General features: G+C 43.4%; 1 protein-coding gene across 1 annotated transcript; it reads left to right on the top strand.

Annotated features, from left to right (window-relative positions):
* The first annotated feature begins 5,553 nt into the window (after positions 1-5,553).
* On the top strand, positions 5,554-39,374 carry LOC119432435 (protein O-mannosyl-transferase TMTC1-like). Its single transcript, XM_037699602.2, has 10 exons — positions 5,554-5,698; positions 8,081-8,194; positions 8,749-8,892; positions 14,315-14,526; positions 16,247-16,382; positions 18,836-18,980; positions 31,597-31,734; positions 36,803-36,925; positions 37,642-37,719; positions 38,812-39,374. Exons 1-10 carry the CDS (start codon positions 5,592-5,594, stop codon positions 38,944-38,946), a joined length of 1,332 nt encoding a protein of 443 aa, XP_037555530.2. The 5' UTR covers positions 5,554-5,591; the 3' UTR covers positions 38,947-39,374.
* Positions 39,375-50,780: the final 11,406 nt, after the last annotated feature.

Genomic DNA, 50,780 nt, shown 5'->3' with positions numbered 1-50,780 from the left:
ACTGAGCAAGGTGGCGGAATCCGGGAGAATGCAGGTCGTTGCGAAATCGAAGTTGGCCAAATCTTGCCGCACGACTGCCTGAATGAGGGATATCGCTGGTGCTGATTGGTCAGTGTTGTGTTCAAGCGGGCGTGGTTGGAACGGGGCCAACTTGTAGCCTGAAGCTCGCGGCAAACGGTGCACGTCACGTTCTCATTGAAGGGTGATGCGGTGGTAAGGTCGGCGCAGAATGACGTCGCAGCGGCTTATGGCCTGCTAGAAGTGGTGGTATTCTTTCACAATGACGTCGATAGTGGAAACAATTGCTGTAGACCAAGCTGATCGCGTCGTCCAAGCCTATATACTGTGTCAGCCTCGACCATTTTCCTGTCAACTTTCCGGCAAAGAGCAAGCACGTCTTGTATGTACAAGACATGCGATTCAGTGGATGAGGGCACTCGGGTAGCAAGCAGCCAGTCGGCGACCGGACGGGTTTCTAAATAAGTCGTGGAGCTTCTGCTTGAAGGTATCCCGGATGAAGGTATCCCTCATCTCATGTGTCCAGAACCAGACTCGCGGTGTTCCGCCCAAGTAGGGCATTGCAATTGCTGGCCCTGCGGTTGAGTCCCAGTGTGTATTCTGGACAACACGCCAATACGTGCTGAGTCCAGTCCTCGACATCTACGTTGTCTTGTCCGGAGAATATGCCATTGAAAAGCGTAACGCACGATGTTGTTGTACTGTATGTGTAGACGTGGATAAGGTGTTGTGACCGGGTGCGATGGCTGAATGTTGGATGGTGAAGCCGCTGCGGAGCTTACGTGAATAATTACTATGCAGACCAACAAAACGTGGCAATACGAAGAAAATAAGCATTTTTGTGGTTGGCATTCGCTCCAAATACTGCAAACATGAAGACAATTGCGCAGACCGGAAGTATACGTATAGTATGTTTATTCAACCTATCGAGCACGTACAATCAAATCATATCCGCAACACTCAATTTGTTAATCATTTGCGCCCCGTTTTGTTAGCGATGTATAGCCTTAAACATATATATATATATATATATATATATATATATATATATATATATATATATATGTATGCGCGTGTGTGTGTGTGTGTGTGTGTGTGTGTGTGTGTGTGTGTGTGTGTGTGTGTGTGTGTGTGTGTGTGTGCGTGTGCGTGTGCGTGTGCGTGTGTGTGTGTGTGTGTGTGCGTGTGCGTGTGCGTGTGCGTGTGTGTGTGTGTGTGTGTGTGTGTGTGTGTGTGTGTGTGTGTGTGTGTGTGTGTGTGTGTGTGTGTGCAGACGACCAAGATAATGTTCAATAGCCTGGCAAGGGAACAAGAATTCAGGATCGCCAGGCCTCTAGAGTCTGTAAAGCAGTGCGTTTATCTCGGTCAATTACTCACAGGGGACCCTGATCACGAGAAAGAAATTTACAGAAGAATAAAATGGGATTGGAGTGCATACGGCAGGCATTGCCAAATCCTCACTGGGAGCTTACCACTGTCGCTGAAAAGAAAAGTGCACAATCATTGCATTTTACTGGTGCTAACATATGGGGCAGAAACCTGGAGGTTAACAAAGAAGCTCGAGAACAAGTTAAGGACCGCACAAAGAGCGATGGAAAGAAATATCTTAGGACTAACGTTAAGAGACAGGAAGAGAGCGGTGTGGATCAGAGAACAAACGGGCACAGCCGATATTCTAGTTGACATTAAGCTGAAGAAATAGAGCTGGGCAGGCCATGTAATACGTCGGATGGATAACCGGTTGACCATTAGGGTTACAGAATGGATACCAAGAGAAGGGAAGTGCAGTCGAGGTCGGCGAAAAACCAGATGGGATGATGAAGTTAGGAAATTTGCAGGCGCAAGTTGGAATACGCTAACGCAAGACAGGGGTAATTGGAGATCGATTGGAGAGGCCTTCGTCCTGCAGTGGACATAAAGTATAGGCTGATGATGATGATGATATTTTCAGTACAGCGTGGTATTATCACCATGATTTGGTCGCTTGGTGTCACTGCCCCAGCAGTGAGTCTTGTTTTGTGAAATCGGAGTGCCAGAGCTTTAATCAAATTTTTTACTAGAAAATAATAAAATACTTCTTTTACATGCAATGAAGGAACGTTGTTACATGCCTATCTTTGATGATACTTTTAAAACCACATACTGCAGATGAGAGTTCTAATGCTCTAGCGAAACCATCATGAATATTTCAGGAATATTAGACATTGGTTTCATGGATGAAGACCCAGACGAGGTCAGCTCGGTTGTAGGTTGCCAGGATATTTTATTTGCTATAGAAAAAAAAAACACCGCATATCCACGGGGTGAATGATGATGAGTGGGCGAAGCTCCGGAGGGAACCATCGGTAAACCGTGAATCTTCCGTGTAATTCGCCCAGTCTCGCCGCACTAAATCGAACTATTGACTTCCACCAATGACACGCGCCATATGTGACGTCATTCCTATTTTATAACAGCGCCCTTCATTATAATTGCACCATCTCCCGCTTAAGGGGACGCTAGCACAAACGCGTTAGAAACGTGCAGTACTCTCTAGTAAGGGGGAGAGGCCACAGCGTCTTACGCAGCCGTTTACACATGCCGGAACGTGCACCGCGTTTGCCGACGCCATCAGCGTTTATGAATACGGGGGTAAGGCGGAGAGGCCACAGCGTCTTACACCAGCTTCTTACACGGGCCGTAACGCGCTAGCACAAACGCGTTAGAAACGCGCAGTCTTTCGTTAATTTTGGGTATTTATTGCCATCGTGGTGCGTGTGTCCATGTGCGCTTCGTGGCGTAGTGGTTAGCGCCGCGCGTTCGGAAGCGAGGGGTCCCTGGTTCGATTCCGCTACGCACACAACTTTCGGAATTTTTTTTCTCATAAAAGTAGACGTGGCTACCTACTACGACGACGACTACTACGACGACGACGACTACTACTACTACATACTACAGAGGAGGGACAGACCCACACCCTAAGGAGCTTCGCCCCTAAAAAACACGCAGAGCTTTAGCAGAAGTTTGGCGCGTAATATCCCAGAATTTCATGATGTAAATAAATTACCACAAATGTTAACAAATTTGTCACTTAGTCACCTTCAACGAAACTCACGCGCTATAGATGAAGAAGCAAAATAACCCAAAGCAGACAATGTTCTCCAAAAGTAGGGTGTAGCAATAAGTAAGCGTCCGGTCATGTGACAGAATGGATAGAGCAGAACTAAAGAATATAATGATGTGCAGCCACCCATTTTCCCAAAATACAGCCGTTTGCATTCCAGCACTTAAAGGTTCTGAATATCCTTCCGCATAATTTATTTTTGTGGTAGGAACATGGAAACATAGCGACACAAGTATCTAATATAGCCGTCGGTGCCTCAAGCTGAACTCATCGCGTTCACAGGCGTACGCGGGTTCAATTGCTTTTTCTCTTTTTTTTCCCTTCCTTTTTTTATTACGTTCTTCTCACTAGAACGTTTTCAGACTTCCCGGGTGAAATGTAAAGCGTGTACCGGCGGTGGTGCAGACAGTGTTTGAAGGACGCCATTTGTAAACGCGGTAAAAGAAAAGCAATCGCTCAATTCAATCATCTTTGCGACTGCTATATTTTGCTTACCTGAGAATGTTGTACCACAGACGGCGAGTTTTCACGAAATTGCGGCGCCGCCTCTCTAAATTGCCGGAACGTTCGCTCGATGGCATCACCCCACCTTTTCCTTTTTCTTCTTCTTTTTTTTATTGCCTGTCGCAGACGGTGAAATTTTCTGGAAGCGCAGTGTGTATATATAATCGGCGTGTGCTTGGGTCTCAAGTTTTTTTTGTTTTTCGCTTTCTGCCCTCTTGTAATCTTCCTTTTTTTTATAACTGAGACCGTCTGCAATTTACTGTGTTTTCTCAAGGCGTCGTCAGTAGCGGGAATATTTCTTTCAGGCGTTTTTGTCTCCTTGCAGGACAGATGGCGTCGTCACCAACCTTTTATTCCAGCCGTACTCATTCTCTGCTCTGTTGTCTCTTACACGCTGCTTCCATCGTAAAGTGTAAAAACGATTACTAGTCTGCCAACTCACTCAGCGGCCAGTCGCGATTTCTTTAAATGTTGTGGTCACGTTGTTGTTTCGCGAATGCGTAGTCGCGAGTTTTTGCCGATGTCAACCTGTAACTGTAGCCGCACTTCCAATAGATGGTTGCACTGACGTCATTGTAGCTGCCATGTTGGTTCACCGACACACTGATAAGCTGGGTCCGTAACGTCACGTGAAAGCTTTCAATAAGATGGATTGGACTGAAGTGCTCATAGTGGCCATGCTGGTGCCCCGACACAGTAGTAAGGTGGGCGCGTGACGTCGCGTCAAAGCTATCAATTGCATACATACCCGCTATGGTAGCCCAGTGGCTGTCGCGGTCCGCTGCTGAGCTTGAGGTCACGTGTTCGACCCGGGCCGCGGTGGCCGGGATTTCGATGGTGGCAAAAATGCAAGAACACCCGTGTGCTTAGATTTAGGTGCACGTTAAATATTCAAAGGTGTCCCTAATTGTTCTGTAGTCCCCATGTACGTGTGCCTCACAATCATATCGTCGTTTTATCACATAGAATTTGATAACTTATTTACTTTTAATTGCATGTGCATGTATTCTTGAGTATCGTGTGCTCGACGTCGCGTCGCTGTGCACCCGCGCCTTATAAACTGCAGCTTTCGCGAAAAAAGTGCCAAGTTCAAGCGTGCCTGGAAACATTGGAGCTATAGAAATTGAAGTTGGAGTGCATTGTCTCTAAAATACAAACTTCATGTCTCCGTTGGCAAACAATGCGTATGATAACGCAAGAAAGTAGTCCAGATAAGATAAGTAAGAAAGTAAGACTGTAGCCCTACCTACCTTAAATTCAAGAAAAACAGGACGACGCGCTACGGCCAAGGACAAATGCGAAATACATGCAGTTCAAAAAAAAAGGAAAGAAAAAACGTGTTACCGGTGGACAAGTGGTTTTTCGTTCACCTTCGTTTCCGTCTTTTTTATCATTTCTACTCTTGATTTAAAAAAAGAAACTACAAATACATTCTCTTATACATTCCTTATTGGCTTGATTATCTATGCGCTCCATATAACGAAACTCGGCCATTCGGTTTCCGCGCTTCTCGTTCATTACAAGGGATATCGGAAAGCGTGCAAATGGTACAATGAGTTGATGTGCATTGGAAATGCATTGTGCACATATGTACATGTGCAAATGAGAATAAATGTGACAAGGCAACTCAGCATTACGAATGACTGATACTGCCTGCATTTCGGTACGAGCAATAAATAAATAAATAAATAAATAAATAAATAAATAAATAAATAAATAAATAAATAAATAAATAAATACCCGAGTGTCTGTTTTTTTTTTTTTTTTTTGTGCACTGCTTGAAACCGGAACGTACGGCACATTTAGGAACTATGTGCATCATTATTGCAGTGTCCTTTTCCGGCTCTTATAAACATTCTTCCGTATCATTTCGGATTTCCTGTGTACAACTGCTCGTGTTTGCAGCATCGGTGTGTGCCTGCTCGTTGGGGAAGGCCTGTGCCGACTGCAGACTCTGGGATTCCGAATGCTGAGGTGGCTCAGCGTGGTCTCCTGTTTCGTCGTGGTCGTCCTGTTCGCACTTCGCACGTGGGACCGCAACAACGTGTGGGCCTCACGCGAGGCACTTTTCGAGTGAGTGCCGTCTCTATGTACACACGCTATATTCCAGTGGAAATTAAGCTACCCTAACTAGCTACATACCTTGACTTCTCTATTCGAACACTTGCGCGATGCGGAAGTGTCTGATGTAAGAGATGTGTCTGATGTGTAAGATGTGTGATGTGATGTGTGTGTGATGTAAGAGATGTGTCTGATGTAAGAGATGTAAGAGATGTGTCTGATGTAAGTGTCTGATGTAAGTGTCTGAGTAAGAGACTGATGAACCGGTGTGATTAAAATTGGATGTCTTTGAAACAGAATGAGCTACTCTACCGTCTGTTCTAATAAAAATTCTGATTTAGGGTGTAACATTTTACAGAGGTGCTGACGAAATTTCTTAAATTAGAAAGGATTCGCACGTAAATTGGACCTATTTTTTCCCCAGCTTACGGGAAATTATTAGATTGTTAAACGCAACATTGCAAAAGTCTCATTCTTGCGAGGCCAATTACTTCAATATTTTTCATTTGACATGTGTAAAAATATGCAGTTTATAAAAGTCTGATGCCGTGTTTCATTACTAGAAATCTAGCCCCGAAATTCAATCGATCCTTGCTTTCTTTAGAAACGCAACAAACGTCGTCGTAAATTGTGTCATGAATGCCAAGTAAAACTGGCTTTTTTTTCATCTGCTTTGATGGTCGAGCTCTCTAGGTAAGGGTTCGTCTAACGAACAAGCTTCAGCACGTGGCTAGCTGCGATTTCCCTATTCAGATACATGTAACAGGCAGAAGTGCTTTTAAGAAACCACCTCTAGAACCATCTATAATAAACTTGTTGCATTTGAGAGGGAAAGCTACATTCTAGCTATTTGGAAGCAGAATTTTGATTTGGGACATCTTTCTTTTGCAAAAATTGCTGAAAATTGCCGAGTTCCAAAGAAATTGTGGCACGAAGCTTACAAATTCGTAACTGTTCATCCAAAACGGATATCTGAGTTCTGTAAACTTTATCTGTTAAAGCATGTCTAGCGCACAAATGTATATTATTTATAGCTTACGCGATATCGCTACAATGTTTACGACGGTTTGGAAAAGTCCGATTGACACATTACAAGTACTTTACTGAGCGATGTATAGTGCACCAGTGTTTCTCCGCTTTATATGTGTTATTATGTTTTTATTACGGAATTTGATACCATTTTTTCTTGCTGGGGTACAGAGTCGTAAACTTCATTCATGAGCTCTTTCAAGTTTCGAAGAGTTTTGTTAAAACGTTGATGGCTTCAAATAAAAGTTCGCTTACTACAGTTACTACAATTTGCAACCTTCTTTTCAAAGCAATAAATCTAATCCTAATTGGTGCTACGGATTCTGAGTACTACGGTTTGCCCTGTTCCCACGTATTTAGATAGGAGCTCTCGAGCTATGGATGTTAGTTAACTTGCACTGGTAAACAACTGTTGTGGCAGCCTGAAAAACATATAGTGTCAAAGCCAAACAATATCATTTGGCTAATGGCCGTGCTATCGTAAGCCAAGAAAGATATGGGCGCTCTTGTTTTCCCCAGAATTAACGAATTTCATAAGATGCTTATGCGCACCATGTGTCTAGAACTATGCACATGAACTCTCTCTCTCTCTCTCTCTCTTTGGCTTAGTATAATGCTCGTTTCGCTCAGCCCCTCTCACTCGCACAGGGTATTCAACCGCATGCCTGCAAGGTTATCCATCTTGCATTCGTTCTTTTCCCTTGCTGTATCTATGACGGCTGCAAAATATGGCTTTGGTGTAAAGCTAGGAGATTGGCGGTTATAATAACCATTGATTGTTTTGTCGTTCTCACTGCTGAAGATCCATTGTCAACCACACTGCAAAGTATTCGCAGAGTTTGAATATCGATGTCACAGAGCTTATTATGTGAAACTATTTACAGTCGTTCAAGCCAAGAAAAGCTATGCAAGTTGCTAATTTGCACATCAGGTTGAGCGATTCCAGCGTGCTCTTAACCTGCACTGGTGTCTAGTGTACGCAAACGGTGAAAACTCACAAACGTTACACTTTCCAGCGCATCATTAAGGAGAGCAAAATTGCTCACACATCTTGCTCCTAGTACGTGAAAAAAAAGAGATACGCCACTCTTGCGGTGTGAACAAAAGTTGATAAAAAATTCATGCTTACTGATAGAAGTAAACAGTACAAATGACAGCCGTAAATCAAACGCTAAAGAAACAAACAAAGAAAACACGCCCGCAGGCAGGGGTTAAGTTGGATAAGGCTAAGTAATAGGTTAAGAGCCCGCATAGTTTCAGCTACTTCAATATCGACATTTTTTGAAGGATTAAAAACAACAAAGACGGCAGAGTAATGTGCGCTTCTGTTTGCTAGAAATACCCGCTTGATCAACTATCTTTCAGATCTGGCATCAGAGATCTCCCTAGGAACGCCAAGGTGCACTACAACTACGCAAATCTTCAGAAGGATCTCGGAAACTCGGAACTGGCCATCAAGCACTACAGGATAGCGATCAAGTGAGTCCCAAAGAAAAGCGCTGTTTCACTACGTACATATCTGCGGATTCGAATGTGTACATTTGCTCAATAAAATTGCAATAAAGTTTAACACAGCAAGCTGGGCGAGTTGGTAACTGAACATGTTTCTTAGGGGTGAGCAGCGCTACCCGGACGAAGGACAGAGGAAGAGACGATACGAGCGCTGACTGACATCTCTTTGCATGATAAAGAAGCAAAATTTTTGTATGGTAAGATAGGCTGAGAACCTGTCACCACTTGTACGCGTCACATGTTCATATTTTATGTATATATATTCACTTGTTCGAAAATAATAAATCAGTTGTCAGTCAGCGCTCGTATCGTCTCTTCCTCTGTCCTTCGTCCGGGTACCGCTGCCCACCCCTAAGAAAGATGTAATAAAGTTTAGTTGAACTGAAATTCAAATACTGCATGGGCTGTTCATATTTTGCTATGAGTGATTTCTAGTTCTGTGTTTTTTCGCAACTTCTTCGGGCAAGGTGAATTTCTTTTTAATTGTTGCACTGTGCCTTCTGTTTTTCTTTTTTTTTCAGACTCTGGCCAGAGCATGCCAGCGCGCATAATAACCTGGGCACGTTGCTCGCTTCGACGGATGAATCAGAACATCACTTCCAGCATGCCTTGCGTATCAACCCAAACCATCCAGGAGCTCACTTTAACCTCGCCAACATCTACAGGTTAGCGACATATACGAAGTGCCGTTCACTTTGCCAAGTATATTACCAGGTGCAATCTACTCTCCCCACTCCGCGCTTTACGAGGTGCCAGTTGTCTGGTATGCACCCTGTTTACACCCGCTTGTTGCAGTAGTAGTAGAAAACTTCTTTCTCTCACGGCACATTTTACCGTATGTTTCAGTGAAGAAATTGATGAGCAACAAGAGAACAAGCTGAGAGCAGAAGCCGACGTTTCGACAAGCGGACTTGTCTTTTTCAGGGCGGCTTGAAAAAGTCGCCTTGAAAAAGGCAAGTCCACTTGTCGAAACGTCGGCTTCTGCTCTCCCCTTGTTCTCGTGTTGCTCATCGTCTTGAATTTCTATCTCCCGCATTCCCCGTGTTTTCCCAGTGAAGAAATTGAGAAATTACTAAACACAGTTTAGCAAAGATTATTGGAGATTCTTAATGAGAAAAAATTATTCTCCGCTGTGGACTTTAGCATACACGTGGCTTTCACTACAGGGACAACTACGTCGTGAGCATTCGGAATATGACGATCGAGAAGTGAATTTGTGTGAGCAAACCTACGTGTACTTAGATCGCATTTGAGAACCACTGTTGGTGAAAAAGTGTTCGCTGCTCTCTGTTACGCAACCGTTCATCCACCAGGTCTTGCTTTGGGGCTTTGAACACTATACACCAAATGCGATACTCGTTACGGAGACAGTTGGCGAAGATCCAACCATATACAGATCCCAAGAGCACAAGTCTCGATTCCTAGCATTGCGCCATATTTTTGAGTGTAGCCATTTCAACATGAACGCATCGGTGAAACCTATGTGTATCTTTCATGCTAGTAAACAAATTTAACTATTACCGCAATAGCAGCGGTCGCGGGAATAATGCGTTAAAGGCTGGTTTATTCTTGGTCTAGTGGCGTAAAGATCTCATAAACAGGCCACACAGTGCAGCCACAATACAGTGTAATGTAAAATGTGCTGTAATTACCGTAATACAGCAATTGTTTGCATGTTAATTGGTGTGGACGATATAGAAATAGTCATCTCCAGGAAAAGCTCAGAGGGGAGGTGTAATGAACATCTCTTATGCAAAAATTATTTCGCTTTTTCGTTTAGAAGACAGATCAGTTGAGAACACCTTATTAGTAACCATCACGATAAAGTACCTCAACATTATACATTTGAGACCTAAGAACTCATTCATTCATTCATTTTATTTGTTCTTCACAACATGACGTACACATTGTGAAAGGGGCGAAGAATAAAAACCGTTTCATTACGGCTTCAAAAAAATATTGGTCCCCTTGGCATTGGCGGCAACGAAGCAACACAGGCAAAGACGGTAAAAAGAAAACAATAATAGCATGAGATTTTTGCGAATGACACGGTGTGAAGTTAACAATAGAGCTGAAATGCCATATTTAATACAGATACTTTTCTGATGAAACAGTGTATATATTGCTGTGTGTTGCTCGAACACACATGAACTCAAAATGACTTGTGGAAGCGTTTTCCGGTATCACGCAATATTGTGCACAATAATCCATGAAGCAAATTTTCATACGATGAACATATGTAAATTGCGAGTATTAAGCATTGATACTCATAAAGTTATCGAGTATACGCAAGCAATTGAAAAACTGCAGCATAAATATGTTCTATGCAGAAATAATTTTACATTACGCTGCCTTCTGTCACGGCAAACCGTAAAAGAATATGCAGGCCACCTCTAGTTTATTTGAAGGACAGTATAAACGGTATTTACGTTTGTTTTATTACGTTAGAATTAGGAATGTCAAAGTGTAAAAAGGTGCATGTGCGTATATTGAGGTATGTATACATAATGGAACTTACGGTGCCCTTCTCCGGATCACCGTCAATCGCTCTTCAAAGAGGCAGGACGTGTGTCATGGGCACTCCTAAACACCACTTCGCAATGAGGTGAAAGGGGTCTAAATTATAGATCTGGGACCTCTGAGAGGTGCCACGCCATGCTCTCACGTTTCTCTCGCATTTACCGCCTAATCGCCAATGATTTTCCCCCCTTTTTGCGTTAGGATTTAGCAAATCTTAGAAACACAGGCGTGAACTGTTAGAAACATTACCAACATGCCCGTTCATCCACAGTTGCGTTTTAGAAAAATTAGGTAAAGATGATAGCGAGTATATTTACCAAGAAGACTGTTCCAAAGATTATCTGCAGTGTTGGCAATTGAGAACGCTCTGCAATTACTACGTTCTGGATGAAACTCCGAACAACTAAAATAACGCAGGTCTTATTGGATAGTGTCACACGTGCAGACGTAACGAGAGGAGATATAGGGGCTATCTTTAGCGTTTTAGTTAAATTAAAAGGCATAATTGCGATCGTAGCTATGCAGTGGTAAGATGGTTCTTGGACCTTAGGCAAATATCACAGATTGAACTGCTTCGGAAAAAGTAATTACCGGTAACGCAGCCTTCTCAGCAATTCGAATTGACTATAAAGTTACAATACTAAAATGCAATGTACAGTATAAGATTTCATAAAATTCGATAAAAAATAAGCATTCGTAGTGGGAAGAGGTGCAGCAGAAAGATAACATAGATAAAATACCTACGGTTTTTGCAAATCTTCTTTGCTACTTCATGCACATGTGATGTTCATAGATGACTAAAGCCTAGGAATTCATTGTGACTAATTTCCTGCAGAAGTGCAATGTCAAACATGAATTATCCATACTCAGTGATTGGCCAGATATTTCAAAGAAAAAAAAACAAATCTAATTGTTATGTATGTCTGGAATTAGGTTTTTCTTAAGCAAAGAACCAGAGGGGGACCGCTGAAAGACCGATTACCGGACGTAAGCTGTTAATAAGTTATTTCTGTGATCTATACATATAGACGAAATGCTCCCAGCAAGCAGTACGAGATGTACCTTATATATAACAAGAAATGACCAAGATTTCATCCTTCGGGAACGCATGTATTATTGTTTAACTCTACATTGATATAAATATTGTCCCGTTGTAGTGACTGGGAAGAAGCAGACAGTAGCAGAAATGGAAGTAATAAATTCACTCTTTTATTGGGCGACATTTTCCCCAGGAAAACAAGCGACACTCAAAGCACAACGATAGCGGCGAGTACAGTCGTCGGTAATCGAAATCTGTATTACGGGTCAGTCGCATCGGCTATTTAAAGATCAGTCATCGTAACTTCCTAAGTAATCGTTGGTGCTTGCGTACGTTGCAAGTAGTCGTGTCGCGTATAAAATGAGATAAGGTTCTTTCGCTATAGAATCGGCGACAACGTTCGAGAAACAGCTGGTACATGAAGGCGCGCCTTGCGCCTAGTTATAACTTTGTAACAGTGGTTAGCAGGCGAAAAATAGTCAAGCGTCAAAAAATAACTAATGTAGTACACGTCTCAATATATTGCTATCAATTTCTTAAGTAAATTTCTGTCAGCGTCTTGACAGTGTCAAGGGCACAGTAAGCCACTAATTTTATCACTAGTAATCTAGTGTTGGTAATAGCCAAATATTTGGTTAAATTATTAACTATTCACATGCGTCATACATCGACTATGTTTTTTCCAGTGACCGCTTTTCACCGGCTAACCGCTGTTACAAAGTTCCAGTATGAAATCTTTCTCGAATTTCGTGGCCACATTTATAGCGAAAAAATCTTTGTCTCATCAGAGTCCTTGAACAAAGCGAATGGTGCTATACATTCTGTAACTGAGTGGTGAACATTCTGGAACACCTTGAACATTATTAACTTACGATGAGCCATGTGTAAGTCGCTGACCCGTCTGACTCGTGAATAGGATCTCCACGATAGACGACTGTGCCCGCCACTACTGTTTCTGCTCTCAGCGTTAGGTGTTTGTTTTTTTTGGCACAAATTCGGCCAATAAAAAGTGAACTTCTTAAGTAAGGCCTCTGGTAGTGTTTCATTCGTCACCACCACGACAACGTGACCATATCCCTCTAGTCAAGAACTAATTTCACTGAAAGGCAGCATGCGAAATTATGTGTATTTTTTTTCTTTTATGTATCCTTGCGGTACATCAGACAATGGATAGTTACTTCAAAAAAGGATGAAACCTTTTAGGCAATTAATCCTACTGTTACCTTGCTAATTTGTAGAAGTGGTGGTAGGAACCGACAGTTATGGCTGGGAAATTGGTGTTCCTTTCAAATATGGGTATTATCTTGCAATGTTGCTGTTCAGGGTTGGGTACATTTATGTTTGTTAATGGTTTATTTTTATTTATTTATTTTATTTTTCAAAGGGAGAATAAGGAACTTTGTTCATACAACAAAACGCAGCCGCGAGTTGACCTTCTATGTCCAATACCTTTATGACGGAGTACAATTTCGTAGATGGCCCCGAAAGCATACATGCCGCGGTTTTACGCGCGAGTGTAAAACCGCTATGCGCACCGAGGGCTGTCGAGGGTAGGTCGAGGGGCAGTGTGAAGCCGCAAAGGAAGCGGAGGAGGAAGGCGCCTGGAGGTGGAGAAGAGAATCGTGCGCCGGTGAAAGTACGAAGCAGCGCGCTGAGCCAACGCCACCTAGTTATTTGTTTTTTTAGGTGGCGTTGGCTGGGTTGACCTCTCTGACAGTGCTACAGGTGCTGTCTCGTGATCCGCCGTATGCTGTGTGTGCAAGTGAAAGCGTGTGACGGTAAACCAAAGATGGCGGCTCAATCTCGAGCGCGCAAGGGAGGAATGCGGCGAGGAAGCGTGCCGTCTTTCCACCTGGGGGGGGGGGGGGGGGGGGGGGGGCTTTTATTTCGGCGGCTGCTGCTTATGGTGCCGCCGCGCGAGCACTATCTTGATAGCGATCTGCAATGTGGACAGTCTAGCCGCCAACCCGCACCGAGGGCCAATAGCTTCATGTGCGCTATAGGACCCGTACGCTTGTTTGTCAACTGCGTTCACGAAATGAAACGTCACTGTCTCTTTTTTGTGGCGCTGATTCAACAATGCGCAGGTCTTTGTTCTCTTGCTCACACCAAGCAATACGGCCAATGTTTATGAATATTGGCTGCAAACTGTGCCACAGAACTTGAAGGACAAGCAAGAAGACCAAGACGAACCCAAGTGCCTGGTGATCGCCTCGGTGCTCTTGCTTGTCCTTCGTTTTCTTTGGCAGCGTCTACAATCTTGACAAATCGCCTAGCCCCACACTACGTTTTGAGTATAAATATTACTTTTGACCTGTGATCCACAGTTTGGTGAAGCAAAGAAACTGTTGATCCCTATCTCTGTCAATACATTTTTAGCGCATATAATATTTCCTTTCTAATCGCACCGATGTTCTCTTTAAGCAACCTAAAAAATTCATGTACATTCGGTAGGCATCGTAACATCTGCTGAGCCTTGGAATGAAGTGTGAACTCATGCAACGTCAATATGTTAATTTCTCACAAAGTAAACGGGGTCAAAAGGACGTGGCACGGACGCTGCTGGAGCGTGCCTTGGAGTTGGAACCCGATTTCTGCGAGGCATACTCGTCGCTGGCGGCGCTTGCCGCCGACGAGGGAGACCAGGCGGAAGCCGAGAGGCTGCATCAGATGGCGCTGAACAGCGACGCCCACAATGCTGACGCCCGCAACAATTACGGAACGTTCCTACAGGCACAGGGTGAGTGGTACTTCTGTCATTCTAAAGCGCGACAAAAGCCGAGTTGCTACTGTTTTGCCCAAGAGAAGGAAGCAGAATTACGAGACTCTTCGCTTTTGAGAGCGAACCAGATGTAATGTAATGGCCATTGTCGACGGGAATTACCCACAGTTTCTCTAACACAAGCTACGCATAACGTATTCATGGTATTTTCAACATGCTTATACCGCTACACAATCTGTGGGATACTGCTAATATTACTGATTCGCAAGTGCCTCTGGTTTAGTATTAAAGATAACCAGGTGGGGGGGTTCTGTAAGTGTCTACCTAGTGGACATGTACATTTCGTGTGTTGCTGAAGGTCTGATTAACAGACCGGGCATACGCGTCAGAAGAAGACAAACGCTCCCAGCCAATCAACCATTCACCACTTCAGCAGTAGACAAAATGGGCATGTCCACTAGGTGGACACTTACAGAATAGCTCCTCTTCCCCCTCCTCCCTCCTAGTAATCTAGGTGTAAGCACAATGAAATCTGCCCGTTATCATCCGTGAATTGCATTCAAATAGTTGCTCCGCCAGGCTCTAGTCCTCTACAAAAGAAACGTAAATAGGCGCTTCTAATTAGCTGGCCGTAAGATTTCTAAGCTGCATAACCTGCTAATACCATTCCATCATATTAGGGGAATTAAAAATGAAATGTGCAGGGGCTGGAACAACTTTTCACAACGTAAAATAAAGAATACGGAATATGTAAATTTGATGCATAGCGCGTAGTATATAGTGTTAAGACTCGCCTGTGTGGTGAACAATTTGTGCCGTGCCGCCAAAGCCACGGCGAAAGTCCGGACGTTCTAATTACGCGGAGCCGCACGCAACCTTTAATAACGCCTAGGTGGCCGCAACCGCGAAAAGACGGTAGCCCTTGTGCGCGCATTCTCGCCTCCTTACCTACAGCTCGCAAGACGCCCTGATGTCTGCGTAAGCTGCACAGTGCATTCTTACACCGTGGCACAGTATCCTTCAGAGAGCTGGACAGTTAGGCTTCATGTGTAAATTTCCTCTTTCTTCTCCTCCTCGGCGAAGGAGACACCGGCGATCTACGTGTGTGCTTGTGTGCGCGGCAGTGCCTTTCCCTCTGCTGGGCCAGTGGCGGTTAGATAATTCTTTGTACTGGCTTCCGTGTATCGAGCGGCGTCCGCAAGTGTGGAGAGCATTCGCTCTCTCCTTCTCCTAAGCTTTGGCGTTCCAAAGACTCCATAAAAGACGTCCCCGCCAACGGACTGAATCAGCCTTCAGCGCAAGCCAGAGTGTGTGTCGCTCTCCGTCAGGAAGCTTGCAGAGCTGACCGCTCCGTAGCGATCTAATTAAAAGTTCTTTGTTACTCGTTGCGTCGATCGTCTCGCGTGTCTGCCTGGGCCCATCCCTGCTGGTCAAGCTCCAGACCGCCAGGCCCTCGTGACCTCCACGGTCCTGGGTACCGGTATGTAACAATATCTAAATGTAAAAGAGCATCTGAATCGTTACGGTGAGGCCGTGCGATCACTCACTTGCGCGCTCATAAGGAGCAAATATAGACTGCTTGATTCCCCTTCTGCAAGGGCCCATTTCAGGCTTGCAGTATTCTTGCAGACAGACAGACAGGCAGACAGACGCATACATGGCCAGAAAGCTCGTGCCTTGTGACGGCAAAATTTACCTACATTTTTTTTAACGTGTGTGCATGTTTCCTTATTCCCAGGACGCATGGAGGAGGCGATGGCCCAGTACCAGCGCGTTCTGCATACCCAGCCTAATCACACCGCTTCTTTACTGAACGCCGCAAGAAGCCTGCGTAGCATGAACCTCAACAGGCAGGCTGAAAGCCTCTATAAGAGGTACGTGCAATACACGCTTAACAAAAGCTGTTACGAAAGCATTTCTCTCTTTATTCACGAAATCTTCAGCTTTGAAGATTTTGGTTTCACTGTATCCACAATATAAGACACGAAACCCTGTAGATCAAATTGCTGCAGAATTAGCATAAAGTGTTCAACAGTGGAAGCTGTTTAATATGGTGAAATGTTAATTATTGCGAAAGCATTATATGCCCCATTACGCGTCGTAGTCGGTGGCCTGACCGAATGATGGTACCAAATATGGCCGACGGTACTGTTTGGCACGCTTCCCCATTCGCTCGGTTACGCCGACGCCGACGCTCGCCGCCGGAACGGGCCCCTAAGAGCTGCGCTCTAAAACAAATAATCTAAAGGAGGCGGGGCTAGTGACGCAAATGTGACCTGGTCCCTCGGTTGCACAATGCTCGGATTGACCTCAAATGTCTCAGGGAGGTTCCTGTAAACAAAGTAAATTAATGCCTTTGAAAAAAAATGTTCAAATTTTTGGTCTGTGCGGAAATCGCACCGAGACGAGCCCGCTTCCCGGACGCCACGGCCGGCTCCATGGTTCTCGTTGACTAAAGGCTTACTTAGTGCGTGGGTCATTGCACACGTCACGTCGCGGCCAGCTGGCTGACTAAACGTGTGGCTAAACGCACTATAGTGCGTGCGCGTCGTTGGGCACGTGACGGCGCAGCCTATGGGGAGGAGGTGGCGCCATGTCAGGGGTGTATAAAATGGATGTACAAAATAAAAAGCATTAATGCCCAAATGAACGCAGTTCAGCGGTCCTTCTAGTTATGAACACCGTGCGGGCAAGCGAGCGCGTTTTGATTTGGCCTTACCGAGGCGCAGGTAGAACGCAGGCGAGAGCTTGCGCGAACAAGGAACGCGCGGTGGACATTTCACCAAAGGGGCTATACTGCTTTCGTATTCCCACACGTAAGCAGTCTTAAATGTCTCTGCCGAAACTTTGTCAAGGTCTCCGTGCTTTAGGGACATCTGTGAGCCGACATTATATGTACAGTTTTCGTATCCTGAATTACTGTTTGATCGCACAGAAGAAATGTGCAATCACTAGCACTACTTTATAGGTAGTGAAGTGCACCGCCTGAACTTGAAGTGCACCATGCAGCAAGAAACGAGGAGCAAAAATTTTCACCGACGATTGCGATACTCCCTAATACGAAATTTGAGCGCAGCTCTACACGTGTTTTCATTTCGCGATATATTCGCTAGCGCGGACAATCTGTCTCGTGCGGCACGTTGAAAACGGAGTGAAGTGTGGCGCGACTGCCTCGCCAATCGAGAGATCACGAGAGGAAGCGCGTGGGTGACGCGTGGTAGCAATTCACAGCAGCAGCCGCAGACAGACCTCCACTCATGCGGCGCTTTGTTTCCATATATGGCATCGGTGAACAGGCGGCGGCGCACTACGGCGCACTACTCTGGCACCATCTAGTAGTGGTAGTCGCCGCAGAGCCCGTCGTACGCGGCACTACGCTTTCTTCTCACGCTTTCGCCATACCCTTTTGGCGACGAGTGACCACGTAGGCCGGTAAAATCTCGGCCTTCCTAGGGAGAGAACAGACGGACACCGAGCTTTTAGAGTAGCATTTTTTTTATCTGTCTCGGAACGCTAGCCCGTGCCGGCGCGTGCCAGCCGCACCTGCCTCGTGTAGACGCGAGGTAATTCTGATGCGACGGCGATGCCGTTGCCACTACACCCTCCTCCTCCGCTTTCCGCCTCATGCTTTCACTCTAGCCTCCTCCGCCGCTTTCATCCTCGGGCTGTCTTCGCTATCGCCGTCTTTCAACTCCCGCTGCTCTCCGCGTTCGCTCTTTCATCTTTCGCTGTGCTCGTTCGCTCGGTTACGCCGACGCTCGACGAAGGAACGGGCGCCTAAGAGCTGCGCTCTAAAACAAAGAATCTAAAGGAGCTGGGGCTCGTGACGCAAACGTGACGCGATGCCTCGGCTGCGGTGTGGGAGAATAGCAGGAAAGGGATGTCGCTTGCGGTAGCTATAGTTAAGGCAAAAAGGAAGAATGTGCATTTCATCTATATTCTCTCCTGTCTCTTGTAATAATGGAACTATTAAAGGAAAGCTCGCTATCGCTCGCCTTTTAGGCGACGCCGTACAAATTCAATTGCATCATCGAAAATTTTATAAGGCCTGGCGAGGGGCCCTTAAACCTGATTGCGTTGCAGAATTTCAACATCACTTACCAAGCCTACATCGTTTCTGTAGGTGTATATATTTGCAGTTTTCTATCCAAGTATATCGATAAATCCACCCGCTCATTAAGAGAAACGGAATCTCGTAGCTTCTATGTAGATTTCACTCATAAACGCCTTTGAGACGTTATTTCTTTCATACGTCAACCTTCATAGATGCTTGAGAAGAAACTGCCGTCGTGGTAGTGTGCATGTCATTCTCTCGCTTTTGTCTCAGAGCACTGGCAGTCGAGCCGGATCCCCAAGTGATGGACAACCTCGCTGTGTTCTACGTGAATGCTGGTCGCCTGGACGAGGCGCAAAAGCTCTTCGAAGATGTGCAGCGGCTCTTCCCAGAACACCTGGATAGCAAGGTTCACCATGTAAGTCTTAAAGATGGCTGTAACTCAGTTGAACATGGTTGTGGGCTATTTATTTGAAATACTTGCGAGCTTAAAGGGCGCACATTTTCAGACGGGATCAATGGTGACAGACACTGGACAAGCGCTACTTGTTTAGGCTGCACCGCGAGTAGTGCAATTTAGCGAAACGACCAAATTATAGCACATTCGAATAACTTTTTTTGTCTTCTTTTTTTTGTGCTTCACTTATATTTACAGTTCGTCGTATCTGGGTATCGTGCACGAGGCCCTTTAGTGCACGTGCAACACCAAAAAAAAAAGGCGTCTAAATGCAGTTTGGAGCAAGAAAGACGCACCTAGTTAGCGCAGAACAAGCTCCAGAGGAGTAATAATGCGTAATAAGCAGAAAAACAAGGCCGAAATAACCCAGATGTGCTCGTTCAAGCAGCGCGCGCCTAGAACCTGAGCCGGAAATGTCGTTTTCGTGAACGAAAAGTGTAGGTCGATGCCGGATATAGCGCAGTTTATAAATGTCGGCTGATCCCGAAGGTAGTGTAGCCTAAAAAGAAAGAAATCATATTAAGAAAAGTAAAGTAGCGTGAGAAACATAGGCGAAGTTAAGGCCACTGAACAACAGTGGACATCGAAGAAAGAAAGACATCTTCTTGGACAGCCTTTCTTCCCTTCCGAATCGCAAACATAGGAAAACATGGCAATAAACCACATGTTACACTAACGCGCCCCAAAAGACCTTGTCTTTCTTCGATGTCAACCACTGTTGATTTGCCTTATTCACCAAACGCTATCCTTCTTTGCTGCAGAACATCACAGATGTGTCACCGAAACAATAACGCGCTCCCATTACCTCGCACGAAAGCGAATCTCCGCTATAGCCTGCAGTTTGGTTACAAAGAAATCAACCGATAATGTTGCTGTAACTGTCCCGCGGCTTCACTGTTGATGGAAAGCTTTATCACGTTCGGGCTACGCTTGCATTCTCGTGTCGCATCTTAAGATGTTTGTTTGTTAAACCTCCAACTCTCGCAGTCAATTCCTTCTAAGGAACTTAGTTTTGCATACTTCAGTTACTGCTTTCTAACCAGAGAGAGCGAGCAACTGTTCATCTTCATATATATGTGTTCTTCGTTTTTGAAACCAACAGAGTTCATGAAACGGTGCACCAACGAACAAATTAGGCTAACATTGTAGAGAAACACTAAATCCTGCTGACATGCTTGACATTTCTTTGTTGTTTGTTTTAGGTCATGCATTTCTTGACAGCATGTGATTACTTATTCGCAGGGCGAGAAAAGAGCCAAGCCTCATCGGTGTGGCTTTGTCCTCCTACATTTGTTATGCTGTAAATGGAAATCAACAAATAAGTAAAACAGCGTACATGGTTATCCTCTTTAAACTTAGCGCAGACCCGCGGTGGCGTAGTGGCTGAGGTGTTGCTCTACTAAGCCCGAGGTAGTGGGATCGAATCTCGACCGCTGCGGCTGCATTTCGATGGGGGCGAAATGCAAAACCGCCCGTGTACCGTGCATTGAGTGCACGTTAATGAACCCCAGGTGGTCAAAAATAATCCGGAGTCCCCTCACTACGGCGTGCCTCATAATCGAATCGCGGTTTTGGCACGTAAAACCCCAGACCTAAAAAAAGAAAAAAAAAAGATATTCGAGCACAACTGCGTAAAGACCATGCTAATATAAAAACTTCCACGGTATTTTTGTGTGTGTTCAACCACAGTTCAATGTGGTTGAACTAGCACACTGCAATTTTGGGTCTCCTAGTGTGCAGGATCAGGCTGCTGGTGTTCGTTGAGTTTTATAATAGCGGATAACTTTCTGTGGCTATAAAGGGAAAGCTATAGCGCTGGAGCTACCACACTTGTATTAGTATGCAAGTAGTCTATGCTTGCTCGACATCGCTTAGGCAAACTTTCTTTCTCTGAGTGGCACTTTCTGTGCTCGAGCAGAGTGTGTCTTGGGGCAAGGCTCAGCTTTCGAATAGGAAGATGTAGATAGCATAGACCTAGGTAGTGAATTAAAACGTAACTAGGCTGATTTCAGAAGCAGAAATTGAAGTGGGAGGTAAAGGACCAAGGTAACCTCTACGTACACTCCAAAGTAACAAAGGACCTAATAAGTAAACTACCAAACGTGAAAGTGCGTAACTCAAGAGTTCAGATAGAAGTCGCTGAACTGTCAAATCGGATAAACAAGAAAAAAGGAAGTGATATTTGAAATTACAACATGGGGTAAATTGAGCATGAAATCAGTGAGAAGAAAACTTGATATAGTACACGGCAAGATTTATGCACGGAAAGATAAGCAGGAAAATTTCATCAGCAATATCGTTGATATAGTAGAAGCATCAAAACAATTTTATACTGACCTACATAGCTCCCAGAGCAGCCACGCCACCTTTATTGGAAGTAGGGATAAACAAGATACAGAGGATCCTTCTATAACTAGTGATGAAGTTAGAAGGGTCTTGCACGACATGACCCGGGAAAAAGCGGCAGGAGAAGATGGAATAACAGTCGGTTTAATCAAAGATGGTGCTTGAAAAGCTTGCTGCCCTTTATACGCGATGCCTCCCAACTTCAAGTGTGCCAGAGAGCTGGAAGAACGCCAACATTATACTAATCAGTAAGAATGGACATGAAATAATTCAACAATTATAGACGCATTGCATTGCTTTCGGTATTGTAACGTAATTTCCCATAGCATCAGGGAAACACTTGATTTCAATTAGCCAAAAAAACAGGCTTGCTTCATGAAGGAATATTTTACATTGGATCGCATCCATGTCATCAATCAGGTAATTGAGAAATCTGTGCATTACAATCAACCTCTCTATATGGGCTTCATAGATTATAAAAAGGGACTTGATTCAGTACAGACACCAGCAGTCATGGAGGCATAGCATTACGAAGAAGTACAGGAGGCATAGGTGAATATCTGGGCAAATATCTACAAAGATTCCACAGCTACCCTAATTCTCCACAAGAAAAGTGGGAAAATACCTATCAAGAAAGCAGTGAGGCAAGAAAGCACAATTTCTCTAATGCGATTCACTGCATGCCTAAAGGAAGTATTAAACCTATTAGACTCTGGGAAGCACTAGGAGTGAGGATCAACGGCAAATATCTGTCCAACCTTCGGTTTACTGATGACATTATCCTGTTCAGCAACACTGGGGATGAATTGCAAAAAAAAATTATTGAGGACCCATACCGAGAAAGTATAATAATACGGTTGAACATTAATATGCCGAAGACAAAAAATTTAGGAAGTAAGTACAAAGTGATTTAAAGAAAGCGAAGCGCGTTTTCTCGAATATACGAAGTAATGCGAGAAAAACATGGGATGCCGTTAATGAAATAAGAGGAAAAAATCTAAACACGCATCCGCAAATGACACGCTTAAACGGGCGGGAAATGGAACGTGCGGAATTGGTTAGCTGCATGAATACGCGTTTTATTAACGCTGGTATGAACCCTGCACACGTTGCAATCGGTAACAATCGCATGTTTTCCACACCACGTGTATCAAATCACTTTTCTTGAAACCGACTTGTCTCGGTGAAGTAAGTGATCTTACCAAAACATTAAAGCATGATGTTTCAGCTGGCGTAGGCGGTACGGTGGCTAGATGGATAGGTGTGCCGACCGGCGCGTCTGCACCGTAGTTCACTGCTTCTCCGCGTCATGACGCAAAATTGGCGCTGCGGTCAGTCGAACGGTTCCGCAGCGCGCGCCGCCTGCTACTCGTGGCAGACGGTGGGGGAAAAAAAAGATAAAGCCCGTATTGAAATAGTTATATGTCGTCTGTTCGTGTCAGTTTAAAAGGTGAAGAGCTCCGGGTCTCTCATTCTGTTGGCAAGTTCCTAAGCGATGTGTTACGTTCCTGGTCGGAAAAATAACCGACGAGATTAGCGGCGCCGCATTGCTCCACCAAAGAAGACCATCAAGGAAATTTACGGCTTCGCTCCGAACTGCAAGTCGGGCTCTAAATCTATTAGAAAGAGTACTGAAATTTACGAATCTGGCAAGGACTCCTGACAGCGGAAATGTTCGCCCCGGGCTGCTCAGTAGTTTGCTCAGCATTGGCGACGTTAATAATCAAGCGGTACGCCGAAAAGCGTACGTCGATGAGCTCCTCGACGTTGGAAATTTGTAAGCCGCAGATGAGGTGCTAAGCGCCTGCGATATCGAGCACCGCTGCGCTGCTACATGAAAAAGTGACTCCAGGCTGATATTCTGTATAGCAGGCTATGTAACAAGGAAGTTCCTGCAAAGAACCAAGTGCTCGGATTGCTGAGGGACAGTACGGAATTCCACAGAATCACCTCCTCCTCCTGAGTCGGCACTTGCGCTGCACATGAGTAGGTCAGAGTTGATGCTCCCTTCTGAAGCCCTAAACAAACTGGTAGCATCGCTAGAAGACGCCTTCACGCTGTGCTTCAGTTTAAATGAGTTACGAAGGAGCAGTGTCGCCGACTTTGCGTATGAATCTTTCTGCAGATGAATCCTCCAAATTTGGTCGGCTGTGACCGGCACAAGAAAGAGCTCACAAACAATGTTGCGAATTTCTATTCAATTACACGCCTTTACTTTCTTGTCAAGGGCAAGAACATGGCGCGCGAATTCAACAGGGAGAAGAGGAAGCACCTGAATCTGAGGCGTGTGGTGTGAATAATGTGATGGTGTGGTGGACCAACGTTGCGACCTTGCTGGCGCTAGGCTATTCATGTTGGTGTGTCTACTGACTCAAGTTAGGAGAGCTTTTCTTGTATTTTAAATATATTCATGAATCTAGCCCAGGAAGTATTCCTTTATTTTATTGCAACCAAACAGTGAACCATATGCATTTACCAACACAATTGTTCTCGTAACAATTTAAATACCGTAACTGATGCAGCAATAAAACACAATAGCTGAATTTCTCGAAATTGTAACATTAAAACTCACTAAATATCGCGCAAACACGTTTCCATATACCGTATAAAATCATTGCAGTATTGCAGTATTGTTTTATGCATGGAAGAAATGCATCTACGTCTTCAATGCAATGGGTGGAGCGCCGCGTTTATACCAATAAATGTGAGCAATTGCCAAGCTAGAAAACTGCACTTAAGTATTTCGTTTTTTTTTTTTCAGACCTAAACGACAACAACAAGGCTTGGCCTACACTGCTCAGAACACTATTATAACGCGTACTTCAAAGATACAATCAGAGGCAGTGATGCTATCAAACACGCTGCGTGTATACACAGCGCAGCCGACGTTGCGCGCTGCTACGGTGGCCACCGTAGCTCAGCTGAGCCGTTATACTGTCCGCAGCGCCACTTCTGCGTCATGATGCGGAGAAGTGGTGAACTACGCTCGGTCGGCACACCTACCCATCTAGCCACCATACAGACGGTATCAGTCCTATTCCGGTTAAATATGTGTCACGCGAAATAGGGCCAGTGTGCGTGCATGTTATAAACTTGTCTCCTAATACAGACGAGCTTAAGATAGCGCGTGTCACACCAATTTATAAACGGAGAAAGTGCAGACCAATTGTCAAATTATAGGCCGATTTCAGTTCTCACTGTATTTTCAAAACTTTTTGAAGATGTTATCTATGCAAGATTTTCATTTTTTTTTACGAAACACAATGTTATTGCGCAATGCCAATACGGTTTTCAAAAAAAAAAAAGAAGTCAACCGAGCAAGCTTTACTGGACATTTAAGAACGAATAATTGCAAACATAGAACAGAAAAAGTTCACGCTTGGCCTGTTTTTGGACCTGAGAAAGGCGTTTGATTCGATTGACCACTATATCTTAACTGAAAAATTGGAAAGATACGGAGTACGAGGCGTTGCAAATGATTTGTTAAAAAGTTATATATGTAATAGAAAATAGTTTGTGCAGCTGGGAACTACTGCATCTGACATGCTTACCCTACATCAAGGTGTCCAACAAGGTTAAAAGTTGGGACCGTTACAATTTCTAATTTATGTTAATGATATTACAGATTTACCAGGTTCGCAAACGTTGACATTGTATGCAGATGATACAAATGTGTTCTTGACAGCCGATAACACAACAGAATTACAGCAGTGTGTAAATGAATGTACAACTTTGATATCTGGCTGCTTGACGACCAACAAACTCCAGCTGAACGCAACTAAAACAACCTACATTATGTTTAGGGCGCCTAATAAAAGAATTGAGGGTGGAATAGAAGTAAAATTTAACAACTTCCCTATTAAACAGGTCAAACAACAAAAGTTTATGGGAATACATTTTAGTGATGAATTGTCGTGGAATACACATGTAATTTCCCTTTGCGGTGAATTATCGAAAAACAGTGCTGTAATCTATAGAATTGTACACCTGATCCCTATATGGCTAAAAAAACAACTGTATAATGCACTTATTTATTCAAAGCTTTGCTGCGGGATGTTGGTTTGGCGTACAACCACCAGAACAAATTACACGAAATTGATTACCTTACAAAAAAAGTTATTCGCTTATATGCAAATTAATATGGCTGCGTTTCAGATCTAAGAACCGGTCCACTATTCCAAAAATATTATATGCTGCGTGCGCACAGGACATATTATATGCAAATTCTTATAGAAATCCGAAAGAGAAACCCAGGTGCACAATGTAGTGAACTTAACCTATCCGGATACTTCTTGCGACACAGCACACAACACACTCCAAAAGCAAGGACCAATTATGGGAAACAAACCTTTGTCTATCAGTCCACAAAAATAATGAACAGATACAATGCATCTGTATCCTTAACTACCTATTTAAAGACATTTAAAGAAGAAATAAGTGATTGGTTAAATAGAGAAGATATATGCTTTAAAATTGAATAAATTAGTGTATTCAAACGAAAAATGTTTCTACCATGAATTACATGTATTTTTTTCGGGATCCACATGATGTGATTTCATTTAATATTTCTTGCGTTTTGTATTCGCGCAAGTATGTTTGCATCCACGTCCTGTTTCCAGCTTTTTTTTTTTCATATTTTTGGCACACAATAAGGATGTCTCATTTTTTTGCGCATGTTGTTGCTCTATAATGCTCTATAAATTCGCTGACATTTATTTTGTGTATAATCGTACAATTTTAGCACAACATTGGAATCAGAAATGCTTAGTTATACTTAGCCGTTGCTGTACATTTTTCTGTAAATTTGAAGAATCCAATGACCATGGACATTGCTACCATGAATTTTCACAGTAACCAACGCTGTTGTCTCGCGCAAAATTGTGCATATGTGTGTGATCTGCTGTCAAACACATTTCGTTCGTGGAGGCTGAGACCTTTGTCAGGTTTTATGCCTTTAGTCTCAGTCTACCCTCGTTTGAATGAACGAGAAATAAAAATTGAATTCAATGTTCAATGGCCTGGCCAGGGAACAAGAATTCATGATCGCCACTCAGCCTCTAGAGTTTGTACAGGAGTACGTTTATCTAGGTCAATTACTCACAGGGAACCCTGATCATAAGAAGGAAATTTAGAGAAGTATAAACGGAGTGCTACGGCAGGCAATATCAAATTCCGGCTGGGAGCTTACTACTGTCGTTTAAAATAAACGTGTACTATCGTTGCATTCCACTGGTGTCAACATACGGCGCAGAAACTTGGAGGTTAACAAAGGAACTCGAAAACAAGTTAGGGACCAAGCAAACAGCGACGGAACGAAAATCTAAGGCGTAACGTTAAGAGACAAGAATGGAGTGGTGTGAATCCGAAAGCAAACAGGGATAGCCGATATATTCTAGCTGACATTGAAAGAAAAAGCTGGACAGGCCGTGCAGTGCCTAGGGTAGATAAATGATGGTCCATTAGAGTTACAGGGTGGATGTCAAGGAAAGGGAAGCGCAGTCGAGGACCGTGGGAAATTTGGGAGGAGGGGGGATATGATATTAGGAATTTTTCATGCTCGAGTTGGAGTCAGCTAGCGCAAGAAGGGGGTAATTAGAAATCGCTGGGACAGGCGTTCGTCCTGTAGTGTACATAAATATAGGCTGATGATCATGATCACGATCATGATGATCACAGGTGTCTGTCGTCCAGCCCGCGACACAGCATGCATTGTATGGCAACACGGGAGGACATCTATAAAGAAATACAAGCGACTTTGTCCGCCCATAGCTCGTAGTGGGGCAAACTAAAATCTGATCCAATTGCTGGGCTGAAAAACATGCCCGGAGTTTTAAAAAAAGGCCTCTATTTGGCGGGTGCAAATAAAGTCACTTCTCTCTCTCTCTCTCTCTCTCTCGCAACGCAAGTAATAAAGGATGCTGAAGGTTGGTGAATCCTAAAGGCCAACGTTTTCGCACTGCACGATTTACGAGCAGGCCCTCTGTGGAAAATACATGGACCTGTCCTGTGATGTTAAATCTGTTGTTTCGCCTTGTTATGGTTATTAAGTAGTATGGCCTCAATAACCACCACTTCTCTAAATTTATAAAAGCGACAAAATGTGAGTACGTAGGCGTGACGTATCGCATGGTAGTTTGATGGCTGAGCTGCGGAAGAATGTTGTCTTGTTTCTCGAACTTGAGGTATTAAATAAAGAGTTCCTTGCAGAGAAGGATCGTTCCGAGCCATACACTGTCCAGTTGCGGGTGGCTCTGGAAATTGGCCTTTTGCGCCGAGTTAGTGGACCACGTGAACAAGCTCAAGGTAAAGTTGCAAAGAAATGCACGCGTCATCCATGTATATAAAAAACGAAAAATGTTAGGCCTAACGTTAAGAGACAGGAAGAGAGCGGTGTGGATCAGAGAACAAACGGGAATAGCCGATATTCTAGTTGACATTGAGCGGGCAAAATGGAGCTGGGCAGGCCATGTAATGCGTAGTATGGATAACCGGTGGACCATTAGAGTTACAGAATGGATATCAAGAGAAGGGAAGCACAGTCGAGGACGGCAGAAAACTAGGTGGGTGATGAAGTTAGGAAATTAGCAGGCGCAAGTTGGAATAAGCTAGCGCAAAACAGGGGTAATTGGAGATCACAGGGAGATGCTTTCGTCCTGCAGTGGACATAAATATAGGCTGATGATGATGATGATGATGATGATGATGATGATGATGATGATGATGATGATGATGATGAGCATGATGATGATGATCATGATGATGATCATGATGATGATGAAAAGCTTCAGGGCAAAACAGCAATTCTTTAGAAGCAGGTGCAAAATTGAATGAAGGAGCATTTCCGCGGCCGTTCAACAATTAGTGCGCAAACTAATACCGCATATGCTTCCCTGATTTTGACGAAAATCCTCCGCGATGCACCCATGCCATTTTGCGAGAGATTTGTGAGGGAAACCAGCAAAAAGTAAACTACAATTGTTCTAAAATATATACATTTGGGTACTGGTTACTTTGGCAGGCTCTTTTGCATTAAACGTTTTTGAACAGCGGTCAAATGACAACTGTAAGTTACAAGTACAAAGGCTAAAAATCTAATTAACTTCTATAAGTTACTCGGCTCTAAATAGCTTTTAAACTTAAAGCAATTTTCGCGAAGGTACATGTCCATTTTTGGCACTATCTAGCTTTGTATGCAAACTTTCATCAGAACGAAAATTGCAAAGTCGAGATACGGGACTAATTTTAGACAGACAGCTCAGTTCTCTAGTTATTACGGGCTCATCAAGCTTGCCACCAGAGTTCACTTTAACAATAACCTCATAGCACCAGGACTACTACTCATATAAACCCCCGTCCTACGGCTTGGCAACAGGACGCAGTTCACATCATGCAAATATACTACGTTCTGCTTAGAGCCCTGCGTGATATTTTGCTGCAGTGAAAGGCTTCCCTATTTGTGCATATGTTAATATTATGAATACGGGAGTAGGCTAATGTAAATATCTGAAGATTTTCTTGCCTCCTGAATTTTTCGCTGTGCTTTCTACTCCACATTTATTTAATGGCGTAATTTCCACCATGATATTTCATTTAATCAGCTCCTACTCATTTATTATGTCGAAATTTGTATCAGTTCCGTTTGATGCCATTCAAATAGTGCAGTCTTTTAAATATTGTATGTTGCAGTCAGCGACCACTGTAGTCATAGCCGAAAATTTAAAACGTTCATAATTATGTAAACTTTCTTTTCGATCTTAGGCATATTCTGATTCGCACTTTGTTTCAGGGCTGTTGCACGTTGTTATAGCCGTGTGTGCAATTTCGGATCATTTCCAGTCCTCTGTAAATTTACGAGGTTCCTATGAGTTCTAGAAGACATTTAATTATGCTTGTTCTGTGTAAAATCTCTATAACGTCGTTAATATTGACACAATGATGTGGGGCTCACGCACAGCGGGACGGCACGCGCAAAGGTCGGCGCCATGAAAGACGACGAAGCGCGTAGGCTGCACGTTCTTCTTTTGGCCCGCCATTAAAGAGAAGCGTCTATTTTTCAGGACTGCGTCTTCAATCTACGTTACAATATGTCAATCGATAATTTACACATAGATCACCTGTAACTACTTCCAATGAAAGGCTTGCCGTTTTAGGCCTTGACGATTTCGTCGATTAATTATCGAGTAACATATTAGTGGCTCAGTCACGGTAAATATTTAAACCAAATTAATTGGTTCTACGGGGCAAGAAAATTAGCTTATCCTGACATTCAAAAGTGCTTGTACGCCTGAAGATACCTCTTTAAGCAACATATCTTCCTATGGAGCAAGGTACCGAGTTCGGCAATGATCATTGTTTATGAATAGCATGCCGCAAAATATAGCAATTATAGCTGCATGGACTTGGGTCACAGAGAACAGAAAGAAAAATATGTGAGACCGATGTTCAAACATGCCGTCGCGTAACATTTGTAAGTTTCATTTTATTATTTAATATATTATCAGCCTATATTCCAATCTACACGTGAGTCGTCTTTTCTGGCAATTCTTAGAATAAACATTGTAAGGCATGAAATAGTGCAATACGCAGGAGCGAGAGCCAGACAAAGCAACGAGAGTGTTTTCTGTCTTGTGTTTTGGGCTATTTTATTCTTGGAAATGCTACCCCAACTGGTCTGCGCTTCCACACATCCTAATGAAATGTAAACAGTTCGTACAAGTGTCAACATGGATTTGAAGAAATGCCGGAGTGGCGGTAATGACACGCCAACAAAACAAAGGGCCGTTTGTAAAGAATGGTGACGCTTCCTAGACCACTTCAAAGTCCTGTAGTTAGTATCTGCTCGGTGCAGGCAGAATGACTGGGAATGACTGGCAAAAAAACTGCGTGCTACCGGGAAATGCGAGAAAGCTTGCTTGCCACCACGAAGAATTATTATTTCAGGTCTATATAACCATGAAATCTTGGCGGTAAAAGCGAGATTATGATCCTAAAATAGTTACTTAGCTCATTTTCTAGACGCTATGCCAGGAGGTCCACGCAACTAATTAAAATTATGTCAAGAATGCACGTCGAATAACTGGAATGAAGTTTTCAGTCTACGCCCAGTACAGTTAACTAAGCTTACGAATTTATATTCAGTATGTTCCTATTTATTTATTTATTTATTTATTTATTTATTTATTTATTTATTTATTTATTTATTTATTTATTTATTTGCGCACCCCAAAAGCCACCACTGGTTGCCAATCCGGTCCTCTGGCCCAAACGTTTCGAGACTCCTGGGCTAAAATAAAATCACTTTCAAGAGTTCAAATTACAATGTCCTAAGTTATTTATTTAAGTACTAGAATTTATCACACGGTGATACAACATGTGTACTCCGGCTCTGTAGCTTCGGCTGCATAGTGTTACGGGCCGGCGTTTGGTGAACCTTCAACAGCGTCTGCTTGGAGCTCGAACCAGGTTGACCGTCGGAGAGGGTCCGGCAGTGAAGACGAGGCGACGGTGGTGGTGGTGGTGGTAACATTTATTTAGGTCCTGAAGACTGCGGGCCGCTCCCACGTTGGGACGGGAAGGCCAAGCCTCACCGCCGCATCGTGGGCCTTCTGGACAGCCCGGAGTTGATTAATCCATTCGTGGCTCTTGGCGACGTAAAAAAATATAACAGAAGTTTAATACATTGTTTCGGGTGAGCGGTGTGCTCCAAAGAAAACATACAAAAAACGTTCTGCGTGCATGCACCTGCACGCTAGGCGAAGCAAAAGTGTTCTCCCACGTGGCGGCTTGCCGGCTTTTTTATACCCTCCACCATCCGGGCATTCTGCTTCTCTGGTGCCCCCGAGGGCCTTGTTAGGACACGTCAGGGTAAACCAGACGAAGTAGTGAGGGTGGGTGACAGTAGTGACGGTGATTGCCGCAGCGGGGTGAACCTCACAAGCGGGCATGAGCTGGTTTTGCACATTCCGCACATACTCCCCTCGCACTCACGCGACGGACTTGTCTGTTCATGTTGACGAGCGTGAGAGCTCGGCACGGCGTATCCCATGCGTTTGGCACTCGTGCAGTTCATGGCCGCGCAAAGTGAATCGTAACAATAGCCGCAGAGTGTTTCCGCCGGTATAGCGGAATTTCACGTGTTGTCACGAATCGTATTCCTTTTCGGTCGCAAAGCAATATCGGCAGCTGTAGTCACTGCTAATCGCATGCAAACCCTAGTACTCTCTCCTTGCAGGCCCAGCTACTCGTTCGTCTCAGGAGTTTCCGCGAAGCTGAACATGTGCTGCTCGAGGTCATCGAAAAGAACGCCACTGACAGAGAGGCGCTGCACACGGCTGCGCTGCTTTACAATCACACCAACCGTACAGTTGAGGTAAGCCTCTAGCGTACATTTATCTACTCGTCATGCCTCAATGATTTACGCTCGCGCATTAAAATGGCCGGAACACCCAAATGATGCAATTTTTTAAGTGGTTGAGCGTGAATTATCTAAGTATATGGGCTTCCAATAGTGAATGAATCGTTTCTTTTTCTGAATATCAAAGAAATCACGATAGTAAAATTGTTATACGTAATTGTTCTTCAATTTTTCAAGTGAGAGCCTCTCACAATCAGTGGATGACGTATGACTAATAGTGAGCGCTTCAATTCTGTACAAATATGTGTATGACTAGTTTCAAAACTTAGACTAATTGGGCACCGCATAATTTTTTAGTAAATGTACAACGTGTGAAGGATATGCGTTTACAGGATTCTCCAGTGCAAATAGACCTTGAGGGCGTCAATATGACCTATAAGAAGTTAGGTCAGAGTAATGTAATCGAGTGCTTGTTACTAGTGTCAAACTAGTATTGTTTGCAAAAGTGCACAACTTGATTCTGTGTATTGTCACTTAACCTAAATAACACAAATGCCTCTCCTATTAAAATGACTGCCCTATCAGCCAGCCTTAGATACACGGTGCCTCTGAAATCGCCATATTGAGTTTTAAAAATGCGGGATATGAGATAAAATGAAAATTTGTGCTGACCAAACTTAATAGCAGCTGTGGACCGCAAAAGCGACAGAATATCTGGTGATACGCGCAGAATATTTAACAGAAGTCCAGTAAATGACTTTTTATTTTAATTTAAGGCAGCATTTGGCAAACGATGGTTGAAGTCTGTCTTTGTTTTAGTGTTTGTTCTCTTAGGGGAATACTGGCAGTATCCTGAGTTTCAAGATACCCATCCTCAGAATCCTCGTTGAAGGTCGTTAGTGTTCCAATTACTCCGTCTCACATTGCCCAGGGAAGGGCTTGAACAGAAGCAATCAGTCCAACACTAGTGTATTTCGAAACAAGTTAGCGGGAAACTAAACCTAGTCTCAGGATTTCAACTTGGTGGATATGGCCTGATCATTAATAGGTTGAAATTGTGCAAGGACAAAATGTGCAATGACCTATTTGAAAAAAATGAATTAGAGAAATATATGATTCATAATTAAATCAGTAATTATTACGCGACTTGTTTCTTACAGGGAAAATTGTCACCTGCATGAATTTTGCACGAAGCTGCAACGAAAACCCGCTCATGCGGGTTTCTTTCACAGTTCAATCGAAATTCGTCTTGGTCCTCGATCCCAGACCAGGACCAATTTTGCATCAATTGCGAAACTTTCTTTCTTAGAAACCCATGCGCGTTTCCTTTGTAGCTTCATGCCACATTCGGGAGGATGACAATTTTTTCTTTACTGAACTTCTCTCCGCTCATCTCCGCCTTACGGGATTCAGCAGAACTGACTTCCCACATGACTCATTTTTTCACTATTCTCGCGACGGTAGTGCCACTGCCCTATTTCACTGCAACATATTGACTGCTAATAACTTGTTTTGTTTTGATCTAATTATGTTAAACTATCGAAATACCAAATCAACTTTCTAGTTATTTTATTAATTCTCCATTAAAAATACTGAAAATACAAACTGTACCAGGTTTGCTGCTAAAAACTTTTTGCTACCTGAGGTTTCTGCAAATTACGGTAAATAATCTTTATCCTTTTCAGCGATCACAGTGTGGAATAATTTGTCCACGTATCCTAAATACAATGTTTCGTTACTTCCATTCAATATTTCATTAAAAGTTGATTTGTTAATCTCTTGATGATTGTATTTAGTTCGTCTACTGGCTTTGTGTTCTTATATATGTTTGTACTTCTGTCGTCTTTCCTTTTTTATCATTCAGGCTTGTTTCTTTTTTATTCTGTTATGCTTATAGCGTTATTACTTACTTAACATATTGGCTCTATTGTTCTCACTGATGCTAATCTTTAATATCCAAATCTAACCTTCACACAGGGTCCCGTTGCACTTTTCAACTTTCGTACCCTCGTCTGTTTATTTTATATGCTGTAATTTTTCTAAATTGTAATAAGAATAAAAATTTACATATTGATTGACTTCTCACATGACGTCAACCTCTCCCATGAATCATGACCAGCTAAAATTATTTTGTCTTCGATTCTCTCTTAATATGTGGAGACAATCGGAGTTGAGGCAAACCGTATGCAGGGTGTCTCACGTAACTTTAGCCAAAATTCAAAAATATGAAAATGCCGCGCAACTGGACAGAACCAAGGCCAACGTCGTTTGCCGTTACTTGGAGATACTGAGATTATTTGTTGCATTCCGCCAAATTAAATAATTAGAAGAATAGTTTCAAAGCTTAAATTCATTTACCTTTTATACCATGGCCACTTCAAAATTCCACGGTCACGTTACTTAGTTGATGCGTTTTTACATTCATCAAGAACAAACCACAGTAAGGTAATTCGTCAACCTCCAAGCCGCGTTAATACACATAAATATTCGCTGTCTTCCTCCGCAATCTCTTATTGGAACGACTTACCTAACAGTGCTCTGTGTTGTAGTACTGTGGAATCTTTTGTAATCAAAGTTAAAAACCATTCATTTTGGCTCATGATTGTTGTTTTTTTTACCTTTGTAACCACTCCTGCAAGGGCCGTCAGAGCCTGCAGTATGTTCAAATAAAACAAATTATAATTAGATGAAAAGTGTCAATGAAAAAATTGTAAAGCCACTCGAAAAATTCCCGATACAGCTTTATGTTGCTCAATACGTGCTACAAAACAGTGTCTTTCCGAGCGTTAAAGAAGCCCGCGACTGAGCGCTAAACTGTCGCGCGACTGGCCGCTCGAGGCACTTTGCGTGTATGCACGGGCTTCTTTCACGCTCGGAAAAGCACTGTAGCGCGTGTTGAGCAACGGAAAGCTGTATCGGGAGTTTTCCGCGTGGCTCTACAATTCCCTCATTGACATTTTTCATATAATTATATATTTGAGAAGTTGCTTAATTGGGACTAATAATGTAATTAGGCGCAAGTAGGACTAATTATGTAATTAGACGGAATGCAAAATCTGAGTATCTCCAAGAATGCAATCTGAGTATCTCCAAGAGACGGCAAGCAACATTACCTTGGTTCTGTCCAGCTACGTGGTACTATCATATTTTTAAATTTTGGATAAATTTACGTGCGACACACTGTATATGTATGGTTATAACAGTACAGGCGATATTCGCACGTTCCTCTGGGTCAGTGCTGCAAATCTCTAGGGACATTTTCTCAGTATAGGAACTCTATGCCTTGTTTAAGGCCAATAGGAAAATAAAGAAATCGCCCAAATCTAGGGAAACTGCGCGCTAAGACATTGAAAAACTGAAACTGCTTACGTGACGGCTTGTTTTGATTTCAGTCATCGCAAATCACCTTCATATTAACATGCCAACTATGAGTTGATCGCACAGCCATAGCAGTGGACCCATCTCGACAAGTCAACGACAGCGTGTGTGTGCCCCTGGGCCCTTTAACAAAGTACTGCTACTGCAATTTTGTCATTCGAGCTGACGGTGTCTCCGCATTGTGAATGAAATACTTTTCTGTTACCGATGAAACAAACGTATGCTAGAAAATCAAACAAAGCAGCGTGGGCAAATTTGGGTGTAAGCGGACACATATACATAGCGCTGAGCGCATCAATATGGTCGTGGCACTAAATAGCCAACTATGCATGCGTACACTAAAATTTACCGAGAACACTAATAATCAGAGCAGCCTTGTAAATAGACCTAGTGGTAATTTCTGTCATGGAGCTTTAGGAGGAAATATAAAATTAGTCGCGTATAAGCGTACTTCGCTGCAAATCACGCGTAAGCGCTTAAATGTAGGGGTGATACGCCAGTGCTAAGTCACAAAACATTTTCACATCTTTCACATTAGTGTCCTGAAATGGCGCGCTGTATTGATATTGTGTAGGACCAGTCCAGCGCAATGTTCCGTGTTATCTTGGCACTTTGCTACAGGTGCTAAAAAATATTAGACAACAACAAAGTGCAGTATATACGCGCTAACAGTTTCTGTGAGTATGGCTTCAAATGGGAGGCTCCGTTGCATGACAATTTGCCCTGCGGCATCGTTGCACATGGAGTCCAGAGACCACATTATTTGAATATTTTAAAACAAGCTTAAGAATAAGATTAAACTATAAAATGTTCAGTATATTTGCAATTTATCTTATTGACAAACAGAACGACACCATTTCTCAAGAAAAAATCTAGAAAAATATAGGGAACATTTTTATTCGAGTTAGGGGAAAACTGACTTCGAAGACTGGCAGCATTTCTCTGGGTTGGCTCTGTCTCCTGACTGATGCGGCGGTCCCAAAACATTTCAAAAGTGTTTTCCTACAGCATAATGAAGATTTCCAAGACCTACCATCTTCAATTCGTCATTTCTCCAAAATATGTGAATATATATGCCAATATCTTTATGAGGCACGAATGAGGAAATATTTCTAGGCTTGCAAGTAGTGCTACTGGAATGCTCCGCAATGAACTCAAAGCGAAACATGCAGTTTCGCTATAAACCCTAGAAAGAAGCATTTTGAACCGCCGCAGTATCGCAACGGTTATGGCGTTAAGGTCGAGGGTTCTACCACTTACGGCGGTTGCACTCATGTGGAACCAGAATTCAAAAACTCTCGAGTAATACAAATTTTGCTGTTGTTTAACTTACGCGAGTTATGACTATTAAATAAATACAGAGCTTATTAACGTAAAGGTAGCTATGTGACCTAAGTGGGGAGAGGTTGTTAAGCGAAAAATGAGAAAGGATGGACACCGTGGAATCAGCAGCCTATCCCGAGCATATGTCACTCAGAGTTCCTCTAAAACAGGCTGATGAAGACTGTTTTGTGGGCTAATTTGTAGGGATCCCACCTCAAAGGTGCCCCCAATCGTTCATTCATGATTGGATGAAATCCTCACTCAGCCACTAAGCACCGGTATGATAAACCTAAACTCGGAACGCGCCCGCTAAGCTGGTTTGTAGCGCAATCCCCGATTACATACAGTTATGTAACCTTTCCGCTGTGGTGTCCTGTCGCAGGCAATGGACTACATATTGAAGGCACTCAAGCAGTGCGAGGTGCGTGAACGGTCATGCGCCAGGATACATTCCGATCACGGTGACATCCTGAAGGACTACGGTGATCTAAGCTCCTCAGCGCAGGTATGGAACAACGTTCCTTAGCAGTGATCAAAACATTCCGATCAGTCTTGCGAGATTCATGCATTTGATGCGGCCAGGGGCGATTTATTTCTGGAAGTTTGAGAGCATTTCAGTTTTACTGTGATGTTGCTATTTGTGAGAATGGTGGCCATGAAGACTGGGACCAACTAGTACAATTTCAAGCTTTTTTTTAACGTACAGTGCTTTCCAGCCATACAAGTTACCGAGGTCGTGCTTGCTCATTTGCGGAAAATTTAAGATGTTTGCTCTGAAGACGGTTCTTGGCGGAAACATCCGAAAAGCAATGTTGCTTCTCAGAAGAAAAGCAATTTAACTATACACGTTTGACAAGGCGCAATAGCCGACTATTAATCATCAGAAAGCATTAACAAATTGGAGAGTAAACTCCGTGCAGCTGTGGTGACTTCTAGCTCTTCTTTAATTTTTTTTTTTTGCACTGTTGTAATCTTCCAAATCACAGGGCGCACTGCTGGCGCCATACTAATGTGGAATTTGGAGGTTTTGTCAATGTTTCCTTTCAGTAATCACCGGTGATAGACCAATGTTGTCCACAGAGAGTCAGCAGTTGAAATATTAACGTCGACACTTTCATACGCATTTGAACGCTGTGACACTTATTGTGTGCCCCTGCAGACGCAGTCTATAATCTAAAAAAATATATAAACATTCTCGTTTCTGCTATGTTTTTTTTTCAGAGTTACGAGGTTGCAATTGAACTGCAACCAGATCTGCCACACGCGCATTTGAATCTTGCTGTGATCAGGCACTTGGAGGTAAGCGGCCGGATCATATTGCCTGCGGACAAACAAGAGCTATTGGAACCTCAAACCCATGCACACCACTTGAATTTAGTAGTTTGAGCTGTAAGGGCCAGGTTACAGATTTCCTGCGTAACTTTGAGAATGTGCACTGTCAGCATTAGATGAGTTTCCCTCATTTTTCTTTGTTGTTTTAATTGAGCCTATTGTTACGTGTAACTTATTGGGCGGGGCGGACATTGTGCTTTTGTATATCTTTTCGCAGCAGAAATTCAGTGTAGTAAGCATGTCAGAGCTATTTTCTGTGTATACCTTGCCAATCCTTATATTGATTCTATACGGTATGGCGTCTCCGTTTTGTTATAGCTGCAGTTCCCTTAGGATATGCCAGTGTCTTCTTTAGAATACCTTAACTCCGACAGGAACGGCGCAACACAGATAAAAACCACAGATAGATAAGGAAAAATTGTTTGTGCGTAATGGTAATGAGCTAGCATACCGTGTATGAGGTCTCCATGTAATCGCATCTTGTTTGCGTGTTGGTGCTGTCAGTTGGCGATGGATGGAATTGCTGATGCATGCCCAGTGGCTCTGATAATAAACCCTGTGAGACTACATGTTTCGATGCAAAACATTTTAGTGATTATAATGCACAGCAGTTAAGTTATAGCCCTCATACGCGATATCGCTCGAACAAACAGCACTTCATCGAATTAGAAATGATGTGCATATCGTACAATTTACAGGTCCCTCAACTTTTGTTTTCCGATACACGCATGTTGCGTGCACACAACCGGCTATTCGTCATTTTTTAACTGTGACTACACTATAACACATGGCATATTTGAACTGCTCCGCGATGTATGTGCAGTAACGAGTGGACGGACGTCGCTAGTGGCGTGATGACGAGAAATTGAGCTCCCTGCGCTGCATGATGCCATGTTAATTGAAGCAGCATGGCATTGTAATGACAATTATCGTGCATAAAAATGGCACCGGGCTATCATCTAAGTCGAGCACTTCGCTTTCTTGGTGCAACTGGCATATTGTAAATGGTTTCCTGGTTTAAATTGACCTGAATTGCTAACTTCCGTTCATCTTGCGCAGGGCGACTACTCGGGTGCATTTCGACACTACCAGGTGGCTCTGTCGCTCGACCCGAAGAATAAGCTCATCATAGACAACATGGCCAAACTCAGGCGGCGGTTGACTCGGCCTCAGCGCTCCCAAGATTGCCTTTAAAAACTTAGCGTTTGTAAAATGCATGGTCGTTCATACGTCAGCCCCCTCACGCGGCGAACTTTCACGCTGTGTGTGGCAGAGGCTGCTCGCTTGTAGCGTGAATGACTGTGCTTGCACATACTGTTTATATTGAGTGCAGCGTGAAACGTTTCCTCAGAAAACTACCAGTTTTCCGCTAATGGCTCTTGGAGGGTCTTATCGTGATGAATTAAGGACGAATTATGGTGTTCCCTTTGCGTGATATCTCGATAGGGTGTAAATCACTGTCTCGTTTCATGGTATAGGATGCAGCTGCTGGTACTGGTAGCAGCTTCCATATTCTCGAATTCTGCGCCCCTTTGTGATGAATTGTTGTGCTGGGCTCTTAGGAACGCCTATCCAACATTCGCACCCTCGTCACCACTCTACCAGCTTGGTACAAAGATATAATGAGCGCTAAAAAGAAACATAGCACAAAAAGGAGGTGGACACAGAACCCGTGTTCGCCCCCGTTTTTTTTTTTTTTTTGTGCTGTATTTAATTTGAGCGCTCATTCATTATGTGAAGTATACACCCACTAGGCCCCAAGCAAGTCCTTTTGGTGCAATAGACGCTGTAATTGCAGGGTAGATTTGATGTGAATGCGAAGTGTGTTTACGTCTCTGTGCTACGTCCCTCTTCGACTTATTCGCAAGATACGGTAGTCTTTCACTGCGACGCTCCCGCATTCCAAAGTCTCAGTAGCCACTCATTCCGTCAACGCAAATGCAAGCACCTACACCTGACATGAAAAAAAAGATTAAATGCGATCTCCACGTAAATGTTGTATTTCTTAGTGACTGAAGCGAGTATCTAGGGATGACGCGAAACACGAACATTAAACATTCCCCGAAGGCGATCTGCTTTAAACTCCAGGCTGTGCGTTTTATTACTACACAGAAGTACAGTATAGTCTTACCAATGTCATGAGGGAGTTGTGTTTTGACGTGCCCGTTCATGAACGGGGCGCCCATCTTCGCTAACAGAAAATACTTACGCAGGTATTTCGGGTATCTCGGTGCGTGTTTCCTAAACATCTTTTAACACTTGAAGCAACCTTATGGCACTGACACTTCTCATAAACGTTCTACAACAAAAGGTATTTGTTTTAATATATTACTGTCCCTAGAGAGCGTTAGCGCGTCCGTAAACAGGTTAGTGTTAGCAGAAGCGCGGTTGCACGTGGTGGTTGGAAAGGTGTACGGCAATGGCAATGCTAATAGCGGCATCGGTTGGCGCAGCTTTTAAGGGGAGGTGGTAAATGCATGCGGAACGTCACGGATTGTTGTAACTTTCTCTAATTAATAGTGATATTAGTTTGCATGTGTTGAGCAATGACATTTCTCATTCTCCGTATCGAGGTGCGGGCTTTATTATATATCTGCTTTTGTATTTTGGCCGAGCTACATTTATCATAAACAACACAGTAAAGCAACCAAACCTGTTCAATAATGTTCACAATGTGAGCTTTTGACCAAACGTAAACAATAACATTCACAATGCAATTCGCTTCAAACTAAAATTGCGAACATTGACATCCCAATATGAGAGCAATCTTCAAATGGCATCTTTTATTTCAAACAAATTCTTCTTGAGATAAATTATTTGCTTTAGTTTAGTAGATGGACCAAGGAAATCACAGCAATTGGGCAATATCTCGGAGCAAGAAGTTTGTTCGTTCCATAGATAATGTTCTTTCTGTGAACAAATACAGTATTTTGCAGGAATTGCCTTTAATGTACTCGTTTTCAACCATAGAGGTCGAAATGCACCAGGGCCATAATTGCCAACATAATTTACAATAATTTCCTTTATGAAATCCTTTCAGCAGTTACTGTAGCTTATCTTTTTCGCTTGCTTTTGTGTAATTCAGCGCGACACAAGCGATCTTTTTGAGGTTCTCCCTCGGGAGTGCGGGCTGACCGCGCTGTTACCACACGTAGCATGCGAGCTTACGCAGAATCGAGATTTTTCTTCAGATGTGTTGAGAAAAGAGGCGTCGTTGCCTTCCGAGTGTAGCATATGACGGTGACAATTTTGCTGGTAATAAAATAATGAAAAGTTTAGCTACGATGAATGATATTGCACTTCCGAAAACGATCGGCGATGGCATTTTCGGTGAATATTCAAAACTAAAAAAAGCTACAAGCAGTTATGAAGCCACATCCAAAATTCTTTTTAAAAATACTTTTTGCAAGTTTCTAGCTCTTGGACGAAATTTTGTCAAATTGGTGTCGAGCCAAGCAGATGTTTATAGGCGTCCGGTAAACTTGCTGCCACTTTTGAAGCAGTTTGAATGCTCATTTTTCCATGCCATTTGGGAAATGGGTTCTTCGTGAAATAAAGTATTTTCCGATACCAAAGCTTAAGAAACGCCTTTCTGAAGGCTATTACCTACCATCCCCCTTCAACCAAAGAGCACCCAAAGATAATACTGCTGTGACCTACCACGTTCTGCATATCTGCCAGTGTAAACTGTTGGTAGCGAAATAAATGTTAGCGAGTAGTCATTTTATTATTTTTCTTGGACGAGAACACTCACGTGACACAAAACGTGGTTCAAAAGCATTGCAGTTAATTAAACCATCATAAGATTTTTGCTACCAGGTTTGCTACTGCCGCTCGTGGCTCTGGTAAATCGGGGATCAACGAATGGCAATATTAATAAAACTTCTTTGGCAAATTGGTGCGATTTGGAAAACGTGATTTTAGGGCGCTAAATAGACACACGCAAGAGAGAAACCCACACAGAGTGCTGTGCGTCTGTGTGCGTTTCTCCTTTGCATGTGTCTTTTTAACACCCTAAAATCACGTTTTTGAAATAGTAATCTGCTTGCGGACAAGATGGAACTCTTCATTATCCTAAAGCAAGGGCCTACATTCAGTACAGTAGGCAGCGCCGCAAATAGCCTACCCACCATTGGAGATGCTGCGGCCCAAAATTAGTTTTAGCTCAAGGGGACGTTTGTCACTATCCTAAAAATGGCTCTGAACTAAAACGATGCACTAACTATGCTATACATACATCGATTCTCCAAACAATGCTTTGGGAAGATAACATAAATGGTCACTATACTGGTACATCCGTGTTACCGTTAACAATAGAACCTGCTTCTTCGTTTATCTTAGAGCTTCGTTTCAGTTAAGCCTGTTAACTAGGTAATCACAGCGACATGGCTTAGCAGCGAGCCATAAGAAACGTCGTTACAAAGTGAGGTCTAAGAACAGCTACCACTGTTACCAGTGCCATAAATGGTCTTCTTAGGCAGGCCTTCGCAATTTATTCCAAAAACACATCTGTGGATAACTCTGCTATGAGTCAAAACACAAGTGGTTTTCATAAATTTAAAACGCTCTTCTTACATTGATAAGCTGTAGCACGTTGTCTTGTAGAAAATATCGAAGAATGAAAACTGAAGCATTGGCGTAGAGCAGCTTTCAATACGCCGTCCACATGATGTTTCGCAAGGGGAACACCTAGAACCACATATGTTTTTCATCCTCTTTATAATACCCTTGCCACAAGCTCAAGAGAAGGCTATCAAAGCTTCATTTTCTGTGTGCAATGACCTGAAACTATGCAACAATGTGCCTAAATACCTTACCTTGTATTTATAAAAGCATGTCTCCGATGTTAGACTGACAGTTTGAATAGTTTGTCATGTGTTTTCCTGTACAACTAGTAGGTGGTCGCAAGTGTAATCATTACTGCTCACGCGAAGTCATAGAAAGATTTTAAATTGTTTCTGGTCTTAATGCCGTCGTGCGTAAAACCGTGAATGGATGGTGAAAACATTGCGAAACTACGACATAGGCCAAAATGAAAACTAGAAAAAAAGCCATGCCATTCTTGAAACTTTAGCTTTGATGCCTGTGTTAGCATGCTTAGGCGAGCGTGTTATAATGATATCTAATAATGTGTTACATTCCTAATTCACTAAGAAGGTTTATCATGGAGTAATGCGACAGCAGCTAGAAAAGTGCATTGGCTTAAAGCGACACTAACTGGAAACAATAAGTCACTTTAGACTGATCAAGTTTTCCTGAAGATATTGATTTTCATTCTTTGTGATAAACGATTGATTATTAGAACAAATTTAATCTCGTAGTTCTATTTTGTGAGCCTCGCACCAAAAATCGAGTGGGCGATGGAACCTCAGTGTGACGTTACAAATTTCAATGCACCCTTTCGTAGTTTTGGTGTTGTGGCTCATTGAATGCTTTTCAAGTTTGCTAAGTTGAGTTTCTGGCTTTCCTAGAAACCAACTACTTGTATTTGACAAACTTTTTAAAGCGCAAACATTAGACAAGGCACAAACGGAAGGTCAAACAGAGTTTATCAAGTATGTGCCAGTTAGGCCCACAGAAAGTTCTTCTAAACTAATTTTATCTTCACCGATAAAGAATTAACTAAGGTCTAGCAGACGCGGTCAGAATCTATAACGTTATGGCGAGCTGAAGCAGGAACTTCATGGCAGCGTTGTCACTCGTCTTTCTTTCTCGCGTTTTTTATGCCTTGCCAAGCGTCTTATCGAAATAACCAATACATTTTTTTTTGTATTGTAGAACGACGATTTACTGAAACAGTTCAAAATATTTATTTTCTCTTTAGTGTTCTTTTAACTGCCTTGAAAGTTGTTTTGTCGGTATGTGTTTTATGCTGTCTCTGTGTGTTGTGTTCTATTGTGTCCGTCCTTTTCTTTTCGTCACAAGTGAGTCTCCCAGTATGACAAACTGAACAGACGAGTTACTGGCTCTGTGTATTTATTTCGTTTTCTGAACGTCTCTAGTACGTGTCAGAAACATGCGTTGTGTTGCTGTGAATGTCCACTCGATTACGGCCATCTTGCATTACTAGTACTGCTACGCAGTCTGTCGCACAACCTGCAGCTCTTAGCGTGATAAAATTACGTGGTTACTCTGCAGCCGATTGAGAGTCACGAAAAAAAGTATAGATATTTATATTATCTCTGAGTATTTCTGTACCACTTAATTGACGCGGCTTACATTCAGCACACCAGTCACTAATCGACGGATCACACAAATTAGCAGAAAATCCTACTTGCATCACTCAGTGTATGACGAGGTGCTTCTAGTACTCGTATTTTTGTTCACTGAATAACCGTGAATCTCGGACTCGCCACAATCTTTTCTAGCCGTAAAAAAAAGGAGTTCGCGGGAAAAACATTGCAGAGAGGACACACTCCCGAGTTCCAAGTGAGGTTCACTCATGCAATTCACCAAAGCAATACAGTTGTAGGCAGGAAAGCACAAGGACACCTAAGTGTATGCATGTCAACGCAAACTTCAGCTAAAGTAATGAGCCTCCTTTTTCGATATACCAACTGATCTAACGTGGGTGCAGTCTTCTCCGATTCTGTAATGATGTTCACAGACTGATGGACACTTTTCATATATATAAGTAGCCGAAGACACGTGTGGCGTCAAAAATGGGATAGAATTGATACCTTGGGCAGCCATTAGCTCAATGCAGGGGGTGCATTCGACTGATCCTCGCTGGATGTGCCAGTAGAGTGCCATAAGGCACCTGTCTCATTCATTACGCTACATTTAAAACCGAAGCCCTCGGCCAAAGTAACGAAGTCATCGGGCGGGATAATGCGACACGCATTGTTGATCACAATCACACTTTGCGCTGTGAAACGAGGTGGTATTTTAAAGCTCGCCTTCTTCCAAACGGGAGTTGAGTACATAAACCAGTGCGCGATTGGGAATCACACACAAATACAAGGAAATGAAAAATTTTACCTTTTTTGTCATTCATTTTTTTTCTTTGTTTATTTTTTACTTGCAGTTGGGCATCAGAGTATTTGGACGAAGCTGGAAGTAGATACTAAATTCATATTTTATAAACTCATCAGCGCAAAAAGGACAAATCCAAAATAGCCGAGAAGTGAGCTGAGTATTATACAGTAGATTTGACGAAAACGACTAGCCTAAGCCCGCTGATCAAGCTCGTAACAACTTTGCAGTGTGATGCGCGTATTAGACGAGATAGCATAAAATTTGCTGACATCAGCTTCATTCCTATCTGGTACGTTAGTTCTTTCGTTTCCTTCACAAGGAATAATAATAAATAAAAAGGGAGTGAGGGAGTATATAGTGCAGTTTTCCAGAAAATGGCCAATCGGGCTAATTTGCTGATTTGCATCTTGAAAATTTTTTAAGCGCATCGTGTACAGTCTATTGTTGCGCTTAAATATTCTACAACATGCAAAGTTTTCAAGACATCACCAAAATTTGTATAGTCAGGTAGTATAGTTGAAAAAACAAATCTGGTCACTGACAGAGTCAAAGGGTAATTGACGTTTCGGAACCAATAGAAGGTTTCTTCAAAATACAGTAGACGAAGTATGCAGCAGGTGGCGTAATGACTGGGAATAAACTTCGGGCAAGGTTTGCCATCAGTCTGATTCATCGTATCGGGAGTCGACTGCTAAATAAATAAATTGTATCAATGAATGCAATCGTCTGCATCCAGCAACTTCTATGAATTGCGTAACGTCAATAAACTTTTGAAATTGCCAGTCACCAGAGCCCTTTTTTTTTCCTGCGTCAACGTTCATGCCACATTTTCTACCATCTTGAAAGTTACTTTGATATCTTACATCATCGTCTTGCCATAAAGAGTCGCGTAATAATGCAAGGTCCGACGAAAACTCGTCATGAGAGGAGGCGTGACAATTTCTCATCCCATTATTTTCTTTTTTTATTGCACGATCATAGGGTGCTTAATAAAATTAAACTCGTCATATGAATGAAACGTGAAATTTTCAGACCCAAAGGCTGTAAGTCAATTATTGGTGCCTGTCATGAGGTCGCCACTCGTCTATTAGTGCTTTTGTGAAGTATCATTTGTACGTAATTGGCGCATTTACATGACTTGGTGCGCCACAACGTCAGTGCGCTGCCGCATCTGTAAGGTTTAGCAGTTAATCACTCAGAGTATGAATTGTGGCTCAGGTCTAATTCAAGTGCTACATGTGTTTATCTATTGCACCGTAACGCCGTAGTACAACCTGTAAGGAGCGGAGCTACCTTCTGACTTAAGCATTCCATAGCTATAGTTTGCTTTTTAATGTCGTGTTGTCCTATCATCAGCTGCCTGGTGACCTAAGAAGCTCTTGCGCTGATTGATAGTGATTAGCTTACGCGGAAGTGTATGAGGTAAACGTGTTGTGTACAAGTGTGGGAGACAACTTGTTGTCTATGCGGTTTTGTGCCTAAGGATGGGATGTGCTCTCTGCCATCAATGATCCTGTTTGTAGGAGGGGCATTTTTTTTACACGACAGTTAAATGAGTTGAAGTCGATCTACTTTCTTTTGAAGCTCCCTGTGTGTTGTGTGTGAGCGTGCCTGTGTATGTTTTGGTGTTAGTGCTCAGTGTAAAGCGTTCGCGGAAACCTTTCTGTCGGCATCTGAACCGTTCTTTATAAAAAAATCATACCTCTAACAGGCGGTGTTATGTGTCCTTATGTTTCTTATGTGTTTATTAGGAAATCACACTGTCAATCGATTGCCAATCGCTTTGCTTTTGTCGGGCTGTAGCAGAAGAGATTTTGACTTTAATGGGAAGCTTGCAGCTTTTCATTAAATCTGCGGTATACAAGTTTACAAGACTGCATTAAAATGTGTATCTCAGTCATACTGAGGTGATCGTAAATGAGCATCTTTGTAGAGGAGGAAAAAATACACTATTTCGATGACAGTTAACTTGTAAAAGTACAACAAAAAAGTAGCCGTTGTTGGCATATAAGCATTTCTCGCACAGTAGTTCATGACGCATTCGCGGTAATTTTGCGAGCCATGTCGTACGTTCTCAAAAGATAATACTTTTTATAACTAATGCCCATGCAGTTCGCGATCCCCACAGCTTGAATGACATTGTGAGAGAAGAAAACGTCTCTAGTGAATATAGAGCGAACGACAGCTGATGTTCTGGTTGATATTAACATGAAGTGAGCAGGTGACGATGCGCGTAAAGCAGATCTGTTAGACCAGATAAACGGATTTAATAGAAAATCTCCTTCCTTGCCTATTAGACAAAGAAAGGGAAATATATGCTTGCACAGTAGGAGATTAAGTGAGTAATGTGATTAGGAAACTCTCAGCCTTTAGATGGAGGCGCCTTGATCAAGAGATGGTTCGGATCAACCGGATGGTGATGATGACATTTCATATCTTACTAGTCACTGGAAAACGCCGCGCGCTCACTTACCTCACGAGACCAGGACCGCCGGAAAGACTGTCACTACCGTAGCTCTTCCTCGCCGTCATATTCACCTGGCGCATTCGTGCAGCTCCGCGTTCCGTTCTCAGCTCCCGGCCTTTCCACAAAGCTGCTGTCTATGACGGTTCTTCTCCGGTCCTTCGTCAGGCGTCCTCTGTCAACTACGTCACTGAGCTCCTCCATCCATTTACGGACCAACGGCGCCGCGGCCGCGAAACGGGAAACGTCGAACGGCTGAAACCGCACTACGGCCTGCCAGTATCGCCGTTTCCTTAGGTCGCCAGGGTGGCTCCTTCTTCACCGGTGGGTCACTGTAGTGAAAACTACGGACTCCAGAAAAAAAAAAAACATGGAAGAAGACAGCTGTTGGTGCTCGCGCTCGTCCTGCTTGGTCGTTGATCGGACAGTTTTCGTGTCCCTTTATCCCTGCGATAAATCACGACTACACCTAAACGTGTTCTTGCAAAAGTTCTGCCATGATACGTCGCGCCGTGTGAGGCAATGACTGTGCTAACCTTCTCGCAGACTATGAACAATGGCGCACGACAGCGCCTTAAAGAAACACATCTCGCGGACAACCAAGTGGGGCGTGCAGGTAACCTTTGTCATCAACTCACCACTCCATAGTATTGCACTAAACACTTAAGAACTTTGTTGAAAACGCCTCGGTTCTGCAGTCCACGCCAGCAGGCTGCAGTCTTCGCCGGCCACGCCCAAGGGCGCCGAGCCGCAGCTCGCGCGTACCTCGCGTCACTGCTCGCGCGTCCGGCGTCTTCTTCGTCCACACTTGGCTCTGATGCCGCTAATCATGTCGGCGTTCCCACAACTTAAACATTCGCCGTAAACACCACGGCTAATTAACGTCAATCGACGCAAACTGCATAGAAAGCATCGCGTACGTCGATTCTCGCAGCGCGGGGGATCCGCATAATTTTTCTTTTGGTTCCCTTGAGTTGACCTCCTTTCGCAGGCTCTCTAGCACGCAGGCAACGATCTGCTTCGGAAAGCCGGTCTTGCTCGTCCGTTGTACTTGCTCTTGCAAGCTAGTTGCGACTCGCGGTGCTCTCGCACGGCTTACTGAGGGGAGAGCGCAGGCAATACCATGTTTGACCACCTTCGGATTGGTCTAATCGCAATTTAAAATCCCCTCGGCGACCACGTTGGCTGAATGTGCAAACTTCACTCGAACTAGGGGATGTTCCATGTCTCATGCCAAGCCAAAGAAAAAAGAAGTGATAGAAGTAATAACCTCAAACCATTTTATAGACGCGATGTCTAATCTAACTTTAGGCAAGGATTAAAATTTTTCTAATGAACCCTAGAAGAGCGCGAGTAAATGCGTTGGCTGTTCGTTATAACTATTGTAAGGCGCCAAAAAAAAAGAAAACACAGCACACAAGAGAAGACAACGGACAGAATGCCTACCAACTGAGCGCCTACCAATGAATACCAACTTGCCCAAACGTTCTCTTAAGCGTTGGCTTTCGTATGGAGCAAGTCAGGCCATTTCTTTTATTTTGCCTAATTACATAAGTAGTCAATAATAACTAACCAACTTCACAAGTATTAACTTTAGGGAGAACTTCATATTACAGCGATAAAGTTGTAGGCCGCTCTAGGACATATGTGATTCAGCAGCTTCTCATTTCCTATTTGTTACGGAATCGTTTTCGATGTCATAAAACAAAAAAAGCCTGCAAACTACTGGAAAAATTCTCGTCCTATCCACGCTGGCGCACCTCGATTGCGGTGCTCTCAAACGTGCACGTGTGAACGAACAGCGCATTCAGCCTGCTGCGCTATACCGCTTAAAATGTGGCAGGTCAGCGACGCAGATGTTGGCTGAGCGGTTCACCCCAGGTGTGTGCGAGCGCTTCGCGGTGATTCATGATAGCTATAAGAGAGAGAAAGAGAGAAACGTTAAATGATACGAAATGCAGAGAGGTCGACCTGATGTATACTTCCTCTAGCCAGCTACTCTGCGCTGGGGGAAGAGGGACAGGAAGAGGGAAGACAGGGATCATGATGGGTGACGATGTTGACAGAAGGAGGATGTAAAACATAAAGCACGCAATTAAGTCTACTCAAAGTCTACAGTCCTGACCCGTACTCTCGATGACCTGAAAACTAGATTTAACGTCTTGCCAAGGGGCTAAAATAACGTCCTCCGAAAACGGTGAGCTGTCGAGGCGCGTAAGGTCATTGCTCAACTTTTGTCGCTATTCCACATGCTGAGGGTGGTCACACACCACATGACCTATAGTCTCGAGCACATTGCACAGCTCACAGTTTGGAGAATCGGTGCGTCACATTAGGGTTACGTACCAGTGCGCATAGGCCATCCCCTGCCTATGTCTGTGCAGAATACTGGCAGAGCTGCGCTGAAGTTCTGCTGGTAGCCCAAATTTCATGTTCGGGTCCAATCTCTGGAGACGTCTGTGCCGATTTTCCCAATTGTCCCAGTGCTTTTCTGTCGCTTTTCGGGTGATACTTGAGAGAAGGCAGTTGGCGTCCGCTCTAGAAAAAGGAATTGCAAGCAGTGGCTCGGATTCTTTGAGAGCCTTCTTCGCTTCGGCATCGGCCAGTTCGTTGCCCTGTACACCACAGTGAGTGGGAGTTCATTGAAGTGTAATGTGGTGGCCGTTCTCTTCCGCTAAAGTGTATGGCTTGGCAGCTTGAAAAGACAACACGCCGTAAGAGGTTTCTTTCATTACTGTTACAACACGAAGTAGCTGCAGAGATGATTTTGCGTCACTGAAGGCTGTCCATACTTGAGGAGGCTGCCTCTGTGATTGTCACTAATTCTGTAGATTTTGATGTCGTCTTGCTAGGTAGAGGAAACCGTCGAATGACTCGATATGCAGCTAGGGCGAAAACCACACCTGACGCATACGACAAGACCGATCCTTCTGCATACACATTCACCCAGGCGCCATATTCTTTCGACATATATTCAAGTGCTAAATATCTGAGGCCTGCGGTAGGTATTCGCGATCTTTTAGAAATATTGGGCATATGGAGGCATACCCATATTTTTGACATTATCCATGGGGACATAATTGGAAGGTCAACAGGGGCAAAGTACGACGGTCTGGCGGATTCTTGGAATTTACTGGCTCTCAAAAAAGCGGAGTCCCGCTACAGTGTTGGTAAGTGTCGGTAAGAGGTGGCGTCCGGTGACAGCACAGCAGCCGCATGGATACTCGAAGAAGTTCGCATCTATAGAAAGACTGGTACAGGGGGGACGCTAGCTTCCTCAATTGTACCATAAGTTGAGTTGCAACGCGGAAACCCTAAGCATGTTCTCAGCATCTGTGTCTGGCCACTTCCCAGCGTACGCAAACATGACGGGCTCATACTTGATAAAACTGGCAGGCTATACCGAATGTAGCAGACGTAAAGAGCCTGGTACAGCCGGAGTAGCGAATGCTCAGAAGGGCTCCACTGCATGCCGACCAGAAAGCAAAAAGCTTGAGCAAGTCCAGTTGATTTTTTTTTCTTTAACACTGCGACATGCTTCGACCATGAAACTCCGCGGTCAATGACAACGCCGAGGTGTAGCAGG

Source organism: Dermacentor silvarum, chromosome 11 (assembly GCF_013339745.2).
Source record: "Dermacentor silvarum isolate Dsil-2018 chromosome 11, BIME_Dsil_1.4, whole genome shotgun sequence".
Classification (NCBI taxonomy): domain Eukaryota; kingdom Metazoa; phylum Arthropoda; class Arachnida; order Ixodida; family Ixodidae; genus Dermacentor; species Dermacentor silvarum.
Note: the sequence above shows the minus strand (reverse complement) of the source record. Positions and strands in the feature narration are given on the sequence as shown.

Coding starts and splice junctions, on each gene's coding strand:
- LOC119432435 (XM_037699602.2), top strand. CDS start 5,592: ATGCTGAGGTGGCTCAGCGTGGTCTCCTGTTTCGTCGTGGTCGTCCTG. Junction 16,383..18,835: donor GCTGAAAGCCTCTATAAGAG/GTACGTGCAATA, acceptor CTTTTGTCTCAG/AGCACTGGCAGTCGAGCCGG. Junction 37,720..38,811: donor CTGTGATCAGGCACTTGGAG/GTAAGCGGCCGG, acceptor CATCTTGCGCAG/GGCGACTACTCGGGTGCATT.